Source organism: Chiloscyllium punctatum, chromosome 42, assembly GCF_047496795.1.
Source record: "Chiloscyllium punctatum isolate Juve2018m chromosome 42, sChiPun1.3, whole genome shotgun sequence".
In the NCBI taxonomy this organism is placed as follows: domain Eukaryota; kingdom Metazoa; phylum Chordata; class Chondrichthyes; order Orectolobiformes; family Hemiscylliidae; genus Chiloscyllium; species Chiloscyllium punctatum.
The window spans coordinates 26320971-26393059 of NC_092780.1; positions in this window are offsets into that span (position 1 = coordinate 26320971).

Consider the following 72089-nt stretch of genomic DNA (forward strand, 5'->3'; position numbering starts at 1 on the left):
GGGTGAAACGGAATCAAGAACGCCAGTGCTGACACAAGACTCCTCTAAGCGAAAGAGATAATTTATTTTGGGGGACAAAGTTTGGTGCTGAAAGCATGGAAAAGGTTCTGCATGGTTAACAGGCATGGTCGACACAAGGTCTGGACCCATAATATGCAAATTTTGGGGATTTGAGGCAGTCTGAAAAAGCACAAAGACCACATAAAAGTTGCAAACTCACAAAACAGGGCAGGAGCAAAACATTCCTGACCCCTCAGAACAGACGGAAAGGCTGTTGGAACCGTGGGATCATCTGTCTGTCAAGCAGCAAAGAAACCTCAGAGTCGGAGATGGACAAACCAGATGTCACAGCCTCGACACCTTTATCGCCTGAAAAGGAGAATGAATTTCTTCTGAGATGGTCCGGGCACAAGAGGCAGGCTACAGTCCAGTGCATGCCGCCCTGTTACTGAGGCTGAGTCAGAAGAACTGGACTCATTGCAAAAACACCCTAGATTACTCAAAAAAGGACAGGCCTACATCCCTGGACTTAAAGGAGGTCAGCCAGGTGGACCTCATAGACGATGACTTCCCTAATTGGACCAGATTAACAGCCCTACTTACTGATATAAACAGGATTATCAGAATTTCTGTGCACTCTTACAGTTGGCGCTGAGGAAGTCGGACCAGTGTCAAGTACTTATGCACGTCAATATAAAGGATTACCTGGTGTGGGATACCGGCCTCATTGGAGTTACTTCAGAAATCTGTCTTACTTATTTGGTCTGGCCTATATGTGACTGAGCATATTGTTCTTTAAAAGTGGAGCTGCAGGTAGCTAGGATAGTGAAAAGGTGTTTGGTATGCTTTCCTTTATTGGTCAGAGCACTGCGTATAGGAGTTGAGAGGTCATGTTGCAGCTGTACAGGACATTAGTTAGGCCACTTTTGGAATATTGCGTACAATTCTGGTCTCCCTCCTAAAGGAAGGATTTGTGAAACAGGAAAGGGTTCAGAAATGATTTACAAGGATGGGGTTGTTTTCCTGAGAGTGTCAGAGGCTGAGGCATGACCTTGTAGAGGTTTATGAAATTATAAGGGGTCTTTTACCTGGGGTGGAGGAGTCCAGAACTAGAGGGCATAGGTTTAGAGTGAGAGGGGAAATATTTAAAAGGGAACTAAGGGGCTATATTTTCACGCAGAGGGTGATGCATTTATGGAATGAGCTGCTAGAGGAAATGGTGAAGGCTGGTACAATTACAACATTTAAAAGGCATCTGAATGGGTATACAAAAAGGAACAGTTTAGAAGGATATGGGCCAAGTGTTGGCAAATGGGACTAGATTAATTTAAGGTATCTGGTCAGCATGGACAAGTTGGACCTAAAGGTCTGTTTCTATGCTGTACATCTCTATGACTCTATGACTCCAGGTGCACAGCACTGTGATTGACTCTTAACAGCTCTATGGGGCAATAATGCTGGTCTCACCACTGAGGTCCACAATAATGAACAAATACAATTTTAAAAAGGCATGTTAGTCCTATATATGAAAGTTACCTGTCACTATTGGAGAGCAGTTCAAATTTCATTCCACTTTTTAAACTCATGCAAACCTTTGTTCAACATATACCTGGTATTCTCAAGTTATAAACTTCATAATATCACCATGGGCACTAATGGTCGATTACATTTGTATTACTTAATCATTTGTTTGAAACTGATTACTCGAAGGTCTTTAAAAAATAGGAGAATAAAGCTCTCAACAAAACTAGCTGCAGATAACTCTTGACACTCAGTTGGCTCATTCACATTGCAATTAACTTTGCAACATTTTGACGTAAGTACAATTGCATTGAGATGTTCGTAAAACTAGTTTTGAACAGAAGCAGCAGGACTATGGAAGCTCAGACGTAAAAGCATAAAGGAAAGTAGGTGAGCAAAAGAAGGGCATGAGAAAAATGATCAAGTACCAAAAAAAAAGGTCAGTGATATTTTGTAACCAGATAAAGAGCAAAAACATTAACTAATGAAAGGTAGGGCCAATTAGAACCTCAAAAGGTAAATTGTGTGGATGTGGATGATATGGGCATGAACTTTTCAGATGGTAAAACAATTGTCTGTGTGATGAATGATGAGAAACGAGGGTGTAGACTGCAGAAAGAAATCAGTAGATTTAGTCACTTGGGCAGAAAAGTGATAAATAGAATATTTGGTGAATTCTGAGGTGATGCATTTGGGGAGGACAAACAAGATAAGGGAATTCACAATAAAGAGTAAGATTCCGAGACATATAAAGCAACAGAGGAACCCTGCAGATTCCAGAATTTTGCAGGACGAGTGGAAAAGGAAGAATGTGAGCTACTTTATTTTATTGGTTGAAGCTTGGGGTTGGCATAGATTGAAGCAAGAAATTTATTCTCAAATTGTGTAAAACATCAGTTAGTTAACAAGTATAGTACTGTTAGTGCCCACACATTACAGGGCAAATGTAATCATCCCTAAGAGAGAACAGAAGAGATTTACGAAGATAGAGACATAGAGTCATAGAGATGTACAGCATGGAAACAGACCCTTCGGTCCAACCTGTCCATGCCGACCCAATCTAGCCCCACCTGCCAGCACCCAACCCATATCCCTCCAAACCCTTCCTATTCATATACCCATCCAAATGCCTGTTAAATGTTGCAATTGTACCAGCCTCCACTACATCCTCTAACAGCTCATTCCATATACGTACCACCCTCTGTATGAAAAAGTTGCCCCATGGGTCCCTTTTATATCTTTCCCCTCTCACCCTAAAACTATGCCCTCTAGTTCTGGACTCGCCAACTACAGGGAAAAGACTTTGTCTATTTATCCTATCAATGCCCCTCATACTTTTGTAAACCTCTAGAAGGTCACCCCTCAACCTCCGACACTCCAGGGAAAGCAACACCAGCCTGTTCAGCCTCTCTCTATAGCTCAAATCCTCCAAGCCTGGCAACATCCTTTCTGAACCCTTTCAAGTTTCACAGCATCTTTCTGATAGGAAAGAGACCAGAATTGCACGCAATATGCCAACAGTGGCCTAACCAATGTCCTGTACAACCGCAAAATGACCTCCAACTCCTGCACTCAATACTCTGACCAATAAAGGAAAGCATACCAAACGCCTTCTTCACTATCCTATCTACCTGCGACTCCACTTTCAAGGAGTTATGACCCTGGACTCCAAGGTCTCTTTGTTCAGCAACACTCCTTAGGAACTTACCATTAAGTGTATAAGTCCTGCTAAGATTTGCTTTCCCAAAATGCAGTACCTCACATTTATCTGAATTAAATTCAATCTGCCACTTCTCAGCCCATTGGCCCATCTGGCCAAGATCCTGTTGTAATCTGAGGTAACCTTCTTCACTGTCCACTACCCCATCAATTTTGGTGTCATCCGCAAATTTACCAGCTATAGCTCTTATGCTCACATCCAAATCATTTATGTAAATGACAAAAAATAGTGCACCCAGCACCAATCCTTGTGGCACTCCACTGCTCACAGGCCTCCAGTCTGAAAAACAACCCTCCAGCACCACCCTCTATCTTCTGCTTTTGAGCCAGTTCTGTATCCAAATGGCTAGTTCTCCCTGTATTCCGTGAGATCTAACCTTGCTAATCAGTCTCCCATGGGGAACCTTGTCGAACACCTTACTGAAGTCCATATAGATCACATACCACTCTGCCCTGATCAATCCCCTTTGTTACTTCTTCAAAAAACTCAATCAAGTTTGTGAGACATGATTTCCCACGCACAAAGCCATGTTGACTATCTCTAATCAGTCCTTGCCATTCCAAATACATGTACATCCTGTCCCTCAGAATTCCCTCCAACAACTTGCCCACCACCGAGGTCAGGCTCACCAGTCTATAGTTCCCTGGCTTGTCCTTACCACCCTTCTTAAACAATGGCACCATGTTCCCCAACCTCCAATCTTCCGCCACCTTACCTGTGACTATCGATGATACAAATATCTCAGCAAGAGGCCCAGCAATCACTTCTCTAGCTTCCCATAGAGTTCTAGGGTACACCTGATCAAGTCCTGGGGATTTATCCACCTTTATGCATTTCAAGACATCCAGCACTTCCTCCTCTGTAATACAAACATTTTGCTAGGCGTCACCATCTATTTCCCTACATTCTATATCTTCCATATCCTTTTCCACAGTAAATACCGATGCAAAATACTCGTTTAGTATCTCCCCCATTTTCTCCGAGTCCACACAAAGGTTGCCTTGCTGATCTTCGAGGGGTCCTATTCTCTCCCTAGTTACCCTTTTGTCCTTAATATATTTGTAAAACCCCTTTGGATTCTCCTTAATTCTATTTGCCAAAGCTATTTCATGTCCCCTTTTTGCCCTCCTGATTTTCCTCTTTTACTTAACCAAAACCTCAATTTCTTCAGTCATCCAGCATTCCCTATACCTACCAGCCTTCCCTTTCACCCTGACAAGAATATATTTTCACTGGATTATCGTTAACTCATTCCTGAAGGTTTCCCATTTTCCAACCATCCCTTTGCCTGCGAACATTTGCCCCCAATCAGCTTTTGAAAGTTCTTGCCTAATATTGTCAAAATTAGCCTTTCTCCAAATTAGAACTTCAACTTTTAGATCTGGTCTATTCTTTTCCATCACTATTTTAAATCTAATAGAATTATGGTTGCTGGCCCCAAAGTGCTCCCCCACTGACACCTCAGTCACCTGCCCTGCCTTATATCCCAAAAGTAGGTCAAGTTTTGCACCTTCTCTCGTAGGCACATCCACATACTGAATCAGAAAATTTTCTTGTACACACTTAACAAATTCCTCTCCATCTAAACCCTTAACACTATGGCAGTCCAAGTCTATGTTTGGAAAGTTAAAATCTCCTACCATAACTACTCTATTATTCTTACAGATAGCTGAGATCTCCTTGCAAGCTTGTTTCTCAATTTCCCTCTGACTAATAGGGGGGTCTATAGCACAATCCTAATAACGTGATCATCCCTTTTTTATTTCTCAGTTCCACCCAAATAACTTCCCTGGATGTATTTCTGGGAATATCCTCCCTCTGTACAGCTGTAATGCTTATCAACAATGCTAATCCCCCTCTTCTCTTGCCTCCCTTTCTATCCTTCCTGAGGCATTTGTATCTTGGAACATTAAGCTGCCAGTCCTGCCCATCCCTGAGCCATGTTTCCATTATTGCTACGATATCCCAGTCCCATGCCCTGAGTTCATCTGCCTTCCCTGTTAGGCCCCTTGCATTGAAATAAAAGCAGTTTAATTTATTAATACTACCTTGTCCCTGCCTGCCCTGACTGTTTGACGCGCTTCTGTTCTCAACTGTACCAGTCTCAGATTGATCTCTTTCCTCAATATCTCCCTGGGTACCACACCCCCACCTTACTAATTTAAATCCTCCTGAACAGCTCTAGTAAATTTCCCTGCCAGTATATCAGTCCCCTTCCAATTTAGGTGCAATCCATCCTTGTACAGGTCAGTTCTACCCCAAAAGAGATTCCAATGATCCATAATGTGAATACTTCTGCCATACTCCAGCTCCTCAGCCATGCATTCATCTGCTGTACCCTTCTATTCCTGCCCTCATTAGCTCGTAACACTGGGAGTATTCCAGATGTTACTACTCTCGAGGGCTTCCTTTTTAAATTCCTGCCTAACTCTCTGTAATCACCCTTCAGAATCTCAACTTTTTCCTTCCTATGTCATTGGTTCCAATGTGGACAATGACCTCTTGCTGGCCCCTCTCCCCCTTGAGAACATTCTGCACCCTCTCTGAGATATCATTGATCCTGGTACCAGGGAAGCAACACACCATTCAGATTTTTCGCTGCTGGCCACAGAAACGTCTGTCTGTACCTCAGACTAGAGAATCCCCTTACACAATTGATCTCTTGGAACCCAACGTACCCATTGTTGCATTAGAGCCAGTCTCAATACCAGAAACTTGGCTGTTCATGCTACGTTCCCCTGAGAACCCATCACCCCTACATTTTCCAAACAGCATTCTCGTTTGAAATGGGTATAGCCACAGAACACACCTGTCCTAGGTGCCTACCTTTCTTATCTTTCCTGGAGTTAACCCATCTATGTGATTGTATTGGAGACTTTCCCCCCTTCCTATAACTGCCATCCATCACATACTGTTGCTGTTGCAAATTCCTCATTGCTTCTTACTGTCTCTCCAACTGATCTATTTGATCTGAAAAGATTCGCAATTAACAGCATTTATTGCAGATATAATCTGCAGTAACCCTTGAACTCTCTTTAAATTCCCACATCTGACAAGAAGTACATATCAGTTTACTAAAGGCCATTTTTGCTCCTTCAGAATCTACAGACCCACAAAATAACACCATCTTATTCCTCTACAAAACACTGCCCCAGGTTAGATTCATAATTAGGGCTTATATTTTAAGTTTAATCAAGAGACATATCTCAAAAAACATATAATCAAGAAAGAACCCACTCTATTTCCTACTGTAGACTTTCTGTCGGCCACTTAAAACAATTAACTTATCTGATTCTGTGCTGTGATGTTGCCAAAAATTTTAAATGCTTGTGATGAAGATTTGGTAAGGCTGGCTATTTCTTCTAACACAAAGAAGAATGACTTAATTGAGGTATCTAAAATTAAGGGGCACATTGATAGTGTGTCTAATAAGCTCTTACCTCTGTAAGTCAGAAAACTGGTACCAGGATTAGAAGGGAGTTGAGAATTAATTCAGTCACAGAGTGACAGGGATCTGGAACTCACTGACCAAGGAAAATGGTAAAGGCAGAAACCCATTCTGCATTTTTAAAATCATTTGATTATATAGTAGAGGCATTGTAGCCAGTAGGGCATTGGACTAAAAGCTGGAAGGTGAAATTGCCTAGTCAGTTTGTTTTCATACAGCAAGGACAGAAGGGATTATTAAGTCTCCTACTGAGCCATTCTCATTTCTATGCTTCGAAGTAAGCAAGCAACACAGCAGAAAAGAAAGTCAAAGTTTGCATTCGATCTTATTATGTTACAGGCATTGCACCACCACAGCTATACTATGAATGACATTATTGTCACCAAGATTATCCAGGAAGACTTCAAGCAATGTTACACTCTTAATTCGCTGTATTTCATCAATGTGTGAATGATACTACAGCTGAAAACCCTAAGAATGGAGTCATGTCCTTTTCTCAGGTGAGTGAACACGAACATACTTTATTGAATATAACCCTACACAAAGGATGGTAAGAGATGTTTTCACTGGAACTCTGGTAATGATATCATGATGCTATGCTAAGTGGTTACTATTAGAGAGTAAGAAGTATAGTTAACCCTTTATACCACCTTATGGATGAATAGACTAGCTCATTTAGTGGCCTGTTTCCTCATCACAAGCAAATAAATAATTCATCATTATGTTATCCTCCATAAACAGAAATTAAAGCTGAAATTGCTGGTGAAACTCAGAAGGTCTGACAGCATCTAAGAGGAGAAAGCAGAGTTAACATTCCAAGTCCAGTGACTTCTCATTGATTCTCCCCAGAGATGCTGCCAGACCTGTTGTGTTTCATAAGCAATTCCTGGTTTTGCTTCAAATCTTCAGCGAATGCATTGTTTTATGTAAATTGAACTTATCTTGTTCTAAGTGTAAGTTCCTAGTTGAGTTTAGTGAAAATTCAAGTCACCAGTACAGATGATTTTCACAGTGAAATTTAACACAATTTCATCTAGTTTAATTTTTCCATCAGTCATTTCTGTTGATTGGTGCTTTGATAAAGTCATACCGTCATAGAGTCCTAGAGCACAGAGACAGGCCTTTGGCCCAAACTGGTCCATGCTGACCAAAATATCGATCTACTCTAACCCCATTTACCTGCACTTGACCCCTATCATTCTAAACTTTACAATCTTTATATCTGTCCAAAGGCCTTTTAAATGCTGTTAATGTACCCACCTCAACCACTTCTGCTCGCAACTCATTCCGTATGTGTATCACTTTCTGTGTAAAAATGTTGTCCCTCAGGTCCCCTTGTCACAACACTAGTCCTTTTTTTTCTAAAAGCTGTTCCTTGGCTCAAGGATATTCTGTCCTTGATTTTTATCACAGGGGTAATAAACCAGGCCGGGCTCCGATCAGTCTGGCTTGGTACAGAGATGAAAAGGATTTTGAGAGGCCTTTTGTTTATATGTAAACAGATGAGACTTCAGGTCTGAGTGGTCATGTTTTAGAAGTGACTTGTGTAATAAAAGGTGAGTGGTCAGCTCTCTAGCTGTTCAGTTTAGTCCTGAACTGGTGAGGAGTTTAACAGTGAGTTGTGTGGAAACACTCTCTCTCTCTCTCTCTCTCTCTCTTCCTTTCTGCCCTTCAACTTCAACCTGTAAGCATGTGCTCCATTTATGCTGGTTTTAAAAGGAAATTTGTTTATTGGGACTGTTGTGCATAATCAGAACAGCATACTTTAGTCCAGTTTGGATAGACTGAGTTCTATAGGGTTCTTTATTCTGTTCTTTGTGTTTCATTGTGTAATTTTGCGAATAAATTTTTGTCTGTTTTAAAATCTAGTAGTCAACCCAGTTAATTTACTCCGGGTAATTTTCACTGTACACTTACTGAAACAAATTGCAAAGTTATGGTCTGGGCTACCTGCTTAAAAATGTTTTGAGTGGTCTGGCTTAGTCCATAACAGACTGGGGGGCTCATCCAGGATTTTAAACGGTGATTAGTAGCTGCTAGTATCTTTATTTTGGGTGTTGGTTTGATTGAGTAGACAAAGCTTGGGAGTGGAATGTGTCTTTCAGTTGCCAAAGTTTTCTGGATATGGTGACTTTGGAAGTTTTGCAAAAAGTGAATAAGACCAACGTCAGGAATTAGCAGAGAAGCTGGAATTGAAACTGCCTGTTCCTGTGAGGAAAGGAGAGATAATTACAGCAGTACCTCAGCATTTAAACTTGCTGGAGAAACCATCAGAATCTATGGAGATGGCAAGAATTCAAATGCAAATGAAACAGCTTGAGTTAGAGGTGAGAGATAAGGAAAGGGCAGCAGAAATGAAACTTTGACTTAACGATTAAAAGCAGAAGAGAGGTAAAAAGAGAGAGCAGAGAAAGAAAAAGAGAGAGCTTTCAAACTTCAAAAACCTACACTTAAAAAGGAAAATCAGCTTTAAAGGCTGAGGTAAGGCTCAGTGAGGAAGTAGTGTGAACTCACTTGGAAGAGCAGAGAGTTAAAACAGCAAGGTTAGCAGCTGAAGGGGCTGATGATTTTGAACTGGTCTATAAAAGTCAGTTTGGCTTCCAAAATCAATTTCTGTCTATGAGGGATAGAAATTGGGGACAAAGAGAAATCTTCACTTGGAAAGGGAAAGGTAGATCTCAGATGAAGATCATAAGGATAACTTACCACGGGGTAAAAAAGAAACCCTTGAGGGTGACAAATAAGTTTAAAAAGCTGTGGTGTTTTCATTGTAATAAAGTGGGCTACACGAAATCACAGTGTTGGTGGGCTAGGAGAAAGTCAGGTGTAGGAAAACCAGACAGGTCTGGGAGTTTTGTTGGACAAGTAACAAAAAACACAAGGGAAGTTAGACAATTGCCTCAGAGTTTACAAGATGATCAGAGTTGATTTAGGAGGATCTGCTTTAAAAATCTACATGCAAGGGTAAAGTTTATTCACAACTGGCCAGGAGTAGCAGGTAAAGAGGTTACAATATTAAGGGACACAGGATCTTCTCAGTCGGTAATGCTGAAGATATGCACTCCTGAGGGACTATTGCCAGAAAAGGTACTGGTAACAAGAATTCATGGTGAGACAAAAAGTGCTCAATTATATAAAGTGAGGCTAGAGAGTCCAGAGAAGAGTGGAGAATCTGTGGTAGGAGTACAGACAAACTCTCAGCTCCAGTCCGTCCTTGTAAGTGATATCGCTGATTCACCGGTAGGCGTGCTGCCTACTCCAGTTGAAAAGCCAGTGGAGATGCAGGCACCTGAAGACATGAAGAATGCTTATCCAGGAATTTTCCCAGATTGTGTGATCACAAGATCACAGAGGCACAAGCTGAAGTGGGGAGATCAAAAGGCACAAATAAGAAAGCTGACATAGCTCTATCAGAAACTTTCTTTGATCAGATAAGTGGAACAGAAAAGGAGCAAATAGGTCAACATGCAAGTACCTTTAGCTCTGCTACACATAGATTTATAGCATAAAGATGAGAACTTAAAACAGTTATATCAAAAAACATTTACAGAGAAAGAATATGAATCCATCCCTGTGTGTTATTACTTAACAAATGCTGCCTTAATGAGGAAATGGAGACTCACACATTCAAGCAGATGAATGGCGGCATGGTGGCACAGTGGTGAGCACTGCTGCCTCACAGCACTAGTAGACCCGGGTTCAATTCCCACCTTGAGCAACTGTCTGTGTGGAGTTTGCACATTCTCACCGTGCCTGCATGGGCTTCTTCCGGGTGCTCCAGTTTCCTCCCACAGTCCAAAGATGGGCAGGTTAGGTGAATTAGCCATGCTAAATTGCCAGTGGTGAAAGGGTAAATGTAGGGGAATGGGTCTGGGTGGGTTGCACTTCAGAGGGTCGGTGTGGACTTGTTGGGCCATAGGGCCTGTTTCCACACTGTAAGTAATCTAAAAGAAATGGGCAGTGATTCATCAAATTATTTTGCTAGTAGGGGATAGAAAGGAAGTGCCACGAGTGGCGCATGAGCTACCACTCAGAGGTCATTTAGGGGTGAGGAAAAATCAGGCTAAAATATAAAGACATTTATACTGGCCTAGACTATACAAGGATGTAGTTGAATATTGCCAGATGTGTTTTTGGAAAACCACAGGTTGTGATAAATCCTGCACCTTGAATACCTATTCCAGCATTTGAGGAACCTTTCCTGAGAGTCTTGATTGATTGCGTAGGTCCCCTACCTCAAACAAAAAAAAGGGAATAAATATTTATTAACAATAATGGATGTGTCGACTAGACTTCCAGAGGCAATCCCATTATGCAACATCACAGCAAAAATGTTAGTAGAAGAATTACTCCTAGATATGGACTACCAATAGAGATCCAGTCAGATCAAGGATCAAACTTCACATCTAAACTATTCAAGGAGGTTATGAATAACTTGGGAATAAATCAATTCAAATCCATTGCGTACCATCTAGAATCATAGGGAGCATTAGAGAGATGGCATCAAACGCTAAAGACCATGTTGAGGGCTTATGGTCAGGATTATCCAGCAGATTGGGATAAGGGAGTTATGTTTGTACTTTTTGTGATCAGAGATGCACCAAATAAATCGATCAAATTCAGTCCGTTTGAATTATTCTTTGGGCATGAAGTAAGATGACCATTAAAATTGATTAAGGAAAAATTAATAAGTCAGAGTTCAAAGACCACCTATTTGGACTATGTGTCAAATTTTAGAGAAAGATTAAATCAAGTTGAAGAGTTGGCTAGACAGCATTTTAAAGTATTATAGTATACAATGAAACAAGAAATGAATAAGAAATCACAAATTCACAATTTTGCAAGGTATTGGTGTTACTTCCAGTAACAGGTGAGCCTTTAAAAGCAAGCTTTAGTGGACCTTATCAAATTGTGAAGAAATTGAGGGAGGTGATCTACTTGATAAAGACTCCAACAGGAAGAAATCTCACAGAATGTGTCACATGAATATGCTCAAAAAGTATTTTGACAGGGAAGGAAAGCAAGAGGAGAAGGTGTTAATGATTACAGCACAGAAGGAAGAATTCAAAGGATTCTGAATTGGACATTTCTCAAGTCAAATTGAACAATGAGGAAGTTGTCAAAAATTGGGATAAATTATTGCATTACCTTCCAGAAGAAAATTGAAATGACCTGAAAGAGTTATAACTATCCCGTGAGGAGATATGTGGAAATAAACTGGGAAGTACTAACCTAATTTTACATGATGTAGATATAGGAAACGCTGTTCTGATTAAGCAACATCCTCATAGTCATAACCCTCTAAATTTAGCACAGGTTCAGAAGAGATAGAGTGCATGCTCCAAGATGGCATAATCGAAGTGAGTTACACTGACTGGAGTTCACCCATAGTCATGGTGCCAAAGCCAGATGGTACCCAATGATTATGTGTGGACTTTGCAAAGTCAACACTGTTACAAAGACTGATGCATATCCAATTCACGGTTGAAGAACTGTGTTGAAAAAGTGGGACAAATAACTTACATTCCTAAGTTGGACTTGCTCAGACACTACTGGCAAGTACCTCTGTCAGAAAGACCAAAGGCAATTTTGGCTTTCATAACGCCAAATGGACAATATCAGTTCAAAGTCATGCCATTTGATATTAAAAACAATCCAGCCACACTTCAGGGACTGACTAATAAGGTCATTGCTGGATTACCCAACTGTGTGGTGTATAATGATGACCTGGTGATTCATAGTCACTTATGGAAGGAACATTTTCAGCATTTATCGGACTTGTTCGATCGACTTTGGAAAGCAGGCTTGGTGGTAAAACTAGCTAAAAGTGAATTTGCCAAAATATAAGTCACCTTTCTGGGCCATGTAATTGGACACAGACAAATGGCCCCGCAGGATGCGAAAACGAATGTAATTGGGGAATTTCCCACACCGTTGATGAACAAAGTAGTACTATAGTTCCTGGAGTTGAGTGGATTTTACCGAAAGCTTGTGCCAAACTTTGGCAGTATGGCTGCTCCAGTCAGTGAATTTTTAAAAAAGGGCAAGAAGTTTCAGTGGAAAGCAGACTGTCAAAAGGCATTTGATAGCCTAAAAACTGTGTTACCACTGCCTGAGTATTAGCCACACTGGATTACATGAAGTCTTTCAAGGTGGCTATCAATACCAGTAATGTGGGTGTTGGTGTGGTGCTCCTGCAGGACGATGACGAGGGAATAAAAAGACCCATCGGGTATTTTTCCGGGAAGTTGAACATGCATCAACAGAAATATTCAATGGTGGAGAAAGAGACTTTAAGCTTGGTGTTGGCATTGCATGTGTTTATATTATCAGCAAAGCATCTGAGACAAGCGTATACGCTGATCACAACCCGTTGACACTTGTGGAAAAATTTAAGGACAAAAATGTCAGACTGTTTAGATGGAGCTTGTTGTTGCAGCTGTTCAGTTTGACCATTGTGCATGTGGCAGGTCGTGCAAACACGATAGCTGATGCATTATCGAGACTCGAATGAGATACAGAGGTGTCTGGTGGTGGGTGTATCGCAGCATGAATTTGCATGTGGCTGTGCATGTTTACATGTTTATAGTTAGTAGAGTGTATAGTGTATATGTGTGTTTAGATTGCTAACCAGGTTTTTGAAGGTTTAAAAATTATGCCAATCTTGGTATTGATGATTCATTTTCATTAACGGGGAGGTGTCACAAAGCTGGTCCTTTTTTTTCTAAAAGCTGTTCCTTGGCTCAAGGAGACTCTGTCCTTGATTTTTATCAGAGGGGTAATAAACCAGGCTGGGCTCTGATCAGTCTGGTTTGGTACAGAGATGAAAAGGATTCTGACAGGCCTTTTGTTTATATGTAAACAGATGAGACTTCAGGCCAGAGTGGTCATGCTTTAGAAGTGACTTGTGTAATGAAAGGGGATTGGTCAGCTCTCTAAGTGAGGGAGCAGTTTAGTTCAGTCCTGAACTGGTGAGGAGTTCAACAGTGAGCTGTGTGGAAACTCTCTCTCTCTCTCTCTCTCTCTCTTTCTGCCCTTCAACTTCAACCTGAAAGCATGTGTTCCACTTATACTGGGTTTTAAAGGGGGTTTGCTGATTGGGACTATTGTGTGTATTCGGAACAGGATACTTAAGTCTAGTTTGGATAGACTGGGTTATTTATTCTGTTCTTTGTGTTTCATTGTGTAATTTTGTGAATACATTTTTGTCTGTCTTAAAATCTAGTAGTCAACCTAGCTAACTTACTCGAGGTCATTTTCACTGTACACTTACCGAAACAAGTTGCTAAGTTATGGTCTGGGCTGCCTGCTTAAGAATGTTTTGAGTTGTCTGGCCTTTAGCATAACACCCTTTTATTCTTTCCCCTCTAACCTTAAACTGATGGCCTCTAATCCTCAATTTCCAAACCCTGAGAAAAAGATGAGTTCATTCACCCTATCCATGCCTTTCCTGATCTTATACACTTCTATAAGATCCCCCCTTCAGTCTCCTCAAAAGAAAACAGTCCTAGCTTCTCCAACCTGTCCTGGTAGCAATCTTATAAATTTCTTCTGTACTCTTTCCAGTTTAATAACATCCTTGCTATCGCAAGGTGACCAAAATTGAACACAATACTCCAAGTGTACAACTGCAACATAACTTCTCAACTTCTATACTCAGTGCCCTGACTGGTGAAAGCCAGTATACCAAAAGCCTTCTTTATTGCTCTGTTTACCTATGACTCCACTTTCAGAGAACCGTGCACCTGAACTTTAATGTCTCTCTGTCTCACTACACTCCTTAAGGCCCTACCATTCACCATTTGACTCCCCAAAATGCAAGACCTCACACTTGTCTAAATTAAACTCCTTTTGCCGTTTTCAACCCACTTTCCCAGCTGATCAATGTCCTGCTTCAATTTCTGATAATCTTTGTCACTGTCCATGATATTGCCTATTTTAGTGTCATCTTCAAATGTACTAATCCGGCCTTGTACATTCTTATCCAAATCATTGATATAGATAACAAACAGTGATGGGCCCAGCACTGACCCCTGAGGTATTCCAGTAGTGAGAGACCTCCAGTATGACCAGCATCCTTCCACTATTACCCTCTGATTCCTACCATCAAGCCAATTGTGTATCTAACTTGCCAGATCACCCTGGATTCCATGCAATCTAACCTTCCAGAGCAGTGGAGCCTTATCAAGGATCTTACTAATATTCATATCAGACTACATTTACCATCCTGCCCTTGTCAACCTTCCTGGTTACTTCATCAAAAAACTCCAACAAATTTGTGGGTCATGATCTTCCACACTCAAAGCCATGTTGACTATTCCTAATCAAACCCTATCTTTCCAAATGCATGGATATTTTATCTCTCAGAATCTTCTTAAGTAACTTATCTACCACAGATGTTAAACTTACTGATCTATAGATCCCAATGTTTTTCTTTGCAGTCCTTCTTGAATAATGGCACAATATTCGCTACCCTCCAGTCTTCTGGAACCTCACCCATGGCTAACGATGATGCAAACATATCAGCCAGGGCCCCTGCAATTTCTTCTCTAGCCTCTTGCCATGTTTGACTCTCTTGGCGGAGCAGGTAACGGCTGTCTGATGGTGTTTATTTTAAGTCGCGGGATAGTCCAGTTATTGTTTTTTTAATGGTTAAAATTTAAAGTTTTTTTTAAGCGCCTAGCAGACCCGGAAGCTGGTGTCGCGCTAGCTGACCTGGGAAGGTTTTTTTTCTCTATAAAAGCATGCAGGCGAGGAACCCCAGGCACTACAGGGGTAGAGCCTCCCACCCGCCCTCCTCCTCTAACCTAATAATAAGACCCGTTGTGCTAAGCAGGTAAGTGCTGCATTTTGCTTGTTTCTTTAATTAGATCCAGTTTTCTTTTTAAAGTTTACCTTTCAGAGGGATGGCAGCGAAGGCAGTGCAATGTTCCTCTTGCAAGATGTTTGAGGTGAGGGAAGCCATTAGCGTCCCTGCTGATTACACTTGCGGAAAGTGCACCCATCTCCAGCTCCTCCAAGACCGTGTTAGGGAACTGGAGCTGGAGTTGGATGAACTACGGATCATTCGGGAGGCAGAGGTGGTCATAGATCAGAGCTTTAGGGAAGTAGTTACTCCAAAAGTTATAGACAGATGGGTGACAGTGAGGGGGACTGGGAGGAAGCAGCCAGTGTGGGCACCCTTTGCGGTCGTTCCCCTCAATAACAAGTATACTGTTTTGGATACTTGTGGGGGGGATGACTTACTAAGGGTAAGCAACGAGGTTCAGGCCTCTGGCACGGAGCCTGTCCCCGTTGCTCAGAAGGGAAGGGCGGAGAAAGGTAGAGCGATAGTTATTAGGGACTCAATAGTTCGGGGCACAGATAGGCGGTTTTGCGGGGGCATCAGAGACTCACGTTTGGTATGTTGCCTCCCAGGTGCAAGGGTACAGGATGTCTCTGATCGTGTTTTCCGGGTCCTTAAGGGGGAGGGGGAGCAGCCCCAGATCGTGGTCCATGTTGGCACCAACGATATAGGTAGGAAGAGGGGTGAGGATGTTAGACAGGCTTTCAGGGAGCTAGGTTGGAAGCTCAGAGCTAGAATGAACAGAGTTGTTGTCTCTGGTCTGTTACCCGTGCCACGTGATAAAGAGTCGAGGAATAGGGAGAGAGAAAAGTTAAATGCGTGGCTACAGGGATGGTGCAGGAGGGAGGGATTCTGGTTTCTGGATAACTGGGGTTCTCTCTGGGGAAGGTGGGACCTCTATAAACAGGATGGTCTCCACCTGAACCTGAGGGGCACCACCTGGGGGAAGGTTTGCTAGTGCTCTTTGGGAGGGTTTAAACTAACTCTGCAGGGGCATGGGAACCTGGACTATAGCTTTAGGGTACAGGACCTTGTGTGTAGGGAGGTTAGGAACAAGGCATCGATCTCGAAGGAGGGTGCCGGTAAACAGGATGGTGGCTTGAAGTGTGTATACTTGAATGCCAGAAGTATAAGAAATAAGGTAGGTGAGCTTCCAGCGTGGGTTGGTACCTGGGACTTTGATGTTGTGGCCATTACAGAGACGTGGGTAGAACAGGGACAGGAATGGCTTTTGCAGGTTCCAGGGTTTAAATGTTTTAGTAGGGCCAGAGGTGGGGGTAAAAGAGGGGGAAGTGTGGCATTGCTTGTCAAGGATAGTATTACAGTGGTGGAAAGGACAATGGAGGACGACTTGCCATCTGAGGTAGTTTGGGCTGAGGTTAGAAATAGGAAAGGTGAGGTCACCCTGTTAGGAGTTTTCTACAGGCCTCCTAATAGTCCGAGAGACGTAGAGGAAAGTATTGCAAGGATGCTTCAGGAGAAAAGTGAAATTAGTAGGGTGGTTGTTATGGGGGACTTTAACTTCCCAGATATTGACTGGGAAAGCTATAGCTCGAGTTTGTTAGATGGGTCGGTTTTTGTCCAATGTGTGCAGGAGGGTTTCCTGACACAATATGTAGACAGGCCAACAAGAGGTGAGGCCATACTGGATTTGGTTCGAGGTAATGAACCAGGCCAGGTGTTAGACTTGGAGGTAGGTGAGCACTTCGGGGACAGTGACCACAACTCGGTGACTTTTACTCTAGTGATGGAGAGGGATAAGTGTGCACTGCAGGGCAGGAGTTATAGCTGGGGGCAGGGAAATTATGATGCGGTGAGGCATGACTTAGGATGTGTGGATTGGACAAATAGGCTTCAAGGGAAGGACACAAATGATATGTGGGGCTTGTTCAAGGAGCAACTATTGAGTGTCCTTGATAAGTATGTACCAGTCAGGCAGGGAGGAAAGGGTCTTGTGAGAGAGCCGTGGTTTAATAAGGAATTGGAATCCCTTGTAAAAAGGAAGAGGGTGGCCTATGTAAAGATGAGGCGTGAAGGTTCAGTTGGGGCGATTGAGAGTTATAAGGTAGCCAGGAAGGATCTAAAGAGAGAGCTAAGAGCAGCGAGAAGGGGACATGAAAAGTCCTTGGTTGGTAGGATTAGGGAAAACCCTAAGGCTTTCTATAGGTATGTCAGGAATAAAAGGATGACTAGGGTAGTTATCGGTCCAGTCAAGGATAGTAGTGGGAAGTTGTGCGTGGAGGCAGAGGAGATTGGAGAGACACAAAATCAATACTTTTCGTCAGTATTCACTCAGGAACAGGACATTGTTGCTGATGTGAATATTGAGTCACAAGTGATTAGAATGGATGGCCTTGAGGTATGTAGGGAAGAGGTCCGGGGAATACTGGAAAGGGTGAAAATAGATAAGCCCCCTGGGCCTGATGGCATTTATCCTAGGATTCTCTGGGAAGCTAGGGAGGAGACAGCGGAGCCATTGGCCTTGATTTTAATGTCGTCGTTGTCTACAGGAATAGTGCCAGAAGACTGGACGATAGCGAATGTGGTCCCCTTGTTCAAGAAGGGGAGTAGGGACAGCCCTAGTAACTATAGGCCAGTGAGTCTCACTTCTGTTGTGGGCAAAGTCTTAGAGAGAATTGCAAGGGATAAGATTTATGAACATCTGGATAGGAATAATGTGATCAAGGATAGTCAGCATGGTTTTGTGAAGGGCAGGTCGTGCCTTACAAACCTTATTGAGTTCTTCGAGAAGGTGACCAAGGAAGTGGACGAGGGTAAAGCAGTAGATGTGGTGTATATGGATTTTAGCAAGGCCTTCGATAAGGTACCCCATGGTAGGCTACTGCAAAAATTACGGAGGTATGGCATTGAGGGTGCATTAGAGGTTTGGATTAGGAATTGGCTGGCTGGAAGGAGACAGAGGGTGGTAGTTGATGGTAAAGGTTCATCTTGGAGTGCAGTTACTAGCGGTGTTCCACAAGGATCTGTTTTGGGACCATTGCTGTTTGTCATTTTTATAAATGACCTGGAGGAGGGGCTTGAAGGCTGGGTGAGCAAGTTTGCGGATGATACGAAAGTTGGTGGAGTGGTGGACAGCGAAGAAGGATGTGGCAGGTTACAGCGGGATATAGATAAGTTGCAGAGCTGGGCAGAAAGGTGGCAAATGGAGTTCAATGTAGCTAAGTGTGAAGTCATTCACTTTGGTAGGAATAATAAGAAGATGGATTACTGGGCTAATGGTAGGCTACTTGGTAGTGTCGATGAGCAGAGGGATCTTGGTGTCCATGTACACAGATCTCTGAAAGTTGCCACCCAGGTAAATAGTGCTGTGAAGAAGGCATATGGCGTACTGGGCTTTATTGGTAGAGGAATTGAGTTCCGGAGTCCTGAGGTCATGTTGCAGTTGTATAAGACTCTAGTGCGGCCGCATCTGGAGTATTGTGTTCAGTTTTGGTTGCCATACTATAGGAAGGATGTGGAGGCACTGGAACAGGTGCAGAGGTGGTTTACCAGGATGTTGCCTGGCATGGTAGGAAGATTGTATGAGGAAAGGCTGAGGCACTTGGGGCTGTTCTCATTGGAGAAAAGAAGGTTTCGGGGAGATTTGATAGAGGTGTACAAGATGATTAGGGGTTTAGATAGGGTTGACAGTGAGAACCTTTTTCCGCATATGGAGTCAGCTGTTAGTAGGGGACACAGCTTTAAATTAAGGGGAGGTTGGTATAGGACAGATGTTAGGGGTAGATTCTTTACTCAGCAGGTTGTGAGTTCATGGAATGCCCTGCCAGTATCAGTGGTGGACTCTCCCTCTTTATGGTCATTCAAGCGGGCATTGGATAAGCATAGGGAGGTTATTGGGCTAGTGTAGGTTAGGTAGGCTTCAGTCGGCGCAACATCGAGGGCCGAAGGGCCTGTACTGCGTGTATTTTTCTATGTTCTATGTTCTATGTTCTATGTTCTTGGATATATCTGATCAGAACCAGGAGATTTAACCAATTTCATGCATTCTTATACATCCAACTTCTTAGTCAATTTTCAGTGCAAGCTTTTGTACTCACTTTTGATTTGTATGTCCTTCATCTGTGTATAAACTCACAGTAATTCATAAATAAGCATGAAAATTAAGTGCAAGGTGCTTCTTGAATGATTTAAGTAAGTCACATTGGAGGAATGCATTTGAATATTGTATACTCTGACCTGCCATAGTTGTGTGACCTCTGATGTAGTTAGCCTCATTTCAAGCTAAAGCTGTTAAACAATCAAAATACTCACAGTACTGGATACAAGAAATACTAAGCTACATTTATGAAGTAACATATTAAAGTCTTGCATGTATGTACAACTCCCATTACATAGCACTTATTACCTGTAATGCTTTCTTTCATGCCCAATTCTGCCACATTATTTAAACACCGTCCAAAAAAACCAATTACTTATATTCACATTTGTTATAATATTATAAATCTAATCTCAAAAGTACATAGCACTGATCTGTGCTTGATTCTGAGTGTCGCAGATGTGTCACCAAGACAGATATCATTGTGTTGCTGTTATTTATATCAGTACTAAAATCTGTACTAAACAAATATATTCATGATATTACATAGAATTGTACAGCATAGGAACGGGTCCATCGACCACAATGTTTGCACCAAACATGATGTCAAAGTAAACTAATCCCTGCTGCTGTCCCTTGGTCCATAACCCTCCATTCCTTGAATACCCATGTGCTTACCTAAACGTCACTTAAAGGCCCCTAACGTATCTGCTTAAACTCCCAAGTTGTATATTATCTGCCTCCTTCCAGCTGTCTCATCTCTCATATGTCACATTCTTGAATAATGACAACTCCTTAAATCAAAAGGACACAATTGTAGCCTCCCCTCTTTGTGAACAGGCATCTGTACCACTGGAACCTCAGTGCAAATAGGAACTTCATGTTCTGCCTAAAGACACAGTGTTCAGAACCAAACGTCAAGTCCTCTTAGCATTAATGCGCTTATTAACATTGTATTGGTTTCTTAAGTCACTTCTAAACAGAATCTCACTCCCAGTACTTTCACCCTACTTTCCCCTAGCCAGTGTAACTGAAAACGATGTTCTATCACTGACGATATGGTTGATTGGGAGTTCCATATTAGTGGCATCAGGGATATTTTGGGGAGATTTCCAGTGTAATATATATTGAGAATGCTTTTATGAAGTCATTCTAACAAATTGTGCCTCTCATTTGATGATACTAGTAAGATCGTAAAAGCTTTGTTGGTTGATCTTTAAGTCTGTACTACTGGACTGATTTCCAGCACGTCCCCACCCCCACTCCGGCCACCCACTGATTTTCACCCCACTGATTTCTGCCACCCTCACTCCGGCCTGTCACCCTCACCTTATCACTCTCACCTCCTTCCACCTATCGCATTTCCAACGCCCCTCCCCCAAGTCCCTCCTCCCTACCTTTTATCTTAGCCTGCTGGGCACACTCTCCTCATTCCTGAAGAAGGGCTCATGCCTGAAACGTCGATTCCCCTGCTCCTTGGATGCTGCCTGACCTGCTGCGCTTTTCCAGCAACACATTTTCAGCTCTGATTTCCAGCACGGGAATTCAGGTACTTCTTCAATAAGTGATGCATAGCAAATACATGGACTTCAAAGAGGTTCCCTGTGTAGATTTAGAAATATGATTTGGTACCATTGTTGAAAGTAGTGGAGATTTCCATTGGCAAAATAATTTAGAAAAAGTTGGACAGACTAAAATTGTATCTACTGGAATTCAGAAGAACGAACGGTTATATAATTGAATCACTTAAAATCCTGAGAGGGCTTGGCAGGATGGATGGTGAAAGGATGTCTCGCCCTGTGGGAGGAACTAGAATCAAGCAACAAAGTTGATAATTAGGGTTCTTCCATTTGACATTGAGATTAAGAGTTTCTTCTTTCTTTGAGAATTTGGAATCCAATTCTGCAAAGATGGGTGGAAACATTGAACATTTGTTAAGCAGAGGTAGATAGATTATTGACTGACAAGAGAGTCCAAAGTTATCAGGGATAGGCAGAACTGTGGAGTTAAGGCCACAATCAGATTATTCATGATAATATTGAGTGCCAGAACAGGCTTCATAGGATCAAAGGCCTTTTCTGACTCCTGATTCCCACATCCGTACATGTAGATGATCAACTTTCCCTGCAGCTATTCTTCAAGCAGAAAGCACATCCTCAGCACTGAGCTGAAGTCTGATGCTCAGATAATTAATTCTCCTGTGTTAAATCTTGATGACTCACATTGCTCCTATGTTGTCTGTATTCCAGATTCACACTCTCATTATTTTGTTGCTATAATATACCATCCCTCTAGGTTCATTTCTATTCTGTAGTGGTAATTGAAAACCTCAACATTCATTAACTCTCCTATTTCCATATCTAACCATCCTCTGTAACTTTACAAGGTGTTTGAAATAAATAGCTTTTGAAAAAGCTTTGAATGGATTTTTTGCTTCAATCACCTTTCTGATTCTCAATGTTTATAAACATATTTTCAGGTGAGATGATTCCATTGTGGTCTTGGAACCATCGAGCACTTTTTTGAAACATCAATTTGAATAAATTTTTATTTCAGAAAACAATAATCTTAATACTGGACTTGGAGGTGCCGGTGTAGGACTGCGGTATACAAAGTTAAAAATCACACAGCACCAGGTTATAGTCCAACAGGTTTATTTGAAAGCACTGGCTTTCGGAGTGCTGCTCCACAACCACCTGATGAAGGAGCAATGCTCCAAAAGCTAGTGCTTCCAAACAAACCTGTTGGACTATAACCTGGTGTTGCGTGATGTTTAACTTAATACTGGAGTAATTAAAATTTTTGTGACATGTAAGTTTGTGATCTATTTGCTAGGTTATCATGTTGACATTTTTCTTTCTTGTTATGTAGGTTGCTATGAGTTCTAACCTCGTATCTCTGAGATTTCCTATGGCAGACATCTAAACAACTTATTTGGCAGAGTGTAACAGATCTGGATAATTAACCGACCAGTACAATCAGAAAATCCTTATTAATAACTCATATAATTTTAATGTTAGCAAGCGACAATAAATATTTTGTCTAGTAACTCATTTTACATTTTCTATTCTATGAGACACATGCATACACACATTAGATAACATTATGCCATGAACACAATAGACTGTCAGTCTTAGGAATAAAAGAAAGATATAAAAGTACAACATGAATTGTACCAATTCTATCATTGAAGAATCAACATCTTTTATCAGAAACTAAAGCTCAATAGACATTTGTTGAGTCTGATTGCTTTGTGGAAATGGAAGTCTCATAGATTCCTGGGTATTGATTGATATATAATTGAGGAAGGGATAATGTCTACTTAAACTGATTAATTGTTTACCTGAGCTGTCAGAAGCATCTGTTCAAATCCAACTGTGGCAGTATTAGTGTCCTTAGTGCTCTCAGTTAACGTTCTTCCAACGTCATAAGAAAACTTCTTCCATTCAGATGCAGCATTCTGAAAGCTACCTGCACTAAATATGAACTACAATGCATCCTCCAAAAAAAAATTATTAGTCAACACATAAAAAATGAACACAAATGTTTAATTTTAGAGATTGTAGGGTGACAATCTATCCAAATCTGAAACAAACTGAACTTTAGTGAACTGTTTTTTCTTCATTCACATATTAAACAGTAAATTAGAATCTTCTGTCAGATGCAGAAGTGAATGTTGATTGTTTGAGGTGCAAATTTTATAAGTGACAAATTATCTAAAGTTGCCATTTGGTAAGTACTTTCTAGCAAAACAAAATTCAATAGCCTAATCCCATTCCTCAAAATGTATGTGAAAGAACATGACTTTGAACTGCAATGCAGTTTAGAAGAAATCTGGTTACAGTTTTTATGCAAAGAGTTATGCAACTCAGTAATCATACTGGAACATTTGTAATCCTACCACTTGAACAGAAAAGGATTTAGGATAATGGATTAAAGGATTACACATTCAAGTTTAAAAAGTTGTTTTGGAGACAATAGTTCAGAGAAAATCAAGCATTCAGATCCAGTTGAACAGAATGTCCATCCACCTTATGGCCCAAGATCTAGAGATCAGGTCAATCGTTGGTTTACTCTTTCCAGTTCTTAATTGATGAACGCACCCTGTTTTGTAGATCTGATACATTCTAAATGCTGTTTCTTCATTGGTGATTAACAGGAATCCTAATATGGCAAAGATTAGAGTCACACAACTGTTATAGATATCTAATTTTGCGAACAAACACAAAGCCATTGCTCACATGTAAGCATATGTTTTGTATTTTGAAATCAATCATTCTGTTTTATTCAACAAAATACTATCAATCCACCATCAGGGATGAACATTCATTGAGGAAAATCGATGTAAGGATATTTGATTCATGTTGTAGGGACTTCCATTCAAACAAGCTGACATTAATAAGCCTATTGCAATCTGAGTACCAATTGTGCATAGGCCAAAATTAACCTGGGATCTGGTTATCAAATACTGTGTGCATCAGCAATTCAAAAGTCTCAACACAGTGCCATGTGAGAAACTGGGTGCCGAATGCATATCAGTGTTATAGACAATAGAGATTCTACTGTCAGCTGTTTGAAGAATTTTCCCTGTTGACTTGTGGAAAGATTCCTGTGCTAAATTAGTCTGATTCATATAATTTAAAACTTATAGACCAATAAAATGGCTACAGCACAGCCCATTATGTCCACCCTGGCTTGCTGCAACTCATCTGAACCCATTCCACTGGCCTTTTTGTTGTGGTTCTGCTGACCTTTTCCCCTTAGATAACCAAATTCTTCTTTGAAAGCCTTGATTCCATCTGTTTCCAACACACTGAGAGATAGCGTCTTCCAGATGCTAACCACCCAATTCAGAGAAAACATTCCCTTCTATCCGTTCCCTCTGGATTGCAATTCTTCCATCAGTGGGAAGTTTCTTCATATGTAATTTCTCCAAATATGACTTTGAACCTCTCTATCAAATCACCTCATTTCCAAGAACAGACATAAAACCTCCAATCTGTTCATACAACTGAAGCTCTTCATCCCTGAAACCATCCTTAAGACTTTTTTCTGGACTATCTCAAGATCCTTTCTAAAGTGTAATCCCAGAATTGGTTATGATACTCCAGTTAAGGCCAAACCAGAGCTTCAGACAGAATAATCATTACTGCCTTATTTTGGCTATCTGCATTTATAAAGCTGACAATTCCTTATGTATTGTTGACCATTATCAACCTACTCTGACATCATCAATACACCTTCAGGTACCCCGCTTCTTCAAAATGGAACCTTTATTTGACATGCCCTCTGTTAATTATTCAAACCAAATCTATTCATATTATACTTCTCTCAATTCCATAAGACCATAAGACAATAGGAGCAGAAATTAGGCCATTTAGCCCATTGAGTCTGCTCTGCCATTCAATCATGGCTGATGCGTTTCTCAACTCCATTTTCCTGCTTTCTCCCCATAACCTTTGATCCCCTTGGCAATCACAAAATTATCTGTCTATGTTTTAAATATACTCAATGAATTGATCTCCACAGTCCACTGTGGAAGTGAATTCGACAGATTCATCACTCTCTGGCAAAAACGTATCTCCTTACCTCCGCTCTAAAGGGTCATTCCTTTATTCTATGGCTGTGCCCTTGGGTCCTCATCTCTCCTGCCAATGGAAACATCTTCCCAACCTCCACTCTATCCAGGCCTTTTAGTATCCTGTAAGTTTCAATGAGATCTCCCCTCATCCTTCTAAACTCCATCAAGTACAGTCCCAGAGTTCTCAAATGTTCCTCATATGTTAAGCCTTTCATTCTTGTGAACCTCCTCTGGAACTGCTCCATTGCCCTATACCTTCGTGAGTATAAGGCCCAAAGTTGCTCGCAATACTCTAAATGTGGTCTGACCAAAGCCTTATAAAGCCCCAGAAGTACATCTCTACTTTTATATTCTAGTCCTTTTGAGATGAATGGCAACATTGTAACCTGTCTAAATCTTTCACAGCCTCCCTGCCTCTTCAGTACAACCTATCTTTGTATCATCTGCAAACATAGCCAGAATGCCTTCAGTTCTTTCATCCAGATCATTAATGTATTAAGTGAAAAATTGTGGTCCCATAACTGACTTCCAACCTGAGAAGGACAGTTTTATTCCCACTCTCTGCCTTCTGCCAGGCAGCCAAGCTTCTATCTAAGCTAGTACCTTCCCTCTGACACCATAAGCTCTTATCTTACTCACCAGCTTCCTGTGCGGCACCATTTCAAAGGCTTTCTGGAAGTCCAGATAGATTACATCCATTGGCTCTTCTTGGTCTAACTTCTTCATTACCTCCTCAAAGAATTCTAATAGAATTATGAGGCATGACCTCCCTTGATGAAACCATGCTAACTTTGCCCTATTTTACCATGCACTTTCAAGTATTCAAAAATCTCATCCTTCACAATGGACTCCAAAATTTCACCAACAGCTGAGGTCATGCTAATCAACCTATAATTTCCCATCTTTTGCCTTACTCCCTTCTTAAACAAAAGGGTTACCTTAATGATTTTCCAGTCCTCTGGGACCCTCCCTAACTCCAGTGATGTCTGAAAGATTACTACTAAAGGCTGCACTATCTGTTCCTTATCTGCTCATTCCATCATCCTTATGTCTTGGAGAATAATATGATTTGTTTTAGACATCTAAATGTCAACTTGATCTAAGGTTTCAAAACAAAAACCACAATAGTTCCAATGTGACTAGAACTGGGGTTTGGCAGGAGTGACTCAGATATTAGCCTTGACCTTTCTATCCTTAATAGATGTCAGAAATGAGATTAAACAATGCAGATGACATTTTTAAAAAATGTAAAACCTAATGATATGCAAAGGTGTGTAATAAATTATATGGTGAACCACAAAGTTTGGAAAATATTAGGAAATATCTGGGAAGCACCATGATTCAGAGGGACTTTGATGTGCATGTACACCAATCCCTTCAAGTATCAGGGTAGGTGGATAAAGTGGTTAAGAAGGCATAAGGAATACTTTATTAGCCAAAGCATCGAGTTTAGGAGCAGGGAGATTATACTGGAACGGTATAAAGCATTGACTGGGCCACAGCTAGAATATTGCGTGCAGCTCTAGAATTCACATTTTTGGAGGGATGTGATAGTCCTGGGGACAGTGCAGAAGAGATTTACCAGGATGTTGCCTGGGCTAGAGAGTTTGAATTGCAAAGAGGGATTGGATAGCCTGGGGTTGTTTCGTTAGAGCAGAGGAAAGGGAACATGATTGAGATAAGTAAAATTATGAGGGGCATAGACAGGGTAGTTAGGAAGAACCTTTCTTCCCTGGCTGGAGGGATCATTGACCGGGGGAATGGATTTAAGGGAAGAAGCAGAAGGTTTACAGGAGATGTGAGGAAAAGTTTTTTTTTACCTAGAGGGTGATGGGAGTCTGGAACTCACTGTTTAAAGAATGGTAGAGGCAGAAATACTCAGCATTTTAAAAGTATACATGTGCACTTGTGATGCCAAGACATACAAGACTCTGGGCCCAGGTGCTGGAAAATGGGATTAGAATAATTAGGTGGTTGTTTTTCGAACAGTGCAGATACAATGGGCCTTTCTCTGTGGTGTAGACTTTATAAATCTACAAGCGAAAGTGATGATCAAATTTTCAGTAATTTCACTCAATTGACTGAGGATTAGGGGTAAAAGAATTTTCCCTCAATATCATAATTTGGTGTGGTGATGTCCATGATAAAGGGGCATAATTTACTGAGGAAGGAACATATTTTTTGGGCTAGATGACTTTCTTCATTCACTGGTTTACACTGTTCAATCAGTCTCCCCCTACCTGATGCTAAGAATTTTGGGAAAGGTTTTGTTTGCATAAGACAACTTAAACTGGACCCTCTTCTACCTCCAGTCAACCATGAACCCTACCGACAGTCAAGTACATGATCAACCTGGTGCACTCCAGTAAACTTGCAGGTTCTTGTTATACACTAGCAATAAAATATTCTCCCTGTATTTTGGAAGAAAACATATTTTAATGGAACTCTTTAGCCTCTTTATTAATACAACCATGGTTGAAGATGTATGGGAAAAAATGTTAAGAACTGGAATTGAAAGCATTATCTGGAAGAACATCAGCAATTGAGATAATGTCATAACAGCTATAGTAAAGGAATATTCCTACCCTTTTAATTTATATCCATTCAGCACTCAACTCAAAATTAACATAAATTGTGCTAAAGAGGAAACACAATTTACCCATTTTTCATGACCTGTGTACGCAGTGGCATTATTGTCTCAAAGCATGGATAACTACATTGAGTAACAGTATTTAAAATTGATCTTACATCATTAAAGCAGAACTTCTTTCAGAAATGGTTGATGATTACATTCTTTAATATTGGTTGAGACTTCTGTAAATCATAGAAGGCTGCTATTGTGAATCTTATTCTCTCCAGCTGTCTACTTTTGCACAGTGCTAATAAGAGATCACGTAACATGGTGAAAGAGTTCCATAATATTCCAACCCAGTTACAATCCACAATTGACGTTAACACCATTTCGTACTTTTGTGATTTCCCAAAAGATCTCAACAGTCAAAGAGCACAAAGCAATTCATCAGATAATTCCCTCAAAGATAAGAAATAGGCTTTCACACTCATATAATGGATTTGAGAATAATTGGGGGCAGCATTTGAGGTTCTGCTAATGATTAGAATAGCTAACTGAGCTATTATTTGTCATGGCAATGCAATATCTAAAGAAAATGACTTAAGGGCCAGTGAAAAAAAACAGATAAACATCTCATCTATCCGAGCTACACAACAATAGGAAAAATAATCCTGTGGGAATCCCCTTTCACGTGATCTATTGAAGATATTGGCAGCTGTAAAATTAGATTGCCATATTTCATGAAAGGTTTAAGTTGGCTATTGCTTTGTTTTACAGTGCTGCAACAAGTAGTTAAGTTTTGCAATGACTAGATGAATGAAAGGGCATATTGAAATTAATTCCATCAACAATGCATTTATGCATCCAATTTTAATTTTCAGACTAATAGCATAATGTTTAATAATTGCTTAAATATATTAATGTCCTATTTTGAGTTATGTGTACAGTATTCATTTACAATACTGCAAACAATATGATTGCTTAATGAAATATGAGCAAATGTCCTTAAAACCGTTACTTTCGTAATACTTTCTAAAAGATTCCTCTTTGTATTAAGAGAAAATTCTGTGTACTCTGCTTAGACTCCCAATGCTTCCTCCCACCCAAAATGAAACATTACCAAAGCACCAGGATTATGACAATCCATACAATGTATACATGTGAGGTTTTCCTCGTAAAAGAACAATTAATCTTGCTCTGGCGTAATGGTCTATTGTGTTGTAGCAAGCATTTGCATCCTACTGCCAGGACTTAAAAATTGCAGACATGAGAAAAGACTAGATAGGTGAGGATTATTGCCCTTAGAAAAGAAGACTGATGGGTGACTTAATTGAGATGTAAAAAATAATGAGGGACTTGACAGAATGGTTAGAGAAAACTTTTCACATGTGGAGAGGCCAGTTAACAGGGATACAGATTTAACATCATTAGGAGAAGGATTGGTTGGGACGTGAGGAAAAGCCTTTGCACCCTGTGGTAGATGAGTGCCTGGAATTCACTACCCAGTTTAGTGGTTGAGGTGGGAACCCTCAACTCATTTAAAAGGAACCTGGATCAGCACTTCAAGTGCTGTGGCTGGAAGGTAACGCATATTTTCATTTTCTGCAGCAATAATTGAAATGAATGATGGACTGTTAATAAACTTAAATGCCATGAAGTTTACAACATGAAAATCAAGTGCTGCAGATTTGGGAGCTATATAATAAAATGTTGCTTTTTGAAGCATCTAAGACAGAATTTGAGGATTTGTGACAACAAGTCTTTTTGTCACCTGAAATTCCACCTGACACTGTCTCTGAGGTTGGTTGATCCAGGGAGTGAAAACTCTAAGTGCCAAGCCGGCAAAGAGAGAAACACCCGAAAACCTACAAACTGAAAATATCCATCTCCCACTTTGTCTCTCTCTCCCTCTCTCTCCCACACAATGTGAGAAAACACAGAAAATCAAAACAATTTAAAGGGAAAATTTTAACAAGAAAAGACCTATGTCCATTGAGTCAAAAATCCAACTGAAGGACAACCATTATGCTGTATGTCATCAGTGCCATAAATCATAAAAGAGACTGTTAGAAACCAAGTTCCCCAAACTTGTAAACTTTGGAATTCTGTTTCAAAATTTTTAAAAGCTATCATTTAAGATGTAGAGTAGTATATTACAAATTATTTATTTTCTCTGTCTTTTCTAAGTTAAGTATGTTACAGCGAATTAATTTTTTATTACAATTGAAACCTGACATGAACTACCTTTGTCCTGAATAGGCGTCAGTAAGGCAAATTTGACATTGTGGTAGTCTAATTCGGAGTTTATAGACTGAGGAATGGTTCGTGAAATGGTGGTTCATAATTATCAGTACATTTGTTCCATTTAATTCACAACATTTTATTCAGCTAGTATACACATGTAGGGCTCAATGGTCCTTTTCTGTGCTGCACATTTTCTAGAGTTCTATTGCTCTAAAGCAAATAGGGTCTGAGGCTACATAGATAAATGAACAGAGCGTGAACCTCAATAGGTGATGCTAGTGGTGGTTTGGCCCCAAAAACCGTACTGAACAAAGCATTATGAAAAATACATCAGTTGTAAAAAATGCAATTAAGGATAATTGATCTTTGGAATTCAGCTTTTGGTAAATAGATACTGCAGAAATCTGGTTTGCCAATGTAGGAGAATTGACATGGATGATCTCATTAAATAAGGAGTATAGTTCATACAGAATCAATGTTTTTATGCTCACGTGAGGAAGAATCAAATGGGTCTCCTTTACCTGGTGTGAATGCATATTAGTTTCTGTCTGTTCCAGGTTATTTATAAGGGCAATATTTATATTTTCATTTTTAAAAAAAATTGGTGCTCACCAGTTTTGCATTATCATTGAAAAAAACTGAAAGAACTGCGGATGGTGGGAATAAGAAACAAAAACACATATTGGTGAAAAAGCTCATCAGGTCCACCAGTACCTGTGAAGCAAAATGAGAGTCAATGTGTCTGGTGCAGTGACTCTTCCTCGGAGCTGCGGAAGGGTCACTGGACCTGAAACATTAATTCTGAGTTTTCTCAGCAGTGAATAAGATTTGTTTTTAATAAATCGATAATTTTATGCTTATTAACATTATGGTTGATCTAGCTTTTTATTTGAAGTTTAATATAGTGAAAGCTTATGCTTGTCCATGTCAAATATTAGATAAGATAATTAAATTTCTATTGTGACCCAAGGGACAGTGGGATTCAAGAAAGTCAGTATACTTCTCCCATCTTAGTCACAGCATAAAAGTGGAAGCCAGCCATGGGATTTATTCTGACAATTTGTAATTGAACATTATTAAACCAAAATGGCTTTGACAGTTGCCAAAACTTTTCTGGAGATGCAAGATTTATTCCTAAATGATTTGGAAAAAAATAATCAAGCTTAGACTATTAGAATTGACAGACAATTTGAAGCTAGAATTAAACGCAGGATCTAGAAAAGCAGACATAATTGAGGTAATAGCACAACATTTGAAATTGGAAGAAGGACAGAGAAACAAGGTGGTAATTCAATTGACTTTATTAAATTCAATCGCAGATGAAACAGTTTGAAGTAGGAAAGAAAACAAACATGCTGGAACTTCAGAGCAGGAAAAAGAAAGATCATATAAGAAGCTGGAATTAGAATTGCAAAGGGCAAGAGAAAAGGAAAAATGAAGAAAGGTTGGGGGGGGAGGGGGGGATGCAATGGAGAGAGCAAACCCAAGAGGGAATACTGGCTTAAAAAATGAAACTAAAAAAGGAAGCCTCTGACTCTAGGGGGACATTTTGTTGAAAAATGGGCTGGGTCCAATCCAAGACCCAGTGAGGAGCTATCCAGATTCATGCAAGCCTCCCTAAATTTGATGAAAAGGACTGAGGCCTTTTTCATTACTTGTGAAAGGATAGCTAAGCAGATGAGCTGGCCAAAAGAAGACTGCTCGTGAAGAGCAGGTTGTTAAGGCTGAGCTCATGCAGTATATGCATTACTTTTCTCGGAGGTTTTATATATATTGTAGGATGGCAAAATAAAGGCTTTTCCCAGTGCCTAGAAATTGGTCTCTAAGGCTTACAGGCGGTAACTCTGGAATATCTAAAAGCAACCTGGGCAGTCTTATACAGCATTTGAGAGAATAAAGCAAAATAATTTTGTTGGGGCCATGAAAAGTGGAGGAAGCCCTTCAAACAGTTTTTCCCAAATGGATGGTTGGACCCCATGTGGGGTCATAGGTTGACATTTTGGAGATCTGAGCTTGAAGGCATCAAAGACCAGTTCCTCTCGTCACTAATCTGAGAGGCCTTCTCCTCTCCTTTCAGAAACAACAGTTTCAGGTCTCCTCAAGGGGCAAAACAAGAAGTTTTGGAAGCTCTGTCTCAGAGAAAAAGGTTCTCTTGGAAGAATTTAAAGATTCACTCCCACCATTGGTTATAGTTCACATGGAAAGACAGGAGATTGAAACATCAGGACAAGCAGCTAAAATGGCTAACTACATGCTGGTCCACAAATCCAAACCTATTTCCCTTCACCACCACGAACCCAAAGGGGATGGGAAGTGGAAGGGCAAAAGGATAGCAAGCAAGGAAGAGAGGGGACAGTCAGAGTGCTGTAGGATATTCTTCTCAGAGAAGGTGCTGAGAGTGGAAGTGATATCCAACTGCCAAAGCATTACCACTGTCACAAGCTGGAACATCTTTGTGCAGATTGGTGGAAGTTGTAAGGTAAATTTACGGGATTTATTGGGATAAACACAGTTAATATAGAGAAAGCAGCCCAGATTGAGAGTGACCAAGTGATTTAAAAGTGACCAAGATGAAGCTCTGACTATAATTGTAACACCAAGAACAAACAATCACAACATTCCTTTGGTGAACACCAGTCCTTATTTTATACTTGTTTGTTTCAGAAGTCTTCTTTCGGTACTCTATTCCAATACATCTCATTTAAGATTTAAATATACCTTCCAAAGGTAACGTTTAAATTTCATTTAAGTATATATTGTGTGCCCCATGTCTTAACTCAATCCATTCAATTCCTATGTGTGTTTGTTTTTCAAACAAGCTGACTTTTTCCTTCAATAACTTTCATACATCAGGAGATCTCAATGGCACTCATTATATAATGAAAATTGCATTTAGAATCAATGCAATGAAAATGCTTATTACTAAATACTGCAGTCTCTGTTATCCCTATTTTCATTCAGTGTATGAATGTGCTTCACAAAGTAAAATGTATCTTAAATCCAATTCTTCATTCTGTTCTCAGTCTCTCTACTTTTAATCATAGAGTCCTTATACTGTAGAAAGAGGCCATTCAGTCCATCAAGTCACACTCACCCTCTGAACAGCATCCCACCCAGACCCTCATTTTATCCCAATAATGCCACATTTACCATGGATAACGCACCTAACCTGTACATTCCTGGAGACTACGGAACAAGTCAGCATGGACAATCCATCTATTCTGCATATCCTTGGACTGTGGAAGGAAATCAGAGCACCCGGAGGAAGCCCACACAGACACAGGGAGAATGTGCAAACTCCACACAATCACCCAAGGCTAGAATCAAACACAAATCCCTGGCACTGTGAGGCACCACCATACAACACTGAGGTGTGCTTAAACCAATGCTATCTACTCACTCCATTCTCTGGTTTGACAGCTTTAATTCATTAGCTGGGATATTCTGCTGATCAGAACATTATTGCCTCCAGCGTGAATGGGAGTTGCAAGTGGGGACAATGTGGAATCCCCATCCTAGCATCAAACAAAAGAATTGTTCAGCAAATTGAATTTACCATGTAGTAATCCCACTAAGCCTGGAAACCTTCAAAATTTTCCATTTAAATTAAAGAATTTTGAGGGTTCCAATGAATGTGAGTTCAATAATTATTGAAAGGGGTTTAACTATTAAATATATAAGCAGTTTTTACGGCAACAGATGAATGGACACCACACAACAATCAACAGACAGGAGTGTTCCTTCCTCCAAGGTGGACTTTGGGACAGGCAACAACACAAAGTGGCCGAGCAGAGGCAGATAGTCAAGTTCAACTCATGGGGATGGTCTCAACCGGGACGTTGGGTTCATGCCACACTACAGGTGTGGCATACACAAGGTCTCTCTCATAGACTCACACATACACTCCCACACTCACACATGCACCCTCTCATGGACTTATACCCCTTTACACACACTCACATACACGCACACACTCACACTCTCACAGACACTCATAGCACCCACCCTCCCCCTCCCTGCACACACACACACACACAGATAAGTTTGTGGGGTGAATTTGTACTGGCAGAATTACATTTTATTTTGCTCAAAAATTGCATGAATCCATGTAAGATTCTGTAAATCCCCATTTTGGATTAGAATCAGTCTGAAAATCGGGGCACAGACAGCATCATACAGGGCACCTCACACCTTCAATGCATTTTCTGGGCCAGCATGGCACCTATTGTTAAAGTTCACTTGAGAATATAACTTTAAGAAAGTTCTGGAATTTGCATATGAAAGAATTGAAACCAACATGCCCATTCTAAAAGATGAGAAAATTAACAAACAATCCAGGAATTTTTCAAAATATAATTTCAGTGTAAACTTTTTCCATGAATTCTGTGTCCAATGATCTTATAATCCGCAACCACCTGATGAAGGAGCAGCACTCTGAAAGCTAGTGCTTCCAAATAAACCTGTTGGACTATAACCTGGTGTTATGTGATTTTTAATTTTGTACACCCCAGTCCAATACCTTCAAATCAATCTAATTCCTGACTAACTATTTGAAATAACTGCACAGGAGCTGCCACCCAACACCAAGTCACTTATTATTTATTTGGGAACAGTAGACTGGCTGTAGCCAGCCAGCTCAGAGTCAGTCTCCTGAACTGAGGCGATTTGACATCATCTGGTTATATTGGCCAGCCAGGGCTTCCTGATTGCCCCAGATCAACAACCCCAATCAAGGATCTCATAGTCAACAAGATCCAGCTCATTCCAATCACTACACTATTCAACTGGCTACATGCTTAACTCACACACTCCCAGATCCATTACATCTTGTACTTGTGATAATTTTTCTGTCCCATTTCCAATGTCATGAAAAAAGACAGACATGCTTGTTGTCTGCTTTTATAGCAGCACAAAACAGCTCTGCAAGCAGAAAGACCATCAGAAATGAACCAGATTTAGTAAAGTAAGCAGCCAAGCTAATAAATGACAGTACTTTGAAAGTTGGAGAAAAATTCTTTCTAACCTGTTTAACTTCAGGTGCATTTGAGAACCAAACTCCTTGCAATTCAATGAGCCAGAAGCTACTGAGGATCCTCTATTTTTCAAAACCTTCACTTAAGCCAAAACATCAAATGATTTAAGAAACTGTAGGCCTGCGATGAAAAAAAACTGAAATAATAAAGTTGTAATTTGTATTTTTGTATTGTATATTTTTTCTTCATCCATATCCCATCCTTTTTTGTGAAATAGGGCATGTTTTATGCTCATGAGACATTCTTAAACACGTAGGGCAAGTAAGTTAAAATAAATAATCATCTTATTTTAAAATTTGCAAAAGCTTTCTGCTGGCGTTAATTAAACTGAGACAAATCACTCTGAGGGTTAGAGAATGCACACAGGTCACATAAAAACACATTGATCACGGACATTAAGAAAAAAAACTGTCTGTGACAGTAAGAATAGACTTGAGATCACGTATATAATCCCAGCAGGATGCTACACATAATCATTGTCCCCATATTTAAATTATAGACCATTATTTCACCTAATTGGATAATGCTTCCTCAAAAATGATCATAAATGTTAGGTATTTCTATACAGGTTTGGATAACTGAAGTCTATTAACCCAATTGAGTATTGATTCCAGGTATTGTTTTTCTCCTGGTCAATCACTTCAACAGCCTAAACCTCCATCGCCACCAACATACTAAAACAGCCATTAATGAACTTGAAAGACCTGATACAGACAACAAGCAAAACTAATGTCATTTACAAAATACTTTGCAAGAACTGTAACAAACACTACAGAAAACTAGCCACCAGGATACATGAACATCAACCGGCCACAAAAAGACACAACCTACTCTCACTAGTGTTCTTACATACAGGTGAGGAAGGACGCCATTTCAACTGGGATAACACATCCATCCTAGGACAAGCCAAACAGAGACACACATGAGAATTCCTAGAAACATGGCATTCCAACCGGAACTTTATTAGCAAACACATTGACTTGGATCCCATTTACCACCCCTGAGACAAAGAACAGGAAATGACACCACCACAGGAAATGACACTACCAACCCAAGGAAACCTAAACACATAAATAGAAAATGGGCCATTGCACCGGTGCTTCATCCAGAGGCTCACTGATGATATTATCTAGCATGGTGACAAAACATCTGAAAATGAACCTTCCAGATCAACGAGCAAACCTACATCAACCTGAGCTACAAATCTTCTCAAAAGCCACTAGTCACTTCAATATTCTAAGAGACAAATGAAGGCCAGGGATTTTGAAGGCCAACCGGACCATCACCTTCCCTCAAATAAGAGCAGATAGCGTAATTTGAAACAATTGCTTGGTGCTTATTAGAGCAACCTTTTGATTTGATATGGAGAGCTTTAAGGACAGCATGTAGAAATTGAATTATATTTCCTCCTGATAATGTTTCTTTGAGGTTCATTTCTTTCTATAACACAGCACAGCTCTAGTAGTATCTTTTACTTTTAATTACTGTATTTATAGGACATCTGCCAGAAATATTTCTGTCTTAATTCAATACATTTAAATGCAGTGTACAGAGTTATGCAGTTTCCAGAGTTGTTCACTATTCAATCAGTGTTTTGATTAGTTTCATGACTTGATGCAAAGACTGGATTTTGCCATCAGGCAATTCATAATTAAGGGAGTTTTATCTGTCATAATCTTTTTCTGTCCCATTTCTAAAACAAAGAAAAAACATCTTGAACAACATATTCTATGTATCTTCGGTATACATTGCAGTGAACTATACTTTCTCACTGAATATCTTTTTCATAAAAACAAATTAAATGGGATTTTATAGCAGCTCTTGGATTAAAAGCTGATATTTAGAAGCTAGTCCAATTGTTCATTTTCATTCTCATCATTGTGATGCTTTCACATTGCAAGGAGTGAATATTTCAAAGGTTACAATCTCACAACAACCGCAGCATCAGTTCACAGCAACTCTAATTTGCTCTAATACATTAAAGATGTAAACGCAGTCTGAATCCAGTGTTAGCAACCAGCCCAAGGGGACACTAGAAAAAGGGAGGGTAATCACACTTCAGGGGTAACACAGGTAGTAACATGCAATCAGTGCTACACAAACTTAGTGTTAAGTGCAGAGTAACACAAGTAAGCATCACAAATATATAATCATGAAATTCACATGCATTACTATGCTCTTGGGTTTGTCAAACCCTTTCCAGTTCATGGAATATAATTGACATGGTCACTATTGGCTAGTTTTTACTTCTGGTACTTTCTTTATTATTGAATTCAAATTTCTGATCCATGTGCCAAGAGCGTTAGCTTAGTGTTTTGGATTACTAGTGATATTATTACAATGTCACCCCCTCCCCTTGCAACATGAGTCCATATTATCATCTATTTCATGCATGACAATCTTGATAAAGGAATGAAAAATGGAGTCAAAAATGTGACAGACCACTGGGGGAATGACAAGTGGCCTGAACAATTTCAATGAGATTATGAAAAAGAACGGTTGAAATTGGAAACCAACTAAGGAATAAATTTGCACTTATGTCACACCTTTCTGTCCTCTGGTCACCCAAAGCCCTCCACCATCAAGTAATTACTTTTGAAGTGTTGTAACTCTTATGTAGATAGATTGAAATCCAATTTTCATAAAACAAAATCTCGCAAACAGCAAACAAAGTAAGTGCCCAGATAATCAGTTTCTGTGGGTGTTGCTTGAAGGATAAGTGATCAAGACATTGAAGAATTTTGTGCTCTTCTTTTAACAATGTCTTAGAATATTTTATACACATGAATAAATCAAGATCATATCTCCCTAAATGGTTCATCTGAAATACTGCATTAGTAACAATGAAAGACCAAATGTAATGAAGAGTTAGCCTAGTTTAGGCCCACACTACCACTAGATTAAAGGGTTCCATAAAAAATGAAATTGAAATAATGACAGCTGAAATAATTTTGTTAACATTTGGAACATACTACAGCCTGATGGAGCTTCAATGCTGAAGTAAATCCTCTATCTATGACTATTTACATCTAGCTCATTCAGCTCGATAGAAAATTACATTGCATTAGGTCTCCAAAGCAGTTTGAGGTAACATCATGCAACATTCATGAATGACATTTTCAGTGACCAATCAGCAACTATATGGCTCCTCATTAAATTCCCTCCATAAGACCTTGCTGCCTAATCATTAGTTTCAAAAATATCCTAATCTTTTCAGTTTGCTTCCATCTCACAGCTTGTTTCATTCCAGTCAGTGTGCACTTTCTTTCAACTTCAAAGTACACTTCGAATCTTGAAGTATTCTATAACAATCAAAGTGACTCCAGGACAAAAAGAAGCATTGCACTCATTTTGTCAGGTGTATTCAAGTGTTTTACCACCAATAGTTAGTGTTCTGTTTAAAACGAAAGTTGAGATTTAAGGATGAATGGTCCTAAAATTTATGTGCAAGCATTACACAGGTACAGGATAACAGGCTGTTGCGTTACATTATCGTAAATTGAGAACTGCTGAATTTTAAAAGGTGATAATCATGATAATAACAGTGAAATGAGTCATTTACACAATTACTTCAACATTAAGGCCATTTACTTTCCATAGCTAGTTTTAAATCAACATGAAAGCTTTTAGCAATCTAATTTGAGGACAGCCTCATGCTTATTCATTGGGTTTAGCAATAAATTTTAAAATATAACAGGACAAGCCAATAACAAGTTTGTTATTCAGCACACCCAGAATCGAAAACCATCAAAGAAATGGTGTATCGACAGATAATGTGGAGCTTCTGATGTGTCAGTTAATTTAAGCATACTTAAACTAGACAAGGTGCATGGATATCAATTTTTCCATTTTTGCAGCATTTTTGAATTTATTTCTGAAATAAGTCACGATGCTGCCTTTTTGCTGTCTAAAATGGAACTGAATTTCCGTGATATGTAGCAGAGAGGTCACACAGTAAAAATTTGCATTATAATGGTAAAAGCAATACCAATTCAATGCTTTATCTTGAGAATCTTATAAAACCAGTGATAAGCAACAATAAAGGTAATGATGTTAAACAATGCTAAATTGAAATCATAATGGTTATTGTAAATCACAACTATCCAGGTCAGTCACTCACCGCTGATATTTGTTCCACTCCATCACATTTGGCACTCAGGAATTGCAACAGAAACACCAAAAATATTTACTGTAGTAACAAAACATCCCAAGCAGTTTTATTGTCAAGTGAAATTAGACACCAAGTCACTTAGCAAGATATTATGGTCAATGAAGATGACTTGTAAAGGAGAAGGATGAGGAGTAATGTGGAAATTCCAGAAGTAGGGCCCAGACAACTGATAGCATAGACACCCTGGAAAATAGCAAGCAGAGGAAGTTCTGCAAAATGCCTTGTTATATTTAAAACGCAACATGATTATTAAGTGCATCATTAAAACACAGTTCCTGTGAACTGTTTATGACTTTACCAGCTGAGGGCATTGGGTTCTAATGATGGAGCAGCTAAAATTGCTCAAGAGCTCAGTATTAGAAAGAGATTACAGTGATAAAAACTGACAGTATGATTTGAAAACATGGATGAGATATTTTTAAATCATAGCATAACCAGGAGACAATGCAGGCTAATAAGCATAGGGATGAAGGCTGGTGAATGGGATCTCAGTCTGAGTAAAGAAAAGGGGAACAGTTTTTGATCCAGGTTTTGGAGGCTAGAATGTGGGTGGCAAATCAGCAGGGCATTGGAAATGTCAATGACGAGAGCTGAAAAAGGCATGGATGAGGATTTCAGCAGAAAATGGATCGGGTCTGGTGGAGGGATAGGCAAAGTTGCAGATGTGGAACAAGGCAGTTTTAATGATGGTGTGAAGCTCATCAGATGTTCATCTCAAGATCAAGTCCACCACCAAGATTGCAAACAGTCTGGTTCCACCCGAGATTGTTGCCAGGAATGCAAATTGAAGACAGTAACCTTGCTTGTCCCAATATTCGATCAGAATGTTTGCAGGGTGGCAGGATTGGATCAAATGGATTGGTTCTAAATCCTTATAAATCTATTTTGAATTTAACACATAACTGGGAGGACAATAAGTTTACATCTGTTAAAAGAAAGAGTTACTTAAAATAAGTAAGCTGCAATTTGCACTGACCTTTCATGTGATGGACATTGTGCAGAATGTATGGGTGACATGCAGAATATAGGTCTGGCATTCTGGTCAATCATTTTACGTCAGTTTTTTTATACTGACATTAAACAGAATTTAGGAACAAACTTCACAGTATTTGTGGATTACAGCACAGGTTCCAGATATTGTATATAGAAACATAGGAAAAACCTTTCACCATATTGAGCCCACTCTGCCATCTAATACAGCTGAGGCTGATCAAACACTGCAATATTGATTAACCACATTTTCCCCATAATCGTTTATGCCATTGGTAATCAGAAATCTATCAACGTCTACTTTCAACATACACAAAGGTTTCACAGAATACAGGAAAGAGATTGAGTGCTTAACGGTGCAATGTAAAAACAACAATCTCATTGTTAATATCAGCAAAATGAAGGAGCTGTTCATTGACTTCAGGAAGTGGAGTTGAGACTGCGCCCCTGTCTGCATCAATGGTGCCAAGGTGGAGATGGTCGGGCGCATCATGTTCCTAGGAGTGATGATCTGCCCTGGTCCACACATGTCAACACAATGATCAAGAAAATACAACAACATCTCTACTTCCTCAGGAGGTTAAAGGAAATTTGGCATGTCCAGAAGGACTCTTAACAATTTTTAAAGGTGCACCATAGAAAACATTCTTTCTAGATGCACCATATTAGTTCCTCCCTCCCTGTGTTGCATTTTCTTTGATTCACCACAGATTGCCAATTATTACCCATTATTGAAAAACTGCCAGGCAGTTACATTGCGCAGTTTGCTCCCTGTGATAGTGACAGCAGGCTATTCCTCCTAACTCTGGACAAAAAGGCTCTGGTTCAAATCCCACCTGCTCCAGAGGTGTGTCATAGCATGATTGAAAGGAATGTTGCAAATAGAAGTAGGTTTAAATAATTTCAGAAGCCTGTTGCTTTACATATTTTATATAGATAATTGCTAATAATTATTATAGTTGTGATATTGCATTTCTCAGATCACTAACTCTACAGTAAGAGCTATTGTTTAATGTTCCTCTGGAGCTGAAATATGGTTTACAGTTCATTCAACATACAACAGTTTAATATGTTAATTTATCAGGAGTAGAATTAATCTGATTGTTACTGTATATTAAATATATAAAATTTGGAAGGATTTCAAAATATTTTGGTCATAATACGAAAGAAAAAGCAAGCTGCAACCCAAAATGGGCAGCACATTGGCTCAGTGGTTAGCACTACTGTCTCACAGCACCAGGGACCTGGGTTCGATTCCAGCCTTGGGGGACTGTCTGTTTGGAGTTTGCACATTCTCCCCATGCCTGTGTGGGTTTCCTCCCACAGTCCATAGATGTGCAGGTTATGGGCCATGCTAAATTACCCATAATATTCAAGGATGTGTAGGTTAGGTGCATTAGTCGGAGGTAAATGTAAAGTAATAAGGTAGGGGAATTGTTCTGGGTGGGATACTCTTTGGAGGGTCAGTGTGGATTTGTTGGGCCAAATAGCCTGTTTCCACACTGTGGGGATTCTATGAAAACAAGGTCAAAGTTAATGCAGATACTTATTTCAAATGATGCTGGCTCGGAATTTCAATCAAAGATGGTCCACCCATTTCAGCAAATGCTTTATATATGTACAATTGGTTTCCTTTCTCTGTTTTCTTGATTTGATTACTTTCATCCAATTATTTTCACCAAGAAGTATTCAATTATCGTCATAGGTCACCCATCGATCACAAAATTCTTATATTGATTTTACCATCAGCACACACCAAAATGTGGAATTAATTTTGAACCAGCTGCTCACGTGCTGTGTTGGAATCTAGTGTGCAAAGACTCTGCAGTGTTGGACTATTTCACTATCTAGTAATGCTCTGGAGGTAGTCCACAATGCTCTTCTGCTTATAGTTAAAACGTATTTCCACCAGAGTAAATATTGCCCAAATATTTGAGTGGAACTTTCCCAGCCCTTGAACAAAGTGAGCAATGATGATTCAATTAGAAAAATATGATGAGATCAGAAAAGTCAGACTCCCAATACCAAAAAAAGTACTATTTTCCAACCAAGATTTTAATGGTAAAATTAAAATCTTGCTATTGAGTATCAAGGGACCTATTTACATGCATTGACTTCTAATTATTCCGGGGATCATGACCTCATTTATAGCTTTGATTAGATTAGATTACTTACAGTGTGGAAACAGGCCCTTCAGCCCAACAAGTCCACACTGACCCACAACCCACCCATTCCCGTACATTTACCCCTTTACCTAACACTACGGGCAATTTAGCATGGCCAATTCACCTGACGTGCACATCTTTAGACTGTGGGAGGAAACCGGAGCACCCAGAGGAAACCAACGCAGACACAGGGAGAATGTGCAAACTCCACACAGTCAGTTGCCTGAGTCGGGAATTGAACCCAGGTCTCTGGCGCTGTGAGGCAGCAGTGCTTACCACTGTGTCACCGTGCCACCCACTGAGGTAACTGAGAGAAACTGGATGTTATGGCGGCACCTGAAATGAAAGTCTGAGTGAGATCTGGCTGTTCTATGTCACTGTTTACTCATCCAGGCCTCGATTTTGGACAGTGCTCCCCAATATTTCAGGATATGCTCCATGCACAGTGACTGCTGGTTTCATGCCTCCATGGAAATTGGCATGGAACACAGACCAGCCTCACCACATGATCATCTCTGAATCACTTTTCATGGAGTTCACCACTTCAGTACTGTACTTTGGTGTTCACCAACACCTTTCATTGCAATGCTGCTGTCAGATTGCTTCATGTCCAGAGACAGTCACCCAACTCATACAAAAGATCAGGGCATATCTCAGAATCATAGAATTAATACAGTGCAAGAGGAGGCCATTTGGCCCACTGGCTCTAATATCCAGTCTGACTTTATTGATTAATGCCAGTCTCATATCCCTGCACACTATTACTATCCAAAATAAACCCAATGCCCCCTTGAATGTCTCAAACGAATCCTCCTCCATCACATTTCATACCCCAACTAATTGTAGTGTGAAAAAGTTTCTTCTCACATGATCCTTGCTTCACTTCTGCATCATATTTAATCCATGGCCTCTCATTATTGTTTCTTCACTGTTTCAAGGCTCTTCGCCTGTTTCCTTAGCAGTCACTCACTTTGAGCTTACTTGGATGTTCAAATGCATCACTGCCTTGCCCTGTTTTTTAGCAGATTGCTGTATCATTCAGAACTGAAAGGCTCACTGTACTTTTGTTGTGCCTTACCTTTTAGCACAAGTATGATGCCAGGCCACTTGTCATTTTGCCAGCAATGGTCAGTCGCGGGTTGGATATGTTGCTGTACGAGCTATGAGAATGTCACACCTGCAGCATGTGGTGTCACAAGGTAAACACATTGAATCTGCTTCAACTAAATGACCATGTCTGAGAAGTCTGAGAGGAGTAGTCCTCAGTCAAGTCCAAGGAGATATTGGCGAGCTGCACAGAGATCAGTCAGGAAACTGGACACTCGTCAAACACAGTCATGTTCCAAGTTGGACAGGGGGCTGGGCGGTGAGGGGATCTGTTCACTGAGAGTCAAGGAAATCTATGAGGGGCCACTGCTGTGGTAGGCAAGGTGGGGAAGGCAGTTTTGGGGTGGGGGGGGGGAGGGGGAGGTGGCAGGCTGGTGCTGGATGCCAGCATAATATTGGGATGTGGAATAAACAATTATTGTGAGAAGGGCAACTCAATCCGTAAAGATGGGCAATGACAGAGGGGGATGAGGGAATCATTGACAGTCACCATCACCATGTTTTTGATGGAGGAAAAGGTGCATTCCAAAGGATGGAATAACTCATTTGTAGGCCTGGAGCTCAATGAGTAAAAGTCTTAAATTTGAGAGTTTGTTAGGAATGTGTGGAAACTCAAATCAGATGGGATCAATAGGAGCTACAAGGAAGAAAGAAGTATAATGGTTTGCGAGGTCACCTCGATTACCAGGCATAACCTGTAACTCACTCTGAATGACTGCCGGTGTTGCTTTCCAACTTCTTCCAGATTGTAAATATACAACGCAAATGAAAAATGGCTGCCACCACACCCAGAGTGAGCACTATAAGTGGTTTTGACTGTCTGAGGGAACAGACTCTACTTGTGAGCAATATGAGCCTCTTCAAGGGAGAACTGCCCTAATCAGCCACTTTCACAGTACAAGTTAAAGACATCAGTAACCACAGAATCCTGCATGTGAACTACAATCAGTGACCAACTGTTCTGGTCACTAGCAATCTTGACCATCTCATTGGTCATTAGATATTGACTACGGTTTAAAACGTGGCACCCTGTGGGTCAAAATTCACAAAACCAAAAATCGTACTGGACCACACAAGGATAATGAGCTGACTTCCTCTCACGTTGGGCTTTAAGTATTTGACAACATGCTCTTACATACAGTGCTGCCTTTCCTATGTGATGTGGGCTTCGGGGGTGGACAGACAAAGCTTCAGTAATCATAGCACATATACAATCTCCTACAAGATTTGTGGGATGTGGCTTGCCTTACATTCTTTGGAATAAAATCCACTATGTCAAAAATCTGGGTATAGACAACCTATGCACACTTTGTCAAAAATTTCATGTCCCACTTTATCAAGGAATATAATAAACTTTCATTTGTTTGTGATGCAACTGCTGACTGATCACATTACTATGGAGCAGGTTTGTTTCTGATATTCTCCACATCGGCTCATTGGAACCATCACCAATGGGTCCAGGCACATCAGGTGTTAATGTTGCTGTGGTCATAGTATAACAAAGGTGTAGAGAAATAAAAGTGCCAACTACCAGGGGTGACTGCTAATCAGCTTTCAAATAAAAAAATTGTAATTGAAGCTGCCTCAGAATTTGGAAGACATAGCATCAAAGAGAGCACTCTACAGCTGTGGTGCCTGCACAATGAGGTGAGCAGTGGAGAATTTAGATTAGAATCCCTACAGTGTGGAAGCAGGCCTTTTGGCCCAATAAGTCCACACCAACCCTCCAAAGAGTAACATACCCAGGCCCATTTCCTTCTGACTAATGCAGCTAACATTATGTTTAGAATGGCCAATCCACCTGACCTGCACATCTTTGGACTGTGGGAGGAAACTGGAGCACCCAGAGGAAACCACGCATTCACAGGGAGAACGTGCAAGCTCTACACAGACAGTCGCCCAATACTAGAATTGAACCTGGGTCCCTGGCACTGTGAGGTAGCAGTATTAACCACTGAGCCACCCGCATATGAGATAATCTGCTAGAGCTCGCAGAAAGGAAGCTTCCATGGAACTCCTGAAATTGACATTTAGCCAACTTTTGGTAAAACGTAGTCCCTTATTTTGGTTTAGACAACATCTCAAATTAAATGTGGCTCATGGGTTCACTTTACTCCAACAGGACATTGGAGCATACAAATTAGGAGCATAAGGAACCCCTCTAGCCACTCAATAGGATCATGGTTGCTATTGATCAAACATGATCAATAGCAATGGTCCATGGCTACCATTGGTAGGGTTGAATAGTCCCTTTTTTTTGCCCAAGTGTTTATTCATGTAAGACTCGTGGTACCCAATTCTCCATGATCCATGGTGAATTGGTTCATGCCATCTTCCAATCTTCATCTCATTAATTATGCAACTAACCTCATGTAATCCAGGGGTAGAAGAGGTGGAAGTGCTTACCACTATCAGGACTTTACACTGCTCACTTCACTGACAGCTAGACTGACAGCGCAAGCCAGGAACTACCCTTCACACTGCGATCCTGCACCATTATCCCCAAAGAAAAAGCCAAAAAAAGGGAAAACAGTTCCTCAGTTCAGCAACGGGCACCTAGACATGCTGGTGGACATGGTAGTGCAGAGAAAAGCAGTGTTCTTTCCTGCTGACCAGTAAAGGAGCGTTGGTCACCAGATGCAGTCAGTCTAGATAGGAATCGCAGCCCAGGTCAGTGCAGTGTCTCAGGTGAAACACAGTGTACAGCCTTGCAGGGAAAAGATTTTAATGAACTTGTGCATTCCACCAGTGTAAGTCCCACCATCTTCTCTCTGCTGACTCACAAGGCCACGCTCACTCCACCTCTGCAACCGCACATGGATCTCATCAAGGCAGCCTCCCCATAGACTATAACTCTCACTATTCCTTGAATGAGAGTCACTCAGTGGCTCTCACCATCTTATACTCCATTTCTATCCTTTCAACTTCCTACTTACCGACTGGTGACACCTTATCACCTCTGTTGCTCATGCGTCACACCAACTGTTCTTCCATCCACAGTCATCATACTCAGTCCATCCCTTTATCTCATTGACTCATTCTGCAGATTGAAGTCTCCACAGCATCCTGACTGACCTCCCTGTAATCTCCAGGCTGAGTACACCTAACCTGCAGAGCTAACTGTGGCCAACTCCCTGGACTGGAATCAAACAAGCAACTTGAGTAATGGTTGAAGCAACCCCCCCAGCTAACCACATTCCCCTTGGCCACACTAAAGATTGGTCGCCTTAGACGCTCACATGGCTGTTTGTTTGAAGAACATGCAGTGCTATTTCTGCGCCCATTGCTGGAACATGTTGTAGGCGAGGAACTGACATAGCATGTGGCCGTGTAACAACATATCCACCCTTATCTGTTCAGTGCGCTTAACAGTGACAAGCTATTGCCTCTCCTAACACACTGACAAACAGTGCAAGCCACAGAGGCTGTCCACCTCTAACTAAATATAATGGTAACAAGTCAAATGCAGAACCAGTTGATGCATCCTGTTTAGATGCATGAGGGACATGTGTGCACAAAAAACCCGGCAGAAGCATGAAAATCCTAAGTGTCCCAGAACCTCAAAGTGAAGGTCTGAAGTGGTCTTTGAGAGTTAGTCCAAGAACAGGCATGATGATGTGGTGAGGCTGAAAATTTGGCCCTGTCAGCTGGTGTGGCTGAACGATGAGGAGAACTTTGGCCAGAGAACATGCAGAGGTATGATGTGGAAGACAGAACTGATGAAGGCCTGAAGAAACAAGTGGTGAGCTGATGCTACCAGGTAAGCTCTCTGACTGTCATGTCAAAATTTGGTGCTGCCTGGTTTTCGGGGACAGATAAGAGAATTGGAAGCTGCTCAGAAATGAAATGCAAATGTATGGAAATAAGGTAGGCATCGCTCATTAGTGAGTTTCTGATCTTGCCATTTAAACCATAAATGGAAAGTTGGAAACTATTTAACCTGTTGCAAATTTTTGTTTTTCTTATTTTCAGCATATTTTGCCATCATTGCCCATACTGCTAGGGAAGTGCAATATTCCACACTAGTTTCAATTCCAGAAGTAGAATTGTAATAAGCTTCTCCTAATTAACTTACTCATTTGCAGAATATAAAGCACAATTGAACATTTTGTTCCTGCTAACATGCCTTGCAACCCTCATTAAACCCAGTTCACAGACAGTCAGTCTTTGATTTCATCTGAATGTTAAAAGGAAGTCACCATAGCCGGACAGGATAGGAGAGCTGCTGTCTCATCAGAGAGAGGCAATTGATCATGGTTTAACCTGGGGGTCACAGCATCTCAGGTATGGGTGGGGGGTGGGGAAGCAGGGAAGGGCAAGAAGATGGGACCTGCATGGTGACCTCAGCTGGTGCAGGAATTAAATCCACACTTTAGTATCAATGCATCACAGATGAACCATCCAGCCAACTGCGCTAACATCTTTACAAAATCCATCTTCAGAGATAGTGTTTGTTTTAGCTTTTTCCTCCAATCACCGGACTGCCATTGCACACATTAGTAACAATCTGCTTGTCTTGATAGGATGGCCTACATTGAGGAAGTCTTCAGAATTGAATTTCTACAGTATGAATTGAAATGCAATCTTGAAAGGACGGCAAGACCAGGGGTGCTGACAGAAGCTAACCTCTCTCTTTGTTCCTCACAGCAAATGGATCATGTCATGTTCGAACAAGTCATTTTTCTTTGACCTCATCAATATCTTCAAACAGAAGTAATGCAGTAAGCTTCCAAATATAAGAATACAAAAAGCATGACATGAATTCTTGGGTTAATATTCACAATAATAAAGTTCCAATGCCATCAGAACAAACATTTCTTAAAAAATGATATGAGGACTTTCCATCTTGCATGTCCTCCAGACCAGATAGCTCTTAAAAATCCTGTAAACAAGGTTGCCTCATCTTTGTTCATCTCTCTGTCCACAAATTGGTGCAGCAACATCATATTAACATATTGCCCAAGTATTAGACTTCTGCTTTGCTCTGATCTTTAGTGTCAGCACACAGATAAATGCATGCACAGGAGAATTCATTTCCTTTTATTACTTCCACTTCTTCCTTATAATTAAAATGCAGTATAGAAAGAAACATTTTTGATTAGTACATATAAAACTCTCAAGAGTATCATCCTCCCACACTTCTGATAGTACTCTGCGCTTCCAATTTTTAAGGACAGAACATGGAAATATCGAAAGGATATTAATAAAATGCTTAAAGAAGTCTATTAATAAAATGCTTAAAGAAACTTTGCACTTACACCAGTTTTAAACAATCAATTTCCAAAGGAACTGCTGGAATTATCTTTTCTCGGAAGGTAGATTAATAAAATCAGAAAATTGGGTCATCCAAGAAAGTAAGACTTCAAAATGTAACATTGGTCAGTGACAGTCTATGCTCTGCACATTTTAATCAGCACTCCAGGGTTAAATGAAAGGATGAATTCCATTACTTGAGCTGTGGAGATTTGTTGCACATAAATAGATCTCCACTTTCTGAGAGTTAACTGATTCAGAAGTCTTGGTTTATCGAGAAATGTGAGAACATCATCAGCTCTAGTTTTCAGCAAAATTTTAAATACTTCCAACCCCAATGACCCAGAATTCAGAGTTTGCAGCTAAGATAATAGTGAGTTCCATTGTGCTTGTAATTATCAGCGTATAAATTAGACAACAACTTCGGGCAAAGAAAATCTACCCCATGAACTGCAAATTGCTGGATAATTTACATTGCTCCCCATTAGCCTCAACCTCCCAGTCATTAATTATTGCAGTTAGTTTTTAATCAACCTACTCAGAGGTGTTATTGCTCAACTGTGGAGCAGGCGAACTTGAACAACATGCCTACTCACTCAGAGTTAGGAACACAATCACTGCATCACACAAGCGCTACACATTTTATGGCTGCATTTGAAATTGTCTCATGGGCACAACAATTACCTTAATACACCACTGAGAATTAAAGTTAATTAGTTAACAATGCAAATAAGCTTTTTTACTGAGAAGAATGACATTCCTACAATGCCAATCAACCTCTCTAGCCTGGAAAGAAAATATAAACTAGGAGTTGCATTCTTACAGCTGATAGTTTTTAAAAACTTAAAATCTGTTTTTCTTTCTCTTGCTTTTCTTGTTTCATTTTCTCTCCCCTCATTTTGCTTATTCTGTACATGATTTTGACTTCATTCATTCACACTTTTTCACCCTCCCTGCACTGTCATCTGTCTGTTACTCAAATCTCTTTGGCTAAGGAACCACACTGTTGGTCATGGTGTTCACAACACTCCTGTCATTGTCGTCATGTCACTTGTACTTCAAATTTCCAGGGCAAAAATAACTAAATTGAAGAATGAGTGAAGAAGTATAACTATTTTTATCAATTACAGATCACTTCAAATTGCCTGGTGGTTAAAATTGATGGTCTCTGGATAATGGGGAATGCCAATAGATGCACTGCTCCATCTAATTCTATGGAAATGTTTTCTCACCAAATCCCACTTCATCTTCTTCAGCACTAAGCAGTTCAGAGGGAAATTGGTCATAGTTTTTCCAGGACAGGCCACTGATACTTTCCCTAAAATGTGCATTAACTTTCTGCTAAGTGCACATGGGCAAGCAGCTTGGAAAATCGAGACCCCAATGAAGAGGGGCTTTGGGCAGGTTACCACCTCACTAGAAGCACACCACTCCCCACTGTGGTAGGACAGGGAAAAACAGGCCATCGGATCTGGGAGTTTCATTCATTTGAGAGGGGCTACTGGCAACATTACCCACAGATGAATCACTGTAAGTGGAGGAAATACCCCTCCACTCCAAGGTGCCTGACTGCTCAGGCCTTTCGATACTTTTGCTTATGCTGCCAAAGGCACCCATGAGGTCTCCTATCTGCCTTAGAAGAACACATGTCTCCCAGTGGAACCGCTGAGGGTCCAGAGCTGCCAGACCTTACATTAGATCAACAGCATCGGCAACATGCCTGCAGTTTCATGAAGGTGGTCAATTAGGAGACATGAGAGAGTATTGCTGCACAAGTTTGCTTCCTGTCCCGACAAAGGATCACCAGACACGAAATATTTATTTCACTTCTCTCTCACAGATGCTGCCAGATCTGTTGAGCTTCTCCAGCATCTGTTGGTGGTTGGCTTCCAATATGTGTGGGCTCAGGAACCGTTTGACCCCAACTGTGTGACCATTGAGCAAGGTATTTATTCTTCCTTTCCCAACACGTTCATTGTCAACTAATTATTTTGAGGTGCAAATTAATAAAGGTTAGGTAGGTCCACTAAAGGAATATCTGAAAAACATCTTCATTAAGCAGGAAATCATTTTTGCTTTTGCAATGTGATCTATTACAAATATTACAACAAGTACATGAGTGCAATCAAACCATTCCTCAATGCTAGTATATAAATATTGCTGGAAAGTTATATACTGTATTTGACTGAGACAAATCAATTGACAACTGAAGACAAATGATATTTGTGCTTCATGAAGTTAGATCGCTGGGAAATAGGAAAGATATTAAATTATTTGCTCCATTAAATTGTAGTATAATTTCAATATTCAATTAACAGCACATTCATCTTTTCATTGGCCCAGTCCCAAACACAACTATTTCTTTCCAGATGTTATATACTATGAAAATCAATCTCTAAAATTTTAAAAATTTTTTGAAAGGAGGAATTTTTCAAACTCCAAATTAAATGCACTTCATTTAAGAGCACTACAGTCTCTGAAGCCTAATATGCATTTATCTGAGAATGTGAAAAACCATAGGTCTGACCCAATGCAACTATCGCGAACAGTGAATATTAGCAGGAGTTCATTTTAGCTTAAATAAAAGGAAGGCCCATATTCACGAAGCACCTTTCCCAATCCTGATATGTCCCAGTGCATTTACAGCAAGTTAAATACTTTTGAGCTGTAGTCACTGTTACAATGTAGGACATATGGCAACCTGAAAGGTCCCACAAACAGGAGTATGTTTTTATGATGTGATTGAGGGATAAATACATTTAAAATGAGGTAGTAACATCTGTTACATCCATCTGAAAGAGAAGATGGGGTCTTAATTTACAAACATATAAACAAGGATGAGGAGTCAGCCATTCAGTCTCTTGAGTCTGCTTAGTCATTTAATAAGGTCTTTGCTGATCTGATTGCAGCCTCAACTCGCCATTCCAACCAACCCAGTTAACCTTTCAGCCCTTTTCTTACCAAGAATTCATCCACCTCTCTGATAACAATATTCAAAGTCTCTTTTTCAGGATGAGTTCCAAAGACATTCTGTAAGAAAAAAAACTTGCCTCATCTTGTCTTTTTTATAAGTGTGAAGCCTTATTGTTAAATAATGACCACTGGTTCTAAATTCTCCTAATAGAGGCAGCATCCTCTCCACTTCTAACCTGTCAAGATCATCAGGACCTAAAAGGCCGAATTTTGCACTTTATTGGCTCAGTGCTAGTTGTGCCGAGTTTGCCAGAGGGATATATAATGCTGGGGCAAGCGTGTTTTCTTGCTAAATGTTACCAAATGCTCCTTATTATTTATTTACTCTGCTCCAGTGAAGTCCCTCTCATGCAATTCTAGCACCATATTATCATTTGCTATTCCCAGAACAATTTGCCACTGCCAGGATTTCCTGGGAAACTGGCAATCCCAGTACTGACGTCAGGTTTAAAGGGCCTTTTCACACCCAGCAAGCACCGTCAGCTTGGAACTGGTATGCACAGTCATCGACATTTGCCGTAGACATGGCAGACAGGGGAGATTTGACGTGCAGACAAATACTTAGAGGTCCTGCTTGGATGGGCTAGTGCACAGGCAGATTGTCCTCTTCCCCCAAGACCAACAGCAGAGGCCATGACACCAGACCATATCAGCCTGCTCCCAGTCACTGTAACCTTAGCCATCTGGATCAATGCACAGCATTGTAGGAAGAAGATCAACAGGCCACCAGTCACCATTTTTTTCTCCAAAACCTCATGCTCTGCTATTGTATCCATGCCTCACCAATATTCATGCTCTATTACTTTCATTAATGCCTGCAACACCTTCTCTCCCTCACTATCACCCCATCCCAACCCCCAATACCATGAATACAATTGCATTCCTTCTGAAATGCCTACTCACTCATTTGGGATATTTTCCTAACCAGTACCAACATTAATGGATGTATCACACATTTATATCGCCTTTAATACCTGCCCATATGGAAACAGCCCACAATGGAGCAGGTGGTCAAGATAGGTGGTGGGCTATCCAACATTCAGCTCCTCAACACTTTACATGAAAAGCATCCTGATTCCGGCCGTCCTGAATGACTGACTAATGTTATCCAAACCTCTGGAGTTAGTATCAGAAGCTGCCCTTGAGCTTCTGTACTAGGACACCTTGACCAACAGCTATATCTCTTGCATTGACTGAGGATTGCTGACAACCATGACAAGATTCCTGGATTTTGTCTGAGCTAAACAGCATAGCAATACTGCATCATTGTGACCCTGGTATCTCCGGCTGAGGGGCAAAGTGCAAAATGGCAAAACAAGATAATGCAAAGCAGGGATGCTGTGGGCTTCCAAGTAAGTTCAGAGTGAGTGAGGGCTGTGAGCAAAGTGAACAGCTGGAGATGCAGCCTGGTCCAGTCCATGGGCTGGGTGTGTGTACCTAAACTCACAATATCCTTACAATACCATTACAATGTTAGTTCCTGGTGTAGCCAGAGGTGCTGCATTGAATTGTAGAAGCATCCTGTAGGTGCGTCTTGTCATGAGGGTTTTAGACAGTAGTACATGTTGGATGCCAATCTCTCTGAATTTGGGATGCGTGTGCCTGGTATCCATGTAGCTTGCGCTGACATGTTGGTGCCCAGTGTCTAGCAAGCAGGTCTTCAGAGCAAGCTGTGAGCTGAAGTCATTAGGTAAGTGCTCTGACTTCTATGTCTACTCTTCTCAAAATTCACCAGGACCCAGCACTTGGCAATCCATAACTCTAACAATCCCCTTCTTACATTCTTGGCTGAATGTAATTTTCCTGAGCTCCTCCCTCCCTTCCATTTCCTAATCTGTACCTACTTCTGGGATGTTATTTGTATCCTCTATATGGGAGATTGTTGTAAAATATTTATTTAATTCATCTGCAATCACTTTATTTTCTGTTATCAGTTATCCAGACTCATTTCCTATAGCATCAATGTTTACCTTTTTAACTCCTTCCATTTTTAAGTAGCTATGACATTTTTTAAAACCATTTTTATATTATTGATTAGCTTTCCCTCTTATTCAAATTTTTCACTCTTTTTAAAATTCTTTGCTAATTTTTATATTCTGTCTAACCTTCTGACCTGTCACCTTTTTGCACATTTACAATGCCTCTCCTTTAAGTTTGATACTATCTTTAACCTTTCAAGGTAGTTACAGATGGTGACAGTCTTCTTAAACATTGAAATGTATCTATTCTGTGTACTCTCAAATCCCTTAAATATCTGCCATCGCAACTGTGGCAAATTATCCTCTAATCGAGTTTGTCAATTTACGTCAACTAGCTCTGCTTTCATGCCCTCGTTATTGTCCATTTTAAATTTAAAGAAATAGTCTTGGACCCACTCCTGTCTCAATCAAACTGAAAGTAAAGTTCAAGCATATTAAGGTTCCTGCTACCGAGGGACAACTTCACTATGAAATCATTAATTTATCTGATGTCATTGCACAATACCATGTTTAGTATAGACTGGTTGACTCCAGAACATGCTATACTATGGAACTATCCTGATTCCATGAACTCTTCATCTAGACCATGGTAGCTTATCTACTTTTCCATTCAATAACTTGATCACATTAGTATTGCTGTTTCTTTCAGACAAGCTATTATTATTTCTGATTATTTTCCATCCTACCAAGTGTTTGGAGACTGGTACATCGCTTCCACAAGAGACTTTACCTTTTGTCTTTATCATTTCTCATCCTCTATGCAAGCCACTTACACATCCTAGTTTCTTGAACTTGTCCTCCTTCTCAATTATACAAATACCATCACTAACTAACAGAGACAACTTTTTTTCATTTTACTAGATTCTTATCTTTCCAAAATGTCCTGTAGCCTCCTAAATTTAGTTATTCATTTAGTAGTCTATGAAATGACTACCAGATTTTACTTAATTAATTTGATTTGCACATTACCAATTTTGTAATTCTTCTGTACAGTAGTAGGGTCCTTGAACAATGACAGGAAGGAGGTAAAAGGTCAGGGTTTACATCTCCTACATTTGTATGGAAATATCCCGTATGTGGGAGAGAAGTTTGGAGTGTTAGAGGAATTGATCAGGACAAATAATCCCTTTGGAATACTGATGGGGGTGAGGGTGGGAGAAAATTGTGATAGAAACACACTGGATCTTGCAGAAATGACAGAGAATGATCTTTTGAATGTGAAAGCCAATGGGATGGAAGGTGAGGACAATGGAACCTTTTACAGTTTTATGAGGAAGGAAAAGGGTGTGAGGAGATGTACAAGAAATGAGTCAGACTCAGTGTAGGACCCTGTAGTCCAGAGTGGGAGACAGAACTCTCAGTTGAGGAAAAAGGACTTTTTTAAAGCATCATTGTAAAGGGTTGCACCATCAGAAGAAATGCAACAGGGATGTTGGGAGAATGAAACAGAATCCTTCCAAATGGCATGATGTGAAGTAGACATGTCCCACATTTGCTCTTTCTCCTCCACTCACCCTTTCAATGGCATAAAACTCATTAAATTTGCACCTTCCTTTAGTTCAGAAGAAAAGTTAAATTCAACTTCGAACACTATTCAATTTTTCTCTCCATGGAAACCAAACTCGTGAGTATTTGTCTTCTGTTACTATATCAGCAATGACGTTTCAACTGAACTGATTGACTTGAAGATTAACTTGCTGAGGCTGCTCCAGTAGATCCTGCAATATGGCAACACTAGGAAGCTCGGAAGTTCACTTTTTCCACTTATCCCAAATGTATCTCATTCCTGATGAAGGGCTTATGCCCAAAACATCAACAGTCCTGCTCCTCGGATGCTGCCTGACCTTCTGTGCTTTTCCAGTGCCACACGTTTCAATTCTGATCTCCAGCCTCTGCAGTCCTCACTTTCTCTTTATCCCATTTTTGTCAATCCAGCAATACAGACATATAGCAGATTCAAGTGCAAATGACCCTAGGCTGGCAAGCAATGGCTCACAGCTCAAAGTATTTGGGGTGTTCCAACAAAGACCCATACCATGTGAATAGAAGTAGTCTCACCTGACATAGTCCTTCACAGCCAAGGTCCAGTGCCCAGGCTCACCATAATGACAACTGAATGTAACTAAGATAGTGGGGTGGGATCAGACAAAAGAGGTGTAGCTGTCTCATAAAACTGGTAACAGAAAGGGTGAAAAAGGGGGGAAAACAAACATTTGGAAAATAATAGAATCATGGAATGTGTGGGAAGAAAACAACCTTTCAGAAAAGAAATATTAAACCAATGTTCAAACACTACTCTCAGTTAAAGGGTCTGTGGTTTCTTCCATTAACCTGAACCTATGTTCACTTCCTGGAAGATATCTCCGGTTATGATGCCAGGAATTGTACGATTACTCCTAATGAATTGTGATGTCAACCACTTCGACAGGCAAGTGGGGCTTTTATCAACCAAAGATTCCTAAATCCTAAGACTGTACTTAAGAAACAAAGAATTTTGCCAGCAATTAAAGAATATTCTATCATGAACTCAAGTTATGGAACAAAGTTTAAAAATATAGCCATTTACAAAAAAAAACTACCTAATACATTAATATTTGTAATGTGCATGTCTTGTGAGTAAAGGTTGGGCAGGCATGTTTGCATGTGTTAGAGTTTACAAGAGTAGATGATGACATGAATGAAAACTGTCAGAGCCTCATGGGTTTAGACAAAGAGGATGTGGAGAGGATGCTTCCTCATAGGAAAACCTACAATGAAGGGGTTCCCATTTAAACCTGATAATTTCTTTCTGTTACCCCAGTGCCAGTGCTCTTTCTTACTCCTCCATTGCAAATATATTTTAACAAAGCAGATGCTATCCATATCTCAGGATTGCATGCATAATGTCCACTCAAAGGATCTCCCCTACTGCATCCTCCTGAACTATTAACCCTTCCTACTGTCTGTATTTCCTACTCACTCACTGGGCACAACACACCACCTATCTCCTCCTCTCATGCATGACTCAAAACTACTGTTGTACCCACTTCCGTCATATTCAACTCCCTACTTTATCTTATTACAGGATGAACTAGCCCACTCTCCAGAATGATGCCTCCACAACATTCTGACTTACCTACTTTGAATCTACAGGGCTGTTTGCACTTAAGCTGCAGGCTTGACCATGGACAGCCTTTCAGATGGAAAAAGACAAGCCCCTTGGTTGATTGTGGCATAACCCTGACTGCCTATCGAACCGCTTCACCCAATAATGAACTTTGTCCCTTTGGCTTTCTTTCATTGTCGTTTGCTTGAAGCACATGCAATTTGCTTGAAGCATAACGCTGCTGGCCTATGCTGCAGATTTGACATTGATGTAACATAGTGCCATACCATGACAAGTTTGTGTTTGTTTAATGGATGGATTGACTATTCAGTGTCCCCTTCCATCCTGCCGTATTATGAAACAAACTGAATCACAGCCTGTAACTCAGTGCTAAAGTCAGCATGTTCTAAAAAAGCAATGTTATCCGGACAGTGGCTGGAAGCTTTCAAATAAATGCTAAAGCTCAGAAAGCAAGCTAAGAGCTAGAAAATGTATGCGTCCACGACTGCCCAATAATCATCCCAGATAGATTCATGAGATGCATGGCTGTCCCTGTACACACAGCAGAAACATTCAAGTCACTGCTGTCCATAAGCTCCAAAATAAAGCATTGAAAGACTGAAGTGTGTTGGACTAAGAGAGGGCATGATGATCTAATGACATTAGTGATACCTTAATGTTGAGTTACGTGGATGAAGGGTTGAGAAAGATGATGGCCATGCAGCAAGCAGCAACAACGTTCAGAATAAGCAATTGCATGACAGGCATTTGTCCATCTGCAGCTGCCAGGTCCTCTCCCGATTTTACCTGCTGGGATTTAACGCTGCCTAGTTTGTGGGAGGAGGAGAGGAGGATTAGAAATGATGTGCAAATAGGGGAGTTGGGACTTTAATGAGCTGCAAATGCATGGACTCTGAAGTCACCATTTAAGGATCGAGACAAAAATCATATGTGCTTTGTTCAATATTGGGATACCAACTTTTCCATTCATGCATTATTTTGTCACCTTTCTCATCATTACTCTCACCACACCAGGGAGGAGAAAATTTTCGCTCATTCTTTATTCCCTTACCTTCAGTCACCTACCAAGTTGGTGCTGAGTGAATGACATGATTGCTACTTCAACCATTAATATTAGCAATCTATTTCACAGTACTAAAAACTTGTACATAAAAAAAAAAGATCTGTATCTCTCTGTCCTACCTTGCCTACATTTAAACTTATATTGATAGTTAATATATTAATTGGACTCCTCAATTACTGAAGTTCATTTGAATCTAAACCTTCATAATTTTAGTCATTCCTTTAAAACTACACTATAAACATTTCTAAATGTCCCCACTCAGTCAAAATTGCCGAAGAGGCAGTATTGCAATGAATCTGTGCTATACCCTCCTTATCGATTCAATATGTAGATTATTCTTGTACAGTGGTTATATTACTGGACCAGTAATTCAGAGGTGAATGAATGAAGTTTATGAATTGAATTCAGTAAATTAACTTTAGACAAGCAAACTAATATCAGTAATGGTGACTGTGAAGCAATCAAATTGCATTTAAAACTAGTTCATTAAATGCCTTTTGAGGAAAGAAATATGGCTTTTGCATAACTCCAGACCCACCTTAGTTTGATTGAGTCTTAACTGCCCTGAGAAATAATTAGCAAAAAACTAATACAGCTCACCACTTCCTCAAAGGGCAGTGAGAGGTGATTAATAAGTGCCAGGCTTGGCAGCAACACCCATTTTCAGTGAATTAATAAAGTAAAAAAAAAGCCTACAGTACACTAAAACTGTATAAAATGCTTCAACTATCATTGTACTAAGGCTTTATGTGGGTTCACTATTTGTGACTTTTGTATTCTATACTTTCAGCCATTAAACCATCATTCTATTAGTTTTCCTTTATTAAATCTACTTGGATCTGTTTTTGACATTGAGTCATAGAGGTATACAGCACGAAAACAGACCCTTTAGTCCAACTAATCCATGTTGAACATAGTCTCAAACTAAGCTAGCTCACCTGCCTACTTCTGGCCCAAACCCCTGTAAACCTTTCCTATTCATGTACTTATCCTAATGCTTTATAAACATTGTAATTGTGCCCATGTCCACCATTTCCTCAGGAAGATCATTCCACATGCAAAACACCCTCTGTGTAAAACATTTCACCCTCATGTCTTTTTTTAAAGCTCTCTCCTATCACCTTAACAATGTATACACCAGTCATGAAATCTAGAGAGAGTGGCGTCAACATTGCTTGGGACATAAAAAGAGGCACATTTTAAGGTCTAACAAAGCTTCAAGGGATATAGTTAAGATGAAATTCAATGTCAATAATTGAGGTTTTGTTCTGCTTTTTAAAAACAAAACAAAATAATCCTTTGTAAAGGATGAGATGGATTCACGGCTTCTGAATCATCCATGTAGGAGGTTGAGAGGTGACCTTACAGAATTTTATAAAATCATGAGGGGCATAGATAGGCTTAATGGTTGGTGGGAAAAGACACTGACCATTAACCCTATCTATGCCCCTTATGATTTTATAAAATTCTGTAAGGTCACCTCTCAACCTCCTACATGGATGAATTGGAACCCGTGAATCCATCTTATCCTTCACAAAGTATTATTTTGTTTTGTTTTTAAAAAGCAGAACAAAACCTTGTTTATTGACAATGAATTTCAACTTAACCATATCCCTTGAAGCTGTATTAGATTTTAAAATGTGCCTCTTTTAATGTCCCAAGCAAAGTTGACACCACTCTCCCTAGCCATATATCTAGATCATTGTTGATATAGTGAACTGAAGCATTCTCAAAGGAGGTTCAATGACTCACTGCTACACACTTCAATCTACCATCCCCATCTACCACCCCCTGAGGAAAGGAACAGGAAGTGACTTCACCACAGGAAATAACATCACCACAGGAAATGACATCACCAATCCAAAGAAACCCAAACATATAAATAGAAAGCAGGAATTTTCAGCAGAGCTTTGCCTGAGGCCCACTGAAGATGTTACCTAGTAGGGTGACGAAACATCTGGAAATGAACCTTCAAGCTCAGCGAGCAAACCTACATCCAACCCTTCCATTCACAGAGGAATCATCTTCAACTAATGCTTTATCATTATTCCCAAAAGAGTTGAGTACACTCCAACCTTATTCCATAATCCTTGAATCTTTTCCATCGTTCCTTATTTAATCTTTTGCTGAAGGCATTATAAAAATCCACCTGTGGCCATGTTTATTAAATCTGTCACTTTCTCAAGAAAATTCAATCAGGTTTGTCAAGCACCATCTTCCTCTTGGAATCTCTTATTGTCCCTTCTAATAAATTTCCCTTCATTTAGATCTGCTGCAATTTCATCTCTTTTTTAACCAAACTTATGAACTATAATTATCCAGTTAACTTGCATATCTACATCTGAAAAATTCTGAAGATGAAGGGGTGGCACGGTGGCTCAGTGATTAGCACTACTGTCTCGCAGCGCCAGAGACCCGGGTTCAATTCCCGCCTCAGGTGACTCTCTGTGTGGAGTTTGCACATTCTCCCCGTGTCTGCGTGGGTTTCCTCCGCGTGCTCCAGTTTCCTCCATTAATCCAAAAATGTGCAGGTTAGGTGAATTGGCCATGTTAAATTACCCGTAGTGTTGGGTGAAGGGGTAAATGTAGGAGAATGGGTCTGGGTGGGTTACGCTTCGTCGGGTCGGTGTGGACTTGTTGGGCCGAAGGGCCTGTTTCCACACTGTAAGTAATCTAATGTAATCTTGAGGATATTGGATTGTCCTGGCACACATCCACTCTCATAGGAAACTTGAAGTGTAACTTTGGGAGCCTTTGCTTCTCTCACTACACTCAGTATCATGTGAGGTGTGGACACGTAATTACTTAATAATTTTCTTTTGTATTATATCTTCCATCTTGACGTTAACCAATCTAAGACTTACTTCCACATCCATCTTTATGATAAACACTGAAGTACTGATTAATTATATTCAATTTCCATTTTCACTTCGAAATTCACTATTGCCCAGTCATACTCTTTCCTAACTTACTTTCAACAACTACTCTTATCTAATGCCATAGCCTATGCTGTGCTTTCTCTGCTGCTGACATGAACTTTTTATAACCTTTTCCAATCTTCATTGTATATCCTTTACCCCTGAATTCATTTAAACTATCAGACATAATTTTTTTCCCGCATTGGTCAACTTCCTATTAAGTAAACTTAATTTCTAGTTTCTAGTTTCTAGTTTACTCCAACCTATTCAGTCCAATTCATTCCATAGTTTTTTTGTGTCCTTCAAAGAAGGTACATGGAGTTTCATTTTAATGCCTTTTCTATAGATGACACTTCTGGAATGCAGCACTCCCTCAACATTACACCAAAATTTCTAGGTTGGATTATGTACTTAAATCTCTTACCTGCAGCTTACGTCCACAACCTTCTGACTCCGAAGGTGAGAAGCAAGAGAGTTACCAGAAGCAAGAGAGTTACCACTGAAGCATAAAGAATACCATTGTGAATCTACATAGCAAAGTGGTCCAAGATGTAATATTGTATGGAATGGTTTCAACTGGATGATACCTTAGATTTGAAAGCATACATGACATTTAAAACTTAATTACGTCCATGCTTGGTCCAATGCTAACTACAATGAAGCAATCCCAGGTGCTTTTCATTTGTTTAATAATAGATAAATTGTGAAGGAAAAGCCATATAATCTTAGAAATTCTGACCACATTCAGAGTATTGTGAGCAATTTTGAACTCCATATCTCAGGAAGGATGTCCTGGAGCTGGTCCAGAGAAGGTTCACAAGAGTGATCCCAGGAATGAAATGTTTAACATATGAGGAATGTTTGAGGATTCTGGGTCTATACTTGATAAAGTTTAGAAGGATGAGGGGGAATCTAATTTAAACTTACAGAATACTAAAAGGCCTGGATACAGTTCGCATTGGGATGATGTTTCCATTAGCAGGAGAGACTAGGACCTGTGGGCACAGCTTTAGAGTTAAGAGAAGACCCTTTCAAGGGGGGTGAGGAGAAACTTCTTCAGGTAGAGAGTGGTGAATCTGTGGAATTCACTGCCACAGGAGGCTGTGGAGCCCAGGTCATTGAGTATATTTATGACAGAGTTAGGTAGGTTCTTGATTGTTAAGGAGATCAAAGGTTATGGGGAGAAGGCAGGAGAATAGGGTTGAGAACCTTATCAGCCATGATAGAATGGCAGAGCAGACTCGATGGTTCAAATGGCCTCATTCCTCCTTCTATGTCTTATGGTCTTATGGTTTTATGGATGGAATGACCAGAGGCATATTAATTTCAATAGGATAATGGCCTTGATTATCACCTCATATTCATCAAATTGGTCAGTGAAGTTGCCCTTATCACTAATCAAAATCCCTTATTTAAAAAGACACCACAAAAATAGATCAATAGTTAATAAAAAGGAAATGAAAATTGAACTAAAATAATGCTATTCCTGGTGTCTACAAATCACTCAGAGCCAATAGCTGGGGAATGGCATCAAGTATACTGGCAGATACCATGTGCTCCTTCTCTGGGACCACCAGGTATGGACATAACTGCAGAAGAAAGTCAAACAGCTTCAGCAAACAGCTTAATGGACTATATCTAACTTTGTTCTGTCGATCGTCAATTTGCTAGGTACAGAAGCAAACTATGAGCATATTTTCCACTTGCCCACTCAGCTGCATCAGCTGGACAAAGATCAGGGAAATGGGCTGGAATACCAGGAAAATAGCATCTTCAGATTAGATTACCTACAGTGTGGGAACAGGCCATTTGGCCCAACAAGTTCACACCAACCCTCCGATGAGTAACCCACCCAGACCCATTTCCCTCTGACTAATGCACCTCACACTATGGGCAATTTAGCATGGCCAATTCACTTGGCTGCACGTCTTTGAACTGGGGGAGGAAACCAGAGCACCCAGAGGGAACCCACGTAGACATGAGGAGAATGTGCAAACTACACTCAAACAGTCGACAGGGGCTGGAATTGAACCTGGGTCACTAGCGCTGTGAGGCAGCACTGCTAACCACTGAGCCACACTGCCTCCCAATCTTTGACTCTATCTTTATACAAGAGATTCAATCCTGGCAAAAAAATTAACTATGTCAGAGTCAGACACGTCAGTTGGAAGCAAGACACAGAATTGAACTGGACCTCAAAGTGATAAAACTACTAATTAACCAGCTGAAATGTTCTCACGTATTGGTAAATAGAGTTTCAAATCTGGCAACCGATGGCTGATCTATCCAAGGAACTGACGTCAAGAGAACAAAATCGCTCATTAGAAACAATTATTTTTAAATTATCTAAGTTGGTAAGATGGGCAACATTTAACAACAAAGGTGTATCCTTAATGTAAATGGAAGCACGTCAGGAAATGCACACTGTTCAACAATTAAGGAATGATTAACGATGGGATTGAGATACAGTCCTGACATATAAACTCTAAATAATGACATTAGTGATAACTGTGCAAATTGCATTTCAATAATTATCTTCCAAGCATTAAGCACCCAAACCAGACAATGATAGGCACTCTGAGTTTTATTTGGTATGTAAATCTAGACCCACAATAAGTTATTATGATTCTGATAATGTACAGTGGAATGTACACAACCCAGCTATTATGCTGACACAAGATATGCTTAAAACAAGCATGATAGAATAACCTCATTAGTTGTCCCAATTTCCATGATCATTGTGCTGATCCTGGAAATACTATTTTGTGATTTTTTTTCCCCCAGCTAGACTTACTATGTGCATTTTTAAAACAAGCTCTCCTATCTCAATTGAAATTAAACTTTTCCATCTTAAGTTCTCAATGAAATGAAAGAACACTATATCTAAGAATATCTTTGGGGAGATGAGGAGATTTCTGAGCTGTAACATATCACCAAGCAAGGGTCAATGGATATCAGAATGCATGACTACAATCCCAGAAGATTTTGCAAAATCAAACAAACTTGAAAGATGAAAAGTAGATCAGAAAGATCAGCAAACCAATAATGCAGGCAAGACAGACTGAAATTATCTGACACTTGTACCGAAGCATATAGGATGAAAAGTGTCCTTTAGTCATTGATATATGACTGCAGCTTAAAGCGATAAGTAGATCAAACTCTTCTTCTGAACTTAGGATGCATTCACTTTATACTTAATGTTTTCAAATAAAGGAAATATGACTGAATGCAGAATCAGCAGTTCGTCTGAAACCAGAACAAAACAATTTATCATTTATGGAGTGAAAAACTTGAGCAAATAAAAGGAAAATTTGAATACTAAGATATACATACCTCCTAACTCCCCAAAGCATGTCCACCATCAACAAGGTATAAGCCAGAAGTGGAATGGAATACTCCTCATTTGCGTGGATGAGTGCAACTTCAGCAACACTCAAGAAGCTTGACAGCATCCAGGACAAAGCAGCCCACTTGATTGGCATTATATCCACTCCTGCCACAGCTGATGTTATCTACAACATGCACTGCAGAAATTCACCAAAGATCCTCACACAGCACCTTCCAAACCCATAACCACTTCCATCTAGATGGACAAGGGCCACAGATATATAGAAACCCCACCAACTGCAAGCTCCCCTCCAAGCCAGCCACATTCTGACTTGAAAATATATCGCCGTTCTTTCCCTGTCATTGGGTCAAAATCCTGGAATTCCCTCCCAAATGGCATTGTGGGTCAACCCACAGCAGGTGGACTGCAGCAATTCAAGAGAGCAGCTCACCACCACTTTCTCAAGGTCATCTAGGGATGGGCAATAAATGCTGACCAGCCAGTGACACCCACATCCCAAAAATGAGTCAATTTTTTTTTTAAAATGCAAAAGACATCAGGCTGGATTTTCATCTGTGAGGCAGGAAGCTCAAGTTAAGAAATTTCCAAACTCACCAGACCCAAAGAAATGGGCCCTGTACTCATTATTTCTACATCAATGGGGTGAGAGTAGGGGTGAATTGTGAACACCAATCTCAGAAACAATTCAGATATAGCTATGTAGGTGAATGAGTGCCAAGACAGCCTTGTTAGGCTATTGACTGGGACACTGTCGCAGTTATGTCAAAGGCTGTTAGGACCACATTCCTTCATTCACCACTCATTCATAAAGGAATACCTCTGTGTCCCTTTGTTTTTTGTTGGCACTTTTATGTCCCTTTGCTTTCCGTATGCTCGCCACCTCCTCAATCTCATTCACGCTATAGTCTCATTCAAACATATGAGCCATATAATAACAATGGGACAAGCCTTGAAGTGCAAGAAAAAGAACCCATTCAAAAATTGCCTTTGGAAAAAAGACATTTTAAAGCCTCCTTGTAAAAGAGCTGACAACTATAGAAGGCAGAAAGTTGTATGGACAGCTATCATGGTTTTAATAACAGTTTAACCTCACTTCATACCTCTTAAAGATTAGATTCCCTACAGTGTGGAAACAGGCCCTTCAGCCCAACCCTCCAAAGAACAACCCACCCAGACCCATTTCCCTCTGACTAATGCACCTAACACTATGAACAATTTAGCATGGCCAATTCACCTGACCTGCACATCTTTGGACTGTGGGAGGAAACCGTGGGCAGCACGGTGGCACAGTGATTAGCACTGCTGCCTCACAGCGCCAGAGATCTGGGTTCAATTCCCGCCTCAGGCGACTAACTGTGTGGAGTTTGCATGTTCTCCCCGTGTCTGCGTGAGTTTCCTCCGGGTGCTCCGGTTTCCTCCCACAGTCCAAAGATGTGCAGGTCAGGTGAATTGGCCATGCTAAATTGCCCGTAGTGTTAGTTAAGGGGTAAATGTAGGGGTATGGGTGGGTTGCGCTTCGGCGGGGTGGTGTGGACTTGTTGGGCCGAAGGGCCTGTTTCCACACTGTAAGTAATCTAAAAAAAAATGGGGAGAACATACAAACTGTATCCAGACATTAGCCCGAGGCTGGAACGGAACCTGGGACCCTGATGTTGTGAGGCAGCAGGGCTAGCCACTGAGCCACTGTGCCACCCCAAACTTGCCCACATAAATACATATTGAAAAAGTAAACAAAAGTAAGATAACTTATCATTGCCTCAATGATGTCTATCATTTCTGTCCATCCACTTGTGTCATCAGGCAACTGCTGAGTGAATTGTGAGGCTTAGCTAATTATTCATGATGTGGTAATTTGAGAAGTATATCAACAGAAACAGATGCCCAGACATCTATTTCTCCAGATGGCCTCATTATAGGAGATTTTGTGACTTGCCATATTATTATTAAACTCATTATTTTGATGGTCCATCTTGGATGAGTGAGCATTGAAAATGCAGGGAAGTGATGAAAAGATCATGGAAAATATTTTTAAAATCTACCTTACAAAAGGTTGCCAGATTCAACCTATGACTGAAAAACGCCATGAAACACGAGTCCTCAAAAGTTGGTCCAACTCTACAAAATTTATGGGTGGCCTAGTACACAAGACAAACTAGGAGTGCAAGATCACTAACAGGACCCTTATCTCACACCAGTGTGAATTCCCAGCATTGGGAATTAGGGAGGGAATACTGGAATCAGGTGCCACCTGCCAGTTTATAAAAGCTGCCTGAGCAGTTTCATAATGTTCACTTGCAACAAGTTATTCGAGTTATTTCAGTGTTGGAGCTGATTTCCTCGAATTCTAGCAGCAGTAACTAATGTTTTAAGGTGTTGCCTTGTTTTGGAACTTCGGAGAAAAAAGAGAGCAAAACAACGGCAATTTAAAAAGGAAGAAAGACAAAGCAGAGACCAAGTGGGAAGCAAATGAAGTGGAGAAATAAACCGGCACAGCTGTCTGTCCCAGCAGTGAACCTGCACAGCCAACTACCTCTGCTGTTTGGTTTCAATTATCTCTGGATGTCATAGTTCATCTAAGAAAAATAAACAAACAGTGAAATTCACAGCTGACCTTCAGAAACATGTTGCGGGGGGGGGGGCAGTGGCGGGGGGGTGGGGGGGGAGTTGGGGCTGTGGAGCTCAAAGCAGGGGAACAACTAAGTGGCTACTTTTTAAAGTGTAACCTTACTTTTTTTTTGTAAATCTATATTAGTGAATAGAGTGGGTTCTTTTTTTATTTATATGCTTTTAATTGATATCTGTCTCTTCAATAAACTTTTAAAACATAAAACTTAGGTATGAAGTTTAGAGCACCGTTTTTAAAGCCGTAAGACTAGGCTTCTTTCTGGGTCTGTAGATTGTTAAGATGCTAAGATGGTCTTTCGTAGAGTGCTGTGCTCTTCCTGTCAGATGTGAGAGTTTAAGGAAAGTTTCCATGTTACTGATGATTATGTCTGCAGGAAGTGTGTTTGGTTGCGAATTCTATTGGATCACATGGCTTGGTTGGAGTGGTAGTTCAAGGCAATGAGAAAATTACAGGAGCTAAGGGGGTGTGATGGATGCAGTGGCAGGAAGGAGAAAAACTACAGAAAGAGTCAAGTAAATGGCTTAACTCCAGGAAAGGTAGCAGGGTTAGGCAGGTAGTGCTGGAGTATCCTGTGGCCATTCCCATCTCAAACAAGTATGCTGTTTTGGAAAATGTAGGGGGTTCTGGTACTGAGACTGGCTCTAATGTAACAATGGGTTAACCAGGTTCCAAGCAACCAATTGTGATCAGGGACTCTAGTCAGAGGTATAGAATGACACTTCTGCTGCCAACAGCAAGCCATCAGAATGGTGTGTTGCCTCCCTGGGTGACAGGATCAAGGATTTCTCGGAGAAGGTGCAGCCAGACGTCATTGTACACATTGGAACTAATGACCTACAAAGAGAAAAGGACGAGATTCTGAGGAGACAATATGGAAAGTTAGGCATGAATTTAAAAAGTTGGTCCTCAAGGATAGTAATACCTTGATTACTCCCGATGCCACAAGTTAATGAGGGTCAGCCTAGGAGGATAGAGCAGATGAATATGTGGCTGAGGAGCTGGTACAGGGTAGAAGGATTCACATTTTTAGATTGTTGGAATCTCTTCTGGAGTAGAAGTGTCCTGTACGAGAAGGACAGATTGCACCTGAGTTGGAAGGGGCCTAATATACTGGTGAGGAGATTTGCAAGAGCTGCTCAGGATTTAAACTAAGAAGTAGGGGGGTGCACTTAGGGAGACAGTGAGAAAAGAGATCAGTCTGAGACTGGTGCAGCTAGAAAAAGGAGCAAGTCGAACAGTCAGGGAAGGCAGGAAAAAAGCAGAGAACAAGGTATGACTGATAAATTAAACCGCATTTATTGCCATGCAAGAGCCTAACAGGTAAAGCAGATGAATTCAGGGCATGGTCGGGAAGATGGGACTGGGATACCATAGCGATTACAGAGATGTGTCTCAGGAATGGAGAGGACTGGCAGCTTAATTTTCCAGGATATAGATGCAATAGGAAAGATAGAAAGGAGGACAACAGAAGAGGGGGGAGTGCTGTTTTTGATTAGGGATAACATTACAGATGTACTTCCTGTGAATACATCCAGGGAAGTAATTTCTTATTTGAGAAATAAGAAAGGGAAGATCACCTTATTGGGATTGTTCTATAGAAACCCCAATAGTCAGTGGAAAATTAAGAAACAAATTTTTAAGGAGATCTCAATTATCTGTAAGAATAATAGGGTGGTTATGGGTAGGGATTTTAACTTAAAAATTTCAGTAGTGGGAAAGATGTTGGAAGCAATACTGAGGGACAGGATTTACATGTATTTGGAAAAGCAAGGACTGATTTGGGATGCTCAACATGGTTTTGTATGTGGGAAATCATGGCTCACTCTTCATGTCATAATTGTCGACAGGAGTAGCACCAGAAGACTGAAGGATAACAAATGTTGTTCCCTTGTTTAAGAAGGGGAGTCGGGACAGCCCTGGTAATTATAGGCCAGTGAGCCTTACTTCGGCTCTCAGTTAGGTGTTGGAAAAGGTTATAAGAGATAGGATTTATGATCATCTGGAAAGGAGTAATTTTATTGGGGATAGTCTACATGGTTTTGTGAAGGGTAGTTTGTGCCTCACTAACCTTATTGAGTTCTTTGAGAAGGTGACAAAACAGGTGGATGAAGGTCAAGCAGTTGATGTGGTGGATATAGACTTCAGTTAGACATTTGATAAGGTTCCACACTGTAAGCTATTGCACAAAACATGGAGTTTTGGGAGTGAAGGTGATTTAGCATTTTGGATCAGAAATTGGCTCGCTGAAAGAAGACAGAGGGTGGTGGTTGATGGGAAATGTTCATCCTGGAGCTCACTTACCAGTGGTGTGCCACAAGGATCTGTTTTGGCCCATAGCTGTTTTCTCATTTTTATAAATGATCTGGATGTGGGCATAGAAGGATGGGTTAGTAAATTTGCAGATGACATTAAATTAGGCAGAATTGTGAATAGTGCCAAAGAATATTATGGGTGACAGAGGGGCATAGATAAGGTGCAGAGCTGGGCTGAGAGGTGGCAAATGAAGTTTAATGCGGATAAGTGGAAGGTAGTTCCATCCAGAAGAAGTAACAGGAATGCAGAGTACTGGGCTAATAGTAAAATTCTTGGCAGTGTAGATGAACAGAGAGAGATCTCTGTGTTCTGTTGCATAAATCCCTGAAAGTTGCCACCCAAGTTGATAGGGTTGTTAAGAAGGCATATGGCATGTTGGCGTTTATTTGTTGGGGATTGAGTTTTGGAGCCATGAGGTCATGCTTCAGCTGTACAAGACACTGGCAAGGCCGCACCTGGAGTATTGCATACAGTTCTGGTCACCGCATTATAGGAAGGATGTGGAAGCTTTGGAAAGGCTCCAGAGGAGATTTACTAGGACGTTGCTTGGTATACAAGGAAGGTTTTATGAGGAAAGGCTGAGGGAACTGAGGCTGTTTCATTGGAGAGAAGAAGAGTGAGAGGTGACTTATTCGAGACATATAAGATAATCAGAGTTGTATAGGGTGGACATAGCCTTTTTCCTGAGGTAGTAAAGGCTAACATGAGGGGACTTAGCTTTAAACTGAGGGATGAAATATTTAGGACAGCTATCAGGGGTAGTTTCTTTACTCAGATAATAGTAGGGCTGTGGAATGGCCTGCGTGCAACAGTAGCAGACTCACCATCATTAAGGGCAGCTAAATGGGCATTTGACATACATATGGATAATAATGGAACAGTGTAGATTAGATGGGCATCAGATTAATTTCACAGGTCGGTGCAACATCGAGGGCTGAAAGGCCTGTATGAACTGAAGCATTCTATGTTCTATTTTCTAACTTGATTGAGTTCTTTTGAAGAAGTGACAAAGAGGAATGATGAGGGCAGAGTGATGGACGTGATCTATATGGACTCAGTAAGGTGTTCGACAAGGTTCCTCATGGTAGACTGGTTAGCAAGGTTAGATCACATGGAATAACAGGGAGAACTAGCCATTTGGATACAGAACTGCCTCAAAAGGTAGGAGACTGAGGGTAGAGGGTTGTTTTTAAGACTGGAGGCCTGTGACTAGTTCTGTGCCAAAAGGATCGATGCTGCTTTTCATCATTTATATAAATTTGGATGTGAACATCAGAGCTATGGTTAGGACATTTGCAGTTGACATGGACCTCGAGTATTTGATCAGATGAGCAATGAGTCAAGGAGTGGCAGATGGAGTTTAATTGGAATAAATGTGACATGCTGCAAAATCAGGTAAATCAGAGCAGAATTTAAACATTTAATGATAAGGTCCTGGGAAGTATTGCTGAACAAAGAGACTTTGGAGTGCAGCTTCATAGCTCCTTGAAAGTGGAATCACTGGTAGACAGGATAGTGAAAGAGGCGTTTGGTATGCTTTCCTTTATTGGTCAATGCATTGAATATAGGCGTTGGGAGGTCATGTTATAGCCGTACAGGACATTGGTTAGACCACTTTTTGAATATTGTGTGCAATTCTGGTCTCCCTGCTACAGGAAGGATGTTGTGAAACTTGAAAGGGTTCAGAAAAGATTTGCAAGGATGTTGCCAGGGTTGGAAGATTTGAGCTATAGGGAGAGGTTGAATAAGCTGAGGCTGTTTTCCCTGGAACGTTGGAGGCTGAGGGGGGACCTTATAGAGGTTTATAAAATCATGAGAGCAATGGATAGGGTGAATAACCAAAGTTTTTTTTCCCTGGGTTGGGGGAGTCCAAAGCTAGAGGACATAGTGAGATCACATGACATGGGAGCGGAAGGATTTAAAAGGGACCTAAGGGGCAACTTCTTAACGCAGACAGTGGCGTGTGTATGAAGTGAGCTACCGGGGAAGTGGTGGAGACATCTGGATAGGTACATGAATAGGAAGGGTTTAGAGGGATATGAGCATAATGCTGGAAAATGGGACTCGATTAATCTAGGATATCTGATTGGCATGGTCGAGTTGGACCAAAGGGTCTGTTTCTGTGTTGTATCTCTCAATGACTTCATATACAAATCACAACAGTTGCATTGAGAATTAGACTAGAAGCAACTTTTTAAAATTAAAATTAGAAAAAGAATGAACCTTCATGGTATTTCTTTCAATCTCCAGTCCCTCCCATGGGCTGTATGTTTCCTTTCTGATTTGAAGGTCCTCGTTTGGTATTCTAACACAGGCTGTTCTGCTATAATGCAATAGTTGTGTCTCTCTACGACCTCACGCCATGGGAAATTGCACTGGTGCTAAAAACCTGTTTGGTAGAACGTTTGCAGTATCCCAACAACATCCACAATTCATCAATTGGTTTAAGTGGCAGATGGAGTTTAATTCAGATAAATGCGAGGTGCTGCATTTTGTGAAAGCAAATCTTAGCAGGACTTATACGCTTAATGATAAGTTCCAGGGAGTGTTGCTGAACAAAGAGACCTTGGAGTGCAGGTTCATAGCTCCTTGAAAGTGGAGTCGCAGGTTGATAGGATAGTGAAGAAGGCGTTTGGTATGCTTTCCTTTATTGGTCAGAGTATTGAGTACAGGAGTTGGGAGGTCATGTTGCGACTGTATAGGACGTTGCTTAGGCCACTATTGGAATATTGTGTGTAATTCTGGTCTCCTTCCTATCGGAAGGATGTTGTGAAACTTGAAAGGGTTCAGAAAAGATTTACCATGATGGTGCCAGGGTTGGTGGATTTGAGCTTTAGGGAGAGGTTGAATGGTCTGGGGCTGTTTTCCCTGGAGCGTCGGAGGCTGAGGGGTGGCCTTTTAGAGGTTTATAAACTCATGAGAGGCATGGATAGGACAAATAGACAAAGTCTCTTAACTGGGGTGGGAAAGTCCAGAACTAGAGGGCATAGGTTTAGGGTGAGAGGGGAAAGATAAAAAAGAGACCTAAGGGGCAACGTTTTCACACAGAGGGTGG